The 72089-nt window shown below is 43.9% G+C and overlaps 2 protein-coding genes across 4 annotated transcripts in view; both read left to right on the top strand.

Annotated features, from left to right (window-relative positions):
- The first annotated feature begins 26294 nt into the window (after positions 1–26294).
- zgc:113307 (lumican) lies at positions 26295–39491 on the top strand. Of its 2 annotated transcripts, none has more exons than XM_014132297.3 (7): positions 26295–26675; positions 27659–27871; positions 28127–28268; positions 28623–28947; positions 29139–29289; positions 29725–29891; positions 38702–39491. In XM_014132297.3, the coding sequence occupies exons 2-7, from the start codon at positions 27678–27680 to the stop codon at positions 38851–38853; spliced, it is 1131 nt and encodes a 376-aa protein (XP_013987772.1). In that variant the 5' UTR covers positions 26295–26675; positions 27659–27677; the 3' UTR covers positions 38854–39491. The 2 variants fall into 2 exon arrangements, with proteins under 2 accessions (XP_013987772.1, XP_013987771.3); XM_014132296.3 differs by lacking the exon at positions 26295–26675 and adding an exon at positions 27200–27268.
- Positions 39492–69935: 30444 nt separating this feature from the next.
- The window catches only part of prelp (proline/arginine-rich end leucine-rich repeat protein), a 5960-nt gene continuing 3806 nt past the window's right edge, over positions 69936–72089 (top strand). The window contains exon 1 of one of the 2 annotated variants that reach the window (XM_014132300.3): positions 69936–70190. The gene's annotated coding sequence lies outside the window, so the exon portion shown is untranslated. The remainder of the gene's footprint in view (positions 70191–72089) is intronic. The other variant, XM_045691516.2, reaches the window with a different exon arrangement.

Here is a 72089-nt window from a genome sequence, read left to right on the forward strand (position 1 = left end):
ACTGGTACTCCCTGTATATAGGTCCACATTGATCTGGTACTGGTACTCCCTGTATATAGCTCCACATTGATCTGGTACTGGTACTCCCTGTATATAGCTCCACATTGATCTGGTACTGGTACTCCCTGTATAGAGCTCCACATTGATCTGGTACTGGTACTCCCTGTATATAGCTCCACATTGATCTGGTACTGGTACTCCCTTTACATAGCTCCACATTGATCTGGTACTGGTACTCCCTGTATAGAGCTCCACATTGATCTGGTACTGGTACTCCCTGTATATAGCTCCACATTGATCTGGTGCTGGTACCCCCTGTATATAGCTCCACATTGATCTGGTACTGGTACTCCCTGTATATAGCTCCACATAGATTTGGGTACTGGTACTCCCTGTATAGAGCTCCACATTGATCTGGTACTGGTACTCCCTGTATATAGCTCCACATTGATCTGGTACTGGTAGTCCCTGTAAATAGCTCCACATTGATCTGGTACTGGTACTCCCTGTATAGAGCTCCACATTGATCTGGTACTGGTACTCCCTGTATAGAGCTCCACATTGATCTGGTACTGGTACTCCCTGTATATAGCTCCACATTGATCTGGTACTGGTATTCCCTGTATATAGCTCCACATTGATCTGGTACTGGTAATCCCTGTAAAGAGCTCCACATTGATCTGGTACTGGTACTCCCTGTATATAGCTCCACATTGATCTGGTACTGGTACTCCCTGTATATAGCTCCACATTGATCTGGTACTGGTACTCCCTGTATAGAGCTCCACATTGATCTGGTACTGGTACTCCCTGTATATAGCTCCACATTGATCTGGTACTGGTACTCCCTTTACATAGCTCCACATTGATCTGGTACTGGTACTCCCTGTATAGAGCTCCACATTGATCTGGTACTGGTACTCCCTGTATATAGCTCCACATTGATCTGGTGCTGGTACTCCCTGTATATAGCTCCACATTGATCTGGTGCTGGTACTCCCTGTATAGAGCTCCACATTGATCTGGTGCTGGTACTCCCTGTATATAGCTCCACATTGATATGGTACTGGTACTCCCTGTATAGAGCTCCACATTGATCTGGTACTGTCACTCCCTGTATAGAGCTCCACATTGATCTGGTACTGGTACTCCCTGTATATAGCTCCACATTGATCTGGTACTGGCACTCCCTGTATAGAGCTCCACATTGATCTGGTACTGGTACTCCCTGTATATAGCTCCACATTGATCTGGTGCTGGTACCCCCTGTATATAGCTCCACATTGATCTGGTACTGGTACTCCTTGTATATAGCTCCACATAGATTTGGGTACTGGTACTCCCTGTATAGAGCTCCACATTGATCTGGTACTGGTACTCCCTGTATATAGCTCCACATTGATCTGGTACTGGTAGTCCCTGTAAATAGCTCCACATTGATCTGGTACTGGTACTCCCTGTATAGAGCTCCACATTGATCTGGTACTGGTACTCCCTGTATAGAGCTCCACATTGATCTGGTACTGGTACTCCCTGTATATAGCTCCACATTGATCTGGTACTGGTACTCCCTGTATAGAGCTCCACATTGATCTGGTACTCCCGGTATATAGCTCCACATTGATCTGGTGCTGGTACCCCCTGTATATAGCTCCACATTGATCTGGTACTGGTACTCCCTGTATATAGCTCCACATAGATGGGGTACTGGTACTCCCTGTATATAGCTCCACAATGATCTGGTGCTGGTACCCCCTGTATATAGCTCCACATTGATCTGGTACTGGTACTCCCTGTATATAGCTCCACATTGATCTGGTACTGGTACTCCCTGTATATAGCTCCACATAGATGGGGTACTAGTACTCCCTGTATAGAGCTCCACATTGATCTGGTACTGGTACTCCCTGTATATAGCTCCACATTGATCTGGTACTGGTAGTCCCTGTAAATAGCTCCACATTGATCTGGTACTGGTACTCCCTGTATGTAGCTCCACATTGATCTGGTACTGGTACTCCCTGTATATAGCTCCACATTGATCTGGTACTGGTACTCCCTGTATATAGCTCCACATTGATCTGGTACTGGTACTCCCTGTATATAGCTCCACATTGATCTGGTACTGGTACTCCCTGTATAGAGCTCCACATTGATCTGGTACTGGTACTCCCTGTATATAGCTCCACATTGATCTGGTACTGGTACTCCCTTTACATAGCTCCACATTGATCTGGTACTGGTACTCCCTGTATATAGCTCCACATTGATCTGGTACTGGTACTCCCTGTATAGAGCTCCACATTGACTGGTACTGGTACTCCCTGTATATAGCTCCACATTGATCTGGTGCTGGTACTCCCTGTATATAGCTCCACATTGATCTGGTACTGGTACTCCCTGTATATAGCTCCACATTGATCTGGTACTGGTACTCCCTGTATATAGCTCCACATTGATCTGGTACTGGTACTCCCTGTATATAGCTCCACATTGATCTGGTACTGGTACTCCCTGTATATAGCTCCACATTGATCTGGTACTGGTACTCCCTGTATATAGCTCCACATAGATCGGGTACTGGTACTCCCTGTATAGAGCTCCACATTGATCTGGTACTGGTACTCCCTGTATATAGCTCCACATTGATCTGGTACTGGTAGTCCCTGTAAATAGCTCCACATTGATCTGGTACTGGTACTCCCTGTATATAGCTCCACATTGATCTGGTACTGGTACTCCCTGTATATAGCTCCACATTGATCTGGTACTGGTACTCCCTGTATATAGCTCCACATTGATCTGGTACTGGTACTCCCTGTATATAGCTCCACATTGATCTGGTACTGGTACTCCCTGTATAGAGCTCCACATTGATCTGGTACTGGTACTCCCTGTATATAGCTCCACATTGATCTGGTACTGGTACTCCCTGTACATAGCTCCACATTGATCTGGTACTGGTACTCCCTGTATAGAGCTCCACATTGATCTGGTACTGGTACTCCCTGTATATAGCTCCACATTGATCTGGTGCTGGTACCCCCTGTATATAGCTCCACATTGATCTGGTACTGGTACTCCTTGTATATAGCTCCACATAGATTTGGGTACTGGTACTCCCTGTATAGAGCTCCACATTGATCTGGTACTGGTACTCCCTGTATATAGCTCCACATTGATCTGGTACTGGTAGTCCCTGTAAATAGCTCCACATTGATCTGGTACTGGTACTCCCTGTATAGAGCTCCACATTGATCTGGTACTGGTACTCCCTGTATAGAGCTCCACATTGATCTGGTACTGGTACTCCCTGTATATAGCTCCACATTGATCTGGTACTGGTACTCCCTGTATAAGCTCCACATTGATCTGGTACTGGTACTCCCTGTATATAGCTCCACATTGATCTGGTACTGGTACTCCCTGTATATAGCTCCACATTGATCTGGTGCTGGTACTCCCTGTATATAGCTCCACATTGATCTGGTACTGGTACTCCCTGTATATAGCTCCACATTGATCTGGTACTGGTACTCCCTGTATATAGCTCCACATTGATCTGGTACTGGTACTCCCTGTATAGAGCTCCACATTGATCTGGTACTGGTACTCCCTGTATATAGCTCCACATTGATCTGGTACTGGTACTCCCTTTACATAGCTCCACATTGATCTGGTACTGGTACTCCCTGTATAGAGCTCCACATTGATCTGGTACTGGTACTCCCTGTATATAGCTCCACATTGATCTGGTGCTGGTACTCCCTGTATATAGCTCCACATTGATCTGGTGCTGGTACTCCCTGTATAGAGCTCCACATTGATCTGGTGCTGGTACTCCCTGTATATAGCTCCACATTGATCTGGTACTGGTACTCCCTGTATAGAGCTCCACATTGATCTGGTACTGGTCACTCCCTGTATAGAGCTCCACATTGATCTGGTACTGGTACTCCCTGTATATAGCTCCACATTGATCTGGTACTGGCACTCCCTGTATAGAGCTCCACATTGATCTGGTACTGGTACTCCCTGTATATAGCTCCACATTGGGTCTGGTACTCCCTGTATAGAGCTCCACATTGATCTGGTACTGGTACTCCCTGTATATAGCTCCACATTGATCTGGTACTGGTACTCCCTGTATATAGCTCCACATTGATCTGGTACTGGTACTCCCTGTATATAGCTCCACATTGATCTGGTACTGGTACTCCCTGTATATAGCTCCACATTGATCTGGTACTGGTACTCCCTGTATATAGCTCCACATTGATCTGGTACTGGTACTCCCTGTATAGAGCTCCACATTGATCTGGTACTGGTACTCCCTGTATATAGCTCCACATTGATCTGGTACTGGTACTCCCTGTATATAGCTCCACATTGATCTGGTACTGGTACTCCCTGTATATAGCTCCACATTGATGGGGTACTGGTACTCCCTGTATAGAGCTCCACATTGATCTGGTACTGGTACTCCCTGTATATAGCTCCACATTGATCTGGTACTGGTAGTCCCTGTAAATAGCTCCACATTGATCTGGTACTGGTACTCCCTGTATGTAGCTCCACATTGATCTGGTACTGGTACTCCCTGTATATAGCTCCACATTGATCTGGTACTGGTACTCCCTGTATATAGCTCCACATTGATCTGGTACTGGTACTCCCTGTATATAGCTCCACATTGATCTGGTACTGGTACTCCCTGTATAGAGCTCCACATTGATCTGGTACTGGTACTCCCTGTATATAGCTCCACATTGATCTGGTACTGGTACTCCCTTTACATAGCTCCACATTGATCTGGTACTGGTACTCCCTGTATAGAGCTCCACATTGATCTGGTGCTGGTACTCCCTGTATATAGCTCCACATTGATCTGGTACTGGTACTCCTTGTATATAGCTCCACATAGATTTGGGTACTGGTACTCCCTGTATAGAGCTCCACATTGATCTGGTACTGGTACTCCCTGTATATAGCTCCACATTGATCTGGTACTGGTAGTCCCTGTAAATAGCTCCACATTGATCTGGTACTGGTACTCCCTGTATAGAGCTCCACATTGATCTGGTACTGGTACTCCCTGTATAGAGCTCCACATTGATCTGGTACTGGTACTCCCTGTATATAGCTCCACATTGATCTGGTACTGGTACTCCCTGTATAGAGCTCCACATTGATCTGGTACTGGTACTCCCTGTATATAGCTCCACATTGATCTGGTGCTGGTACCCCCTGTATATAGCTCCACATTGATCTGGTACTGGTACTCCCTGTATATAGCTCCACATAGATGGGGTACTGGTACTCCCTGTATATAGCTCCACAATGATCTGGTGCTGGTACCCCCTGTATATAGCTCCACATTGATCTGGTACTGGTACTCCCTGTATATAGCTCCACATTGATCTGGTACTGGTACTCCCTGTATATAGCTCCACATAGATGGGGTACTAGTACTCCCTGTATAGAGCTCCACATTGATCTGGTACTGGTACTCCCTGTATATAGCTCCACATTGATCTGGTACTGGTAGTCCCTGTAAATAGCTCCACATTGATCTGGTACTGGTACTCCCTGTATGTAGCTCCACATTTATCTGGTACTGGTACTCCCTGTATATAGGTCCACATTGATCTGGTACTGGTACTCCCTGTATATAGCTCCATATTGATCTGGTACTGGTACTCCCTGTATATAGCTCCACATTGATCTGGTACTGGTATTCCCTGTATAGAGCTCCACATTGATCTGGTACTGGTACTCCCTGTATATAGCTCCACATTGATCTGGTACTGGTACTCCCTTTACATAGCTCCACATTGATCTGGTACTGGTACTCCCTGTATAGAGCTCCACATTGATCTGGTACTGGTACTCCCTGTATATAGCTCCACATTGATCTGGTACTGGTACTCCCTGTATATAGCTCCACATTGATCTGGTGCTGGTACTCCCTGTATAGAGCTCCACATTGATCTGGTGCTGGTACTCCCTGTATATAGCTCCACATTGATCTGGTACTGGTACTACCTGTATAGAGCTCCACATTGATCTGGTGCTGGTACTCCCTGTATAGAGCTCCACATTGATCTGGTACTGGTACTCCCTGTATAGAGCTCCACATTGATCTGGTACTGGTACTCCCTGTATATAGCTCCACATTGATCTGGTACTGGTACTCCCTGTATAGAGCTCCACATTGATCTGGTACTGGTACTCCCTGTATATAGCTCCACATTGATCTGGTGCTGGTACCCCCTGTATATAGCTCCGCATTGATCTGGTACTGGTACTCCCTGTATATAGCTCCACATAGATGGGGTACTGGTACTCCCTGTATAGAGCTCCACATTGATCTGGTACTGGTACTCCCTGTATATAGCTCCACATTGATCTGGTACTGGTAGTCCCTGTAAATAGCTCCACATTGATATGGTACTGGTACTCCCTGTATGTAGCTCCAAATTTATCTGGTACTGGTAATCCCTGTATATAGGTCCACATTGATCTGGTACTGGTACTCCCTGTATATAGCTCCACATTGATCTGGTACTGGTACTCCCTGTATATAGCTCCACATTGATCTGGTACTGGTACTCCCTGTTTATAGCCTCACATTGATCTGGCACTGGTACTCCCTGTATGTAGCTCCACATTGATCTGGTACTGGTACTCCCTGTACAATAGCTCCACATTGATCTGGTACTGGTACTCCCTGTACAATAGCTCCATATTGATCTGGTACTGGTACTCCCTGTACATAGCTTCACATTGATCTGGTACTGGTACTCCCTATATGTAGCTCCACATTGATCTGGTACTGGTACTCCCTGTACATAGCTCCACATTGATCTGGTACTGGTACTCCCTGTAAAGAGCTCCACATTGATCTGGTACTGGTACTCCCTGTATATAGCTCCACATTGATCTGGTACTGGTACTCCCTGTATATAGCTCCACATTGATCTGGTGCTGGTACTCCCTGTATAGAGCTCCACATTGATCTGGTGCTGGTACTCACTGTATATAGCTCCACATTGATCTGGTACTGGTACTCCCTGTATAGAGCTCCACATTGATCTGGTACTGGTACTCCCTGTATATAGCTCCACATTGATCTGGTACTGGTAATCCCTGTAAAGAGCTCCACATTGATCTGGTACTGGTACTCCCTGTATATAGCTCCACATTGATCTGGTGCTGGTACCCCCTGTATATAGCTCCACATTGATCTTGTACTGGTACTCCCTGCATATAGCTCCACATAGATCTGGTACTGGTACTCCCTGTATAGAGCTCCACATTGATCTGGTACTGGTACTCCCTGTATATAGCTCCACATTGATCTGGTACTGGTACTCCCTTTACATAGCTCCACATTGATCTGGTGCTGGTACTCCCTGTATAGAGCTCCACATTGATCTGGTGCTGGTACTCCCTGTATAGAGCTCCACATTGATCTGGTGCTGGTACTCACTGTATATAGCTCCACATTGATCTGGTACTGGTACTCCCTGTATAGAGCTCCACATTGATCTGGTACTGGTACTCCCTGTATATAGCTCCACATTGATCTGGTACTGGTAATCCCTGTAAAGAGCTCCACATTGATCTGGTACTGGTACTCCCTGTATATAGCTCCACATTGATCTGGTGCTGGTACCCCCTGTATATAGCTCCACATTGATCTTGTACTGGTACTCCCTGCATATAGCTCCACATAGATCTGGTACTGGTACTCCCTGTATAGAGCTCCACATTGATCTGGTACTGGTACTCCCTGTATATAGCTCCACATTGATCTGGTACTGGTACTCCCTTTACATAGCTCCACATTGATCTGGTGCTGGTACTCCCTGTATAGAGCTCCACATTGATCTGGTGCTGGTACTCACTGTATATAGCTCCATATTGATCTGGTACTGGTACTCCCTGTATAGAGCTCCACATTGATCTGGTACTGGTACTCCCTGTATATAGCTCCACATTGATCTGGTACTGGTACCCCCTGTATATAGCTCCACATTGATCTGGTACTGGTACTCCCTGTATATAGCTCCACATAGATGGGGTACTGGTACTCCCTGTATAGAGCTCCACATTGATCTGGTACTGGTACTCCCTGTATATAGCTCCACATTGATCTTGTACTGGTAGTCCCTGTAAATAGCTCCACATTGATCTGGTACTGGTACTCCCTGTATAGAGCTCCACATTGATCTGGTACTGGTACTCCCTGTATAGAGCTCCACATTGATCTGGTACTGGTACTCCCTGTATATAGCTCCACATTGATCTGGTACTGGTACTCCCTGTATAGAGCTCCACATTGATCTGGTACTGGTACTCCCTGTATATAGCTCCACATTGATCTGGTGCTGGTACCCCCTGTATATAGCTCCACATTGATCTGGTACTGGTACTCCCTGTATATAGCTCCACATAGATGGGGTACTGGTACTCCCTGTACAGAGCTCCACATTGAGCTGGTACTGGTAGTCCATGTAAATAGCTCCACATTGATCTGGTACTGGTACTCCCTGTATATAGCTCCAAATTGATCTGGTACTGGTACTCCCTGTATATAGCTCCACATTGATCTGGTACTGGTACTCCCTGTATATAGCTCCACATTGATCTGGTACTGGTACTCCCTGTATATAGCTCCACATTGAACTGGTACTGGTACTCCCTTTACATAGCTCCACATTGATCTGGTACTGGTACTCCCTGTATAGAGCTCCACATTGATCTGGTACTGGTACTCCCTGTATATAGCTCCACATTGATCTGGTAGTGGTACTCCCTGTATATAGCTCCACATTGATCTGGTGCTGGTACTCCCTGTATAGAGCTCCACATTGATCTGGTGCTGGTACTCCCTGTATATAGCTCCACATTGATCTCGTACTGGTACTCCCTGTATATATCTCCATATTGATCTGGTACTGGTACTCCCTGTATATAGCTCCACATTGATCTGGTACTGGTATTCCCTGTATAGAGCTCCACATTGATCTGGTACTGGTACTCCCTGTATATAGCTCCACATTGATCTGGTACTGGTACTCCCTTTACATAGCTCCACATTGATCTGGTACTGGTACTCCCTGTATAGAGCTCCACATTGATCTGGTACTGGTACTCCCTGTATATAGCTCCACATTGATCTGGTACTGGTACTCCCTGTATATAGCTCCACATTGATCTGGTGCTGGTACTCCCTGTATAGAGCTCCACATTGATCTGGTGCTGGTACTCCCTGTATATAGCTCCACATTGATCTGGTACTGGTACTCCCTGTATAGAGCTCCACATTGATCTGGTACTGGTACTCCCTGTATAGAGCTCCACATTGATCTGGTACTGGTACTCCCTGTATAGAGCTCCACATTGATCTGGTACTGGTACTCCCTGTATATAGCTCCACATTGATCTGGTACTGGTACTCCCTGTATAGAGCTCCACATTGATCTGGTACTGGTACTCCCTGTATATAGCTCCACATTGATCTGGTGCTGGTACCCCCTGTATATAGCTCCGCATTGATCTGGTACTGGTACTCCCTGTATATAGCTCCACATAGATGGGGTACTGGTACTCCCTGTATAGAGCTCCACATTGAGCTGGTACTGGTACTCCCTGTATATAGCTCCACATTGATCTGGTACTGGTAGTCCCTGTAAATAGCTCCACATTGATCTGGTACTGGTACTCCCTGTATGTAGCTCCACATTGATCTGGTACTGGTAGTCCCTGTAAATAGCTCCACATTGATCTGGTACTGGTACTCCCTGTATGTAGCTCCACATTGATCTGGTACTGGTAGTCCCTGTAAATAGCTCCACATTGATCTGGTACTGGTACTCCCTGTATATAGCTCCACATTGATCTGGTACTGGTACTCCCTGTATATAGCTCCACATTGATCTGGTACTGGTACTCCATGTATAGAGCTCCACATTGATCTGGTACTGGTACTCCCTGTATATAGCTCCACATTGATCTGGTACTGGTACTCCCTGTACTAGTAGCTCCACATTGATCTGGTACTGGTACTCCCTGTATATAGCTCCACATTGATCTGGTACTGGTACTCCCTGTATATAGCTCCACATTGATCTGGTGCTGGTACTCCCTGTATAGAGCTCCACATTGATCTGGTGCTGGTACTCCCTGTATATAGCTCCACATTGATATGGTACTGGTACTCCCTGTATAGAGCTCCACATTGATCTGGTACTGTCACTCCCTGTATAGAGCTCCACATTGATCTGGTACTGGTACTCCCTGTATATAGCTCCACATTGATCTGGTACTGGTAGTCCCTGTAAATAGCTCCACATTGATCTGGTACTGGTACTCCCTGTATAGAGCTCCACATTGATCTGGTACTGGTACTCCCTTTTGATAGCTCCACATTGATCTGGTACTGGTACTCCCTGTATAGAGCTCCACATTGATCTGGTACTGGTACTCCCTGTATATAGCTCCACATTGATCTGGTAGTGGTACTCCCTGTATATAGCTCCACATTGATCTGGTGCTGGTACTCCCTGTATAGAGCTCCACATTGATCTGGTGCTGGTACTCCCTGTATATAGCTCCACATTGATCTCGTACTGGTACTCCCTCTATATATCTCCATATTGATCTGGTACTGGTACTCCCTGTATATAGCTCCACATTGATCTGGTACTGGTATTCCCTGTATAGAGCTCCACATTGATCTGGTACTGGTACTCCCTGTATATAGCTCCACATTGATCTGGTACTGGTACTCCCTTTACATAGCTCCACATTGATCTGGTACTGGTACTCCCTGTATAGAGCTCCACATTGATCTGGTACTGGTACTCCCTGTATATAGCTCCACATTGATCTGGTACTGGTACTCCCTGTATATAGCTCCACATTGATCTGGTGCTGGTACTCCCTGTATAGAGCTCCACATTGATCTGGTGCTGGTACTCCCTGTATATAGCTCCACATTGATCTGGTACTGGTACTCCCTGTATAGAGCTCCACATTGATCTGGTACTGGTACTCCCTGTATAGAGCTCCACATTGATCTGGTACTGGTACTCCCTGTATAGAGCTCCACATTGATCTGGTACTGGTACTCCCTGTATATAGCTCCACATTGATCTGGTACTGGTACTCCCTGTATAGAGCTCCACATTGATCTGGTACTGGTACTCCCTGTATATAGCTCCACATTGATCTGGTGCTGGTACCCCCTGTATATAGCTCCGCATTGATCTGGTACTGGTACTCCCTGTATATAGCTCCACATTGATGGGGTACTGGTACTCCCTGTATAGAGCTCCACATTGAGCTGGTACTGGTACTCCCTGTATATAGCTCCACATTGATCTGGTACTGGTAGTCCCTGTAAATAGCTCCACATTGATCTGGTACTGGTACTCCCTGTATGTAGCTCCACATTGATCTGGTACTGGTAGTCCCTGTAAATAGCTCCACATTGATCTGGTACTGGTACTCCCTGTATGTAGCTCCACATTGATCTGGTACTGGTAGTCCCTGTAAATAGCTCCACATTGATCTGGTACTGGTACTCCCTGTATATAGCTCCACATTGATCTGGTACTGGTACTCCCTGTATATAGCTCCACATTGATCTGGTACTGGTACTCCCTGTATATAGCTCCACATAGATGGGGTACTGGTACTCCCTGTACAGAGCTCCACATTGAGCTGGTACTGGTAGTCCATGTAAATAGCTCCACATTGATCTGGTACTGGTACTCCCTGTATATAGCTCCAAATTGATCTGGTACTGGTACTCCCTGTATATAGCTCCACATTGATCTGGTACTGGTACTCCCTGTATAGAGCTCCACATTGATCTGGTACTGGTACTCCCTGTATATAGCTCCACATTGATCTGGTACTGGTACTCCCTTTACATAGCTCCACATTGATCTGGTACTGGTACTCCCTGTATAGAGCTCCACATTGATCTGGTACTGGTACTCCCTGTATATAGCTCCACATTGATCTGGTACTGGTACTCCCTGTATATAGCTCCACATTGATCTGGTGCTGGTACTCCCTGTATAGAGCTCCACATTGATCTGGTGCTGGTACTCCCTGTATATAGCTCCACATTGATCTCGTACTGGTACTCCCTGTATATATCTCCACATTGATCTGGTACTGGTACTCCCTGTATATAGCTCCACATTGATCTGGTACTGGTACTCCCTGTATAGAGCTCCACATTGATCTGGTACTGGTACTCCCTGTATATAGCTCCACATTGATCTGGTACTGGTACTCCCTGTATATAGCTCCACATTGATCTGGTACTGGTACTCCCTGTATAGAGCTCCACATTGATCTGGTACTGGTACTCCCTGTATATAGCTCCACATTGATCTGGTACTGGTACTCCCTGTATATAGCTCCACATTGATCTGGTGCTGGTACTCCCTGTATAGAGCTCCACATTGATCTGGTGCTGGTACTCCCTGTATATAGCTCCACATTGATCTGGTACTGGTACTCCCTGTATAGAGCTCCACATTGATCTGGTACTGGTACTCCCTGTATAGAGCTCCACATTGATCTGGTACTGGTACTCCCTGTATAGAGCTCCACATTGATCTGGTACTGGTACTCCCTGTATATAGCTCCACATTGATCTGGTACTGGTACTCCCTGTATAGAGCTCCACATTGATCTGGTACTGGTACTCCCTGTATATAGCTCCACATTGATCTGGTGCTGGTACCCCCTGTATATAGCTCCGCATTGATCTGGTACTGGTACTCCCTGTATATAGCTCCACATAGATGGGGTACTGGTACTCCCTGTATAGAGCTCCACATTGATCTGGTACTGGTACTCCCTGTATATAGCTCCACATTGATCTGGTACTGGTAGTCCCTGTAAATAGCTCCACATTGATCTGGTACTGGTACTCCCTGTATGTAGCTCCACATTGATCTGGTACTGGTAGTCCCTGTAAATAGCTCCACATTGATCTGGTACTGGTACTCCCTGTATATAGCTCCACATTGATCTGGTACTGGTAGTCCCTGTAAATAGCTCCACATTGATCTGGTACTCCCTGTATATAGCTCCACATTGATCTGGTACTGGTACTCCCTGTATATAGCTCCACATTGATCTGGTACTGGTACTCCCTGTATAGAGCTCCACATTGATCTGGTACTGGTACTCCCTGTATATAGCTCCACATTGATCTGGTACTGGTACTCCCTGTATAGAGCTCCACATTGATCTGGTACTGGTACTCCCTGTATATAGCTCCACATTGATCTGGTACTGGTACTCCCTGTATATAGCTCCACATTGATCTGGTGCTGGTACTCCCTGTATAGAGCTCCACATTGATCTGGTGCTGGTACTCCCTGTATATAGCTCCACATTGATATGGTACTGGTACTCCCTGTATAGAGCTCCACATTGATCTGGTACTGTCACTCCCTGTATAGAGCTCCACATTGATCTGGTACTGGTACTCCCTGTATATAGCTCCACATTGATCTGGTACTGGTAGTCCCTGTAAATAGCTCCACATTGATCTGGTACTGGTACTCCCTGTATAGAGCTCCACATTGATCTGGTACTGGTACTCCCTTTTCATAGCTCCACATTGATCTGGTACTGGTACTCCCTGTATAGAGCTCCACATTGATCTGGTACTGGTACTCCCTGTATATAGCTCCACATTGATCTGGTAGTGGTACTCCCTGTATATAGCTCCACATTGATCTGGTGCTGGTACTCCCTGTATAGAGCTCCACATTGATCTGGTGCTGGTACTCCCTGTATATAGCTCCACATTGATCTCGTACTGGTACTCCCTCTATATATCTCCATATTGATCTGGTACTGGTACTCCCTGTATATAGCTCCACATTGATCTGGTACTGGTATTCCCTGTATAGAGCTCCACATTGATCTGGTACTGGTACTCCCTGTATATAGCTCCACATTGATCTGGTACTGGTACTCCCTTTACATAGCTCCACATTGATCTGGTACTGGTACTCCCTGTATAGAGCTCCACATTGATCTGGTACTGGTACTCCCTGTATATAGCTCCACATTGATCTGGTACTGGTACTCCCTGTATATAGCTCCACATTGATCTGGTGCTGGTACTCCCTGTATAGAGCTCCACATTGATCTGGTGCTGGTACTCCCTGTATATAGCTCCACATTGATCTGGTACTGGTACTCCCTGTATAGAGCTCCACATTGATCTGGTACTGGTACTCCCTGTATAGAGCTCCACATTGATCTGGTACTGGTACTCCCTGTATAGAGCTCCACATTGATCTGGTACTGGTACTCCCTGTATATAGCTCCACATTGATCTGGTACTGGTACTCCCTGTATAGAGCTCCACATTGATCTGGTACTGGTACTCCCTGTATATAGCTCCACATTGATCTGGTGCTGGTACCCCCTGTATATAGCTCCGCATTGATCTGGTACTGGTACTCCCTGTATATAGCTCCACATTGATGGGGTACTGGTACTCCCTGTATAGAGCTCCACATTGAGCTGGTACTGGTACTCCCTGTATATAGCTCCACATTGATCTGGTACTGGTAGTCCCTGTAAATAGCTCCACATTGATCTGGTACTGGTACTCCCTGTATGTAGCTCCACATTGATCTGGTACTGGTAGTCCCTGTAAATAGCTCCACATTGATCTGGTACTGGTACTCCCTGTATGTAGCTCCACATTGATCTGGTACTGGTAGTCCCTGTAAATAGCTCCACATTGATCTGGTACTGGTACTCCCTGTATATAGCTCCACATTGATCTGGTACTGGTACTCCCTGTATATAGCTCCACATTGATCTGGTACTGGTACTCCATGTATAGAGCTCCACATTGATCTGGTACTGGTACTCCCTGTATATAGCTCCACATTGATCTGGTACTGGTACTCCCTGTATGTAGCTCCACATTGATCTGGTACTGGTAGTCCCTGTAAATAGCTCCACATTGATCTGGTACTGGTACTCCCTGTATGTAGCTCCACATTGATCTGGTACTGGTAGTCCCTGTAAATAGCTCCACATTGATCTGGTACTGGTACTCCCTGTATATAGCTCCAAATATATCTGGTACTGGTACTCCCTGTATATAGCTCCACATTGATCTGGTACTGGTACTCCCTGTATAGAGCTCCACATTGATCTGGTACTGGTACTCCCTGTATATAGCTCCACATTGATCTGGTACTGGTACTCCCTGTATAGAGCTCCACATTGATCTGGTACTGGTACTCCCTGTATATAGCTCCACATTGATCTGGTACTGGTACTCCCTGTATATAGCTCCACATTGATCTGGTGCTGGTACTCCCTGTATAGAGCTCCACATTGATCTGGTGCTGGTACTCCCTGTATATAGCTCCACATTGATATGGTACTGGTACTCCCTGTATAGAGCTCCACATTGATCTGGTACTGTCACTCCCTGTATAGAGCTCCACATTGATCTGGTACTGGTACTCCCTGTATATAGCTCCACATTGATCTGGTACTGGTAGTCCCTGTAAATAGCTCCACATTGATCTGGTACTGGTACTCCCTGTATAGAGCTCCACATTGATCTGGTACTGGTACTCCCTTTTCATAGCTCCACATTGATCTGGTACTGGTACTCCCTGTATAGAGCTCCACATTGATCTGGTACTGGTACTCCCTGTATATAGCTCCACATTGATCTGGTACTGGTACTCCCTGTATATAGCTCCACATTGATCTGGTGCTGGTACTCCCTGTATAGAGCTCCACATTGATCTGGTACTGGTACTCCCTGTATATAGCTCCACATTGATCTGGTACTGGTACTCCCTGTATATAGCTCCACATTGATCTGGTACTGGTACTCCCTGTATATAGCTCCACATTGATCTGGTACTGGTACTCCCTGTATAGAGCTCCACATTGATCTGGTACTGGTACTCCCTGTATATAGCTCCACATTGATCTGGTACTGGTACTCCCTTTACATAGCTCCACATTGATCTGGTACTGGTACTCCCTGTATAGAGCTCCACATTGATCTGGTACTGGTACTCCCTGTATATAGCTCCACATTGATCTGGTACTGGTACTCCCTGTATATAGCTCCACATTGATCTGGTGCTGGTACTCCCTGTATAGAGCTCCACATTGATCTGGTGCTGGTACTCCCTGTATATAGCTCCACATTGATCTGGTACTGGTACTCCCTGTATAGAGCTCCACATTGATCTGGTACTGGTACTCCCTGTATAGAGCTCCACATTGATCTGGTACTGGTACTCCCTGTATAGAGCTCCACATTGATCTGGTACTGGTACTCCCTGTATATAGCTCCACATTGATCTGGTACTGGTACTCCCTGTATAGAGCTCCACATTGATCTGGTACTGTCACTCCCTGTATAGAGCTCCACATTGATCTGGTACTGGTACTCCCTGTATATAGCTCCACATTGATCTGGTACTGGTAGTCCCTGTAAATAGCTCCACATTGATCTGGTACTGGTACTCCCTGTATAGAGCTCCACATTGATCTGGTACTGGTACTCCCTTTTCATAGCTCCACATTGATCTGGTACTGGTACTCCCTGTATAGAGCTCCACATTGATCTGGTACTGGTACTCCCTGTATATAGCTCCACATTGATCTGGTACTGGTACTCCCTGTATATAGCTCCACATTGATCTGGTGCTGGTACTCCCTGTATAGAGCTCCACATTGATCTGGTGCTGGTACTCCCTGTATATAGCTCCACATTGATCTCGTACTGGTACTCCCTCTATATATCTCCATATTGATCTGGTACTGGTACTCCCTGTATATAGCTCCACATTGATCTGGTACTGGTATTCCCTGTATAGAGCTCCACATTGATCTGGTACTGGTACTCCCTGTATATAGCTCCACATTGATCTGGTACTGGTACTCCCTTTACATAGCTCCACATTGATCTGGTACTGGTACTCCCTGTATAGAGCTCCACATTGATCTGGTACTGGTACTCCCTGTATATAGCTCCACATTGATCTGGTACTGGTACTCCCTGTATATAGCTCCACATTGATCTGGTGCTGGTACTCCCTGTATAGAGCTCCACATTGATCTGGTGCTGGTACTCCCTGTATATAGCTCCACATTGATCTGGTACTGGTACTCCCTGTATAGAGCTCCACATTGATCTGGTACTGGTACTCCCTGTATAGAGCTCCACATTGATCTGGTACTGGTACTCCCTGTATAGAGCTCCACATTGATCTGGTACTGGTACTCCCTGTATATAGCTCCACATTGATCTGGTACTGGTACTCCCTGTATAGAGCTCCACATTGATCTGGTACTGGTACTCCCTGTATATAGCTCCACATTGATCTGGTGCTGGTACCCCCTGTATATAGCTCCGCATTGATCTGGTACTGGTACTCCCTGTATATAGCTCCACATTGATGGGGTACTGGTACTCCCTGTATAGAGCTCCACATTGATCTGGTACTGGTACTCCCTGTATATAGCTCCACATTGATCTGGTACTGGTAGTCCCTGTAAATAGCTCCACATTGATCTGGTACTGGTACTCCCTGTATGTAGCTCCACATTGATCTGGTACTGGTAGTCCCTGTAAATAGCTCCACATTGATCTGGTACTGGTACTCCCTGTATGTAGCTCCACATTGATCTGGTACTGGTACTCCCTGTATATAGCTCCACATTGATCTGGTACTGGTACTCCCTGTATATAGCTCCACATTGATCTGGTACTGGTACTCCCTGTATATAGCTCCACATTGATCTGGTACTGGTACTCCCTGTATAGAGCTCCACATTGATCTGGTACTGGTACTCCCTGTATATAGCTCCACATTGATCTGGTACTGGTACTCCCTTTACATAGCTCCACATTGATCTGGTACTGGTACTCCCTGTATAGAGCTCCACATTGATCTGGTACTGGTACTCCCTGTATATAGCTCCACATTGATCTGGTACTGGTACTCCCTGTATATAGCTCCACATTGATCTGGTGCTGGTACTCCCTGTATAGAGCTCCACATTGATCTGGTGCTGGTACTCCCTGTATATAGCTCCACATTGATCTGGTACTGGTACTCCCTGTATAGAGCTCCACATTGATCTGGTACTGGTCACTCCCTGTATAGAGCTCCACATTGATCTGGTACTGGTACTCCCTGTATATAGCTCCACATTGATCTGGTACTGGTACTCCCTGTATAGAGCTCCACATTGATCTGGTACTGGTACTCCCTGTATATAGCTCCACATTGATCTGGTGCTGGTACCCCCTGTATATAGCTCCACATTGATCTGGTACTGGTACTCCCTGTATATAGCTCCACATAGATCTGGGTACTGGTACTCCCTGTATAGAGCTCCACATTGATCTGGTACTGGTACTCCCTGTATATAGCTCCACATTGATCTGGTACTGGTACTCCCTGTAAATAGCTCCACATTGATCTGGTACTGGTACTCCCTGTATAGAGCTCCACATTGATCTGGTACTGGTACTCCCTGTATAGAGCTCCACATTGATCTGGTACTGGTACTCCCTGTATATAGCTCCACATTGATCTGGTACTGGTACTCCCTGTATAGAGCTCCACATTGATCTGGTACTGGTACTCCCTGTATATAGCTCCACATAGATGGGGTACTGGTACTCCCTGTATATAGCTCCACATTGATCTGGTGCTGGTACTCCCTGTATATAGCTCCACATTCATCTGGTACTGGTACCCCCTGTATATAGCTCCACATTGATCTTGTACTGGTACTCCCTGCATATAGCTCCACATAGATCTGGTACTGGTACTCCCTGTATAGAGCTCCAAATTTATCTGGTACTGGTACTCCCTGTATATAGGTCCACATTGATCTGGTACTGGTACTCCCTGTATATAGCTCCACATTGATCTGGTACTGGTACTCCCTGTATATAGCTCCACATTGATCTGGTACTGGTACTCCCTGTTTATAACCTCACATTGATCTGGCACTGGTACTCCCTGTATGTAGCTCCACATTGATCTGGTACTGGTACTCCCTGTACAATAGCTCCACATTGAACTGGTACTGGTACTCCCTGTACAATAGCTCCATATTGATCTGGTACTGGTACTCCCTGTACATAGCTTCACATTGATCTGGTACTGGTACTCCCTATATGTAGCTCCACATTGATCTGGTACTGGTACTCCCTGTACATAGCTCCACATTGATCTGGTACTGGTACTCCCTGTAAAGAGCTCCACATTGATCTGGTACTGGTACTCCCTGTATATAGCTCCACATTGATCTTGTACTGGTACTCCCAGCATATAGCTCCACATAGATCTGGTACTGGTACTCCCTGTATAGAGCTCCACATTGATCTGGTACTGGTACTCCCTGTATATAGCTCCACATTGATCTGGTACTGGTACTCCCTTTACATAGCTCCACATTGATCTGGTACTGGTACTCCCTGTATAGAGCTCCACATTGATCTGGTACTGGTACTCCCTGTATATAGCTCCACATTGATCTGGTACTGGTACTCCCTGTATATAGCTCCACATTGATCTGGTACTGGTACTCCCTGTATATAGCTCCACATTGATCTGGTGCTGGTACTCCCTGTATAGAGCTCCACATTGATCTGGTGCTGGTACTCACTGTATATAGCTCCACATTGATCTGGTACTGGTACTCCCTGTATAGAGCTCCACATTGATCTGGTACTGGTATTCCCTGTATATAGCTCCACATTGATCTGGTACTGGTAATCCCTGTAAAGAGCTCCACATTGATCTGGTACTGGTACTCCCTGTATATAGCTCCACATTGATCTGGTACTGGTACTCCCTGCATATAGCTCCACATAGATCTGGTACTGGTACTCCCTGTATAGAGCTCCACATTGATCTGGTACTGGTACTCCCTGTATATAGCTCCACATTGATCTGGTACTGGTACTCCCTTTACATAGCTCCACATTGATCTGGTACTGGTTCTCCCTGTATAGAGCTCCACATTGATCTGGTACTGGTACTCCCTGTATATAGCTCCACATGGATCTGGTACTGGTACTCCCTGTATATAGCTCCACATTGATCTGGTGCTTGTACTCCCTGTATAGAGCTCCACATTGATCTGGTGCTGGTATTCCCTGTATATAGCTCCACATTGATCTGGTACTGGTACTCCCTGTATATAGCTCCACATTGATCTGGTGCTGGTACCCCCTGTATATAGCTCCATATTGATCTGGTACTGGTACTCCCTGTATATAGCTCCACATAGATTTGGGTACTGGTACTCCCTGTATAGAGCTCCACATTGATCTGGTACTGGTACTCCCTGTATATAGCTCCACATTGATCTGGTACTGGTAGTCCCTGTAAATAGCTCCACATTGATCTGGTACTGGTACTCCCTGTATAGAGCTCCACATTGATCTGGTACTGGTACTCCCTGTATAGAGCTCCACATTGATCTGGTACTGGTACTCCCTGTATATAGCTCCACATTGATCTGGTACTGGTACTCCCTGTATAGAGCTCCACATTGATCTGGTACTGGTACTCCCTGTATATAGCTCCACGTTGATCTGGTGCTGGTACCCCCTGTATATAGCTCCACATTGATCTGGTACTGGTACTCCCTGTATATAGCTCCACATAGATGGGGTACTGGTACTCCCTGTATAGAGCTCCACATTGATCTGGTACTGGTACTCCCTGTATATAGCTCCACATTGATCTGGTACTGGTACTCCCTGTATATAGCTCCACATTGATCTGGTGCTGGTACCCCCTGTATATAGCTCCACATTGATCTGGTACTGGTACTCCCTGTATATCGCTCCACATAGATGGGGTACTGGTACCCCCTGTATAGAGCTCCACATTGATCTGGTACTGGTACTCCCTGTATATAGCTCCACGTTGATCTGGTGCTGGTACCCCCTGTATATAGCTCCACATTGATCTGGTACTGGTACTCCCTGTATATAGCTCCACATAGATGGGGTACTGGTACTCCCTGTATAGAGCTCCACATTGATCTGGTACTGGTACTCCCTGTATATAGCTCCACATTGATCTGGTACTGGTACTCCCTGTATATAGCTCCACATTGATCTGGTGCTGGTACCCCCTGTATATAGCTCCACATTGATCTGGTACTGGTACTCCCTGTATATAGCTCCACATAGATGGGGTACTGGTACCCCCTGTATAGAGCTCCACATTGATCTGGTACTGGTACTCCCTGTATATAGCTCCACATTGATCTGGTACTGGTAGTCCCTGTAAATGGCTCCACATTGATCTGGTACTGGTACTCCCTGTATAGAGCTCCACATTGATCTGGTACTGGTACTCCCTGTATAGAGCTCCACATTGATCTGGTACTGGTACTCCCTGTATATAGCTCCACATTGATCTGGTACTGGTACTCCCTGTATAGAGCTCCACATTGATCTGGTACTGGTACTCCCTGTATATAGCTCCACATAGATGGGGTACTGGTACTCCCTGTATAGAGCTCCACATTGATCTGGTACTGGTACTCCCTGTATATAGCTCCACATTGATCTGGTACTGGTACTCCCTGTATATAGCTCCACATTGATCTGGTGCTGGTACCCCCTGTATATAGCTCCACATTGATCTGGTACTGGTACTCCCTGTATATAGCTCCACATTGATCTGGTACTGGTAGTCCCTGTAAATAGCTCCACATTGATCTGGTACTGGTACTCCCTGTATGTAGCTCCACATTTATCTGGTACTGGTACTCCCTGTATATAGGTCCACATTGATCTGGTACTGGTACTCCCTGTATATAGCTCCATATTGATCTGGTACTGGTACTCCCTGTATATAGCTCCACATTGATCTGGTACTGGTATTCCCTGTATAGAGCTCCACATTGATCTGGTACTGGTACTCCCTGTATATAGCTCCACATTGATCTGGTACTGGTACTCCCTTTACATAGCTCCACATTGATCTGGTACTGGTACTCCCTGTATAGAGCTCCACATTGATCTGGTACTGGTACTCCCTGTATATAGCTCCACATTGATCTGGTACTGGTACTCCCTGTATATAGCTCCACATTGATCTGGTGCTGGTAGTCCCTGTATAGAGCTCCACATTGATCTGGTGCTGGTACTCCCTGTATATAGCTCCACATTGATCTGGTACTGGTACTCCCTGTATAGAGCTCCACATTGATCTGGTACTGGTACTCCCTGTATAGAGCTCCACATTGATCTGGTACTGGTACTCCCTGTATAGAGCTCCACATTGATCTGGTACTGGTACTCCCTGTATATAGCTCCACATTGATCTGGTACTGGTACTCCCTGTATAGAGCTCCACATTGATCTGGTACTGGTACTCCCTGTATATAGCTCCACATTGATCTGGTGCTGGTACCCCCTGTATATAGCTCCACATTGATCTTTTACTGGTACTCCCTGCATATTTCTCCACATAGATCTGGTACTGGTACTCCCTGTATAGAGCTCCACATTGATCTGGTACTGGTACTCCCTGTATATAGCTCCACATTGGTCTGGTACTGGTACTCCCTTTACATAGCTCCACATTGATCTGGTACTGGTACTCCCTGTATAGAGCTCCACATTGATCTGGTACTGGTACTCCCTGTATAGAGCTCCACATTGATCTGGTGCTGGTACTCCCTGTATATAGCTCCACATTGATCTGGTACTGGTACTCCCTGTATATAGCTCCACATTGATCTGGTGCTGGTACCCCCTGTATATAGCTCCACATTGATCTGGTACTGGTACTCCCTGTATATAGCTCCACATAGATTTGGGTACTGGTACTCCCTGTATAGAGCTCCACATTGATCTGGTACTGGTACTCCCTGTATATAGCTCCACATTGATCTGGTACTGGTAGTCCCTGTAAATAGCTCCACATTGATCTGGTACTGGTACTCCCTGTATAGAGCTCCACATTGATCTGGTACTGGTACTCCCTGTATAGAGCTCCACATTGATCTGGTACTGGTACTCCCTGTATATAGCTCCACATTGATCTGGTACTGGTACTCCCTATATAGAGCTCCACATTGATCTGGTACTGGTACTCCCTGTATATAGCTCCACGTTGATCTGGTGCTGGTACCCCCTGTATATAGCTCCACATTGATCTGGTACTGGTACTCCCTGTATATAGCTCCACATAGATGGGGTACTGGTACTCCCTGTATAGAGCTCCACATTGATCTGGTACTGGTACTCCCTGTATATAGCTCCACATTGATCTGGTACTGGTACTCCCTGTATATAGCTCCACATTGATCTGGTGCTGGTACCCCCTGTATATAGCTCCACATTGATCTGGTAATGGTACTCCCTGTATATAGCTCCACATAGATGGGGTACTGGTACTCCCTGTATAGAGCTCCACATTGATCTGGTACTGGTACTCCCTGTATATAGCTCCACATTGATCTGGTACTGGTAGTCCCTGTAAATAGCTCCACATTGATCTGGTACTGGTACTCCCTGTATGTAGCTCCACATTTATCTGGTACTGGTACTCCCTGTATATAGGTCCACATTGATCTGGTACTGGTACTCCCTGTATATAGCTCCATATTGATCTGGTACTGGTACTCCCTGTATATAGCTCCACATTGATCTGGTACTGGTATTCCCTGTATAGAGCTCCACATTGATCTGGTACTGGTACTCCCTGTATATAGCTCCACATTGATCTGGTACTGGTACTCCCTTTACATAGCTCCACATTGATCTGGTACTGGTACTCCCTGTATAGAGTTCCACATTGATCTGGTACTGGTACTCCCTGTATATAGCTCCACATTGATCTGGTACTGGTACTCCCTGTATATAGCTCCACATTGATCTGGTGCTGGTACTCCCTGTATAGAGCTCCACATTGATCTGGTGCTGGTACTCCCTGTATATAGCTCCACATTGATCTGGTAGTGGTACTCCCTGTATAGAGCTCCACATTGATCTGGTACTGGTACTCCCTGTATAGAGCTCCACATTGATCTGGTACTGGTACTCCCTGTATAGAGCTCCACATTGATCTGGTACTGGTACTCCCTGTATATAGCTCCACATTGATCTGGTACTGGTACTCCCTGTATAGAGCTCCACATTGATCTGGTACTGGTACTCCCTGTATATAGCTCCACATTGATCTGGTACTGGTACTCCCTTTACATAGCTCCACATTGATCTGGTACTGGTACTCCCTGTATATAGCTCCACATTGATCTGGTACTGGTACTCCCTTTACATAGCTCCACATTGATCTGGTACTGGTACTCCCTGTATATAGCTCCACATTGATCTGGTACTGGTACTCCCTGTACATAGCTCCATTCTTGAGTATTTCATTTTATTCCTCTTGTGTTACAATTTTTATTAATATTATTATATTTAAACTCTGCATTGTTGGGAAGAGCTCGTAAGCAAGCATTTCACGGTAAAGTATACACCAGTTCTATTCGGCTTGTTTGACAAATAAAATTACATTTGATTCGATTTTGATATATTCTAGTGGTTAGTTGGCTCTCACAGGCTGCTTGTTGGTAAAAAGACAGATCTTGCTGCAGAGAGAACCTGGCCAAGAGACTATGGAAGGTTTCCTCATTTCCTTCTTCTGTTTATGGAAAAGCCATCAGTCAGCCAGTGTGTGTGTGTGTGCATGTGTGTGTGTGTGTGTGTGTTTGTGTAACAGTGCATGTGTGCTTGTTTATGTAAGTGTGCGTGTGTGTCTATGTGTGTGTGTGTGTGCGATAGTGTGTGTGTAGTACTCTAGAATGGTATGTGCTACCTGTCGGCTCAGTCTGTCCTAACATAAGTCACAGCTCAGTCAATGTTTTTCAAATATCTTTCTGGAACAGGTTTCTCATTCATTGAATTATAAATCAGAGCGCCAAACCTATTTCATAACAAATGTTATTGAAGAACAATACCATCATGGGCCCAATGTTCTGTTATGATGGAAAAGATGAGACAAATGATTTCAAAACCTTATATAAAGTTATTCAATCTTGTTGTTTTCTCATCAAGCTTTCCCCTCAATGACATTAAAAGCTTATACCTAAACATATTATTGTAGTGCTAAGGAATCAGATATCACAATAATATTCCCATATTTAGTCCCCTATTAACAATCCCCTATTTTAGCTCCCTCTCTCAGTCCCCTTATAGCAGTACCCATAATAGTTCCCATTTTAGTCTCCGCTTATTGTTGTAAGTCATGGCTAACCTGGGTGGCATTATGTCAGACCTATGGCTACACAGCTCCCCTGAGGATACTGTCATGTAAAACCCTGTGGTTCTCCCTCTGGTAATATACACAGAAAAAACATGCCTGGATGACACTAATAGGTAGGGGAAAGTGTTCACACGTGTCCGTGTGCACACACAGTCGCACACACAAACACTTTGGAACTGATGGTCTTATGACATCTGTTTGTGCTAGGGGGCGCTATTCCTGTGTTTTTCTCTCCCTCAGTCCCCACATCCCCTCTCTTTTTCTCCCTCAGTCCTCCCAACCTCCCTTTCTCCCTCAATCCCCCACAAGATCCCACTCTTCCAGTCCCTCCCTCTCTCCAACCCTCCCTTCTACTCTCTGTCCCCACTGCCTCCCTCTTCTCTACACTCCTCCCTCTCCCTCCATCTCTCCTACTGTGTTATTTTCTTTTTCTCAGTCCCCATAACTTCCAGCAGTAACCCATGGAAAGCTCTGGAATCTTTCCACTGTACTCAGCTGAGATGCATCCCGAAATGCCCAAAAGATGCACACACACACACACACACACACACACACACACACCACACACACACACACACACACACACACACACACACACACACACACACACACACACACACACACACACACACACACAGACAAAGCTTTGGGCTGTAGCCTGGATCATAATCACAGATATTGGCTCTTTGCATATTGATAAAGTACAGTGTGTGCAGATAAAGGATTGACCAAAGGCCATGTGATCCCGACGGCATGCAGCCTTTGAAAACCTTGCCAGATTATAATTCAAACCCTATGCCCTGATATCAGACCTCTACTTTCCCTCATCCTTTTGATCCTTCTCCCCCCCCCCTCCCCCCCTCTATCTTGTTTTTGAATAACATGTTTTCACCAAATGTTGCAGGCTAAACCGTTACTATAGGGTGTAGTGTCTGAGTGGAATGAGGGAGAAAGGGAGAAGAGAAAGAGGGAGAGAGGGAGAAGAGAGAGAGAGGGAAGAGAAGGAGAGAGGGAGAGAAGGTGAGAATTAGAGAGGGAAGAGGAGAAGAGAAAGAGGGAGAGAGGAAGAAGAGAAAGAGGGAGAGAAGGAAGAATATGGAGGATGTCTAAGGCCTGGGCTGTATGCCTCAGGAATGTATTTGGCAGTGGGTAAATACTGCAGGTAGCCTGAATACACACACACACACACGCTCACGACCATCCAGTGCCACATGCTCATCGGTGCAGACAGTGAACCACTACTACTGTCTACTGCTACTGTACATGGAACCACAGCTCAGGAATACTAACAACCACAAACCTGAACCCATAAAGAAGGTATGTGTGTTTTGTCTGTTTCCTTCATGTACGTGTGGTGTTTGTGGATGTTTTTGTGAGTGTTAAGTGAGATTTAGTGGAAAACAAATGCTTTGATTAATATACTGGCAAATGTATAATTGCAGTTACTGCAGGCTATAAATGTCTGTATCTTATGTTGTTACTGACAGGCAGAATAATGTTGATGTGTATGACTGTGCTATAATCCAATCTGCCCCCAACTCAATGAGAGAAGTGTTTATCATGCGACTGTGAATGTTACCATTCTGAAGTCCAGTTGACTTACAGTTTAAGGACACCCTGATGATGCAGTCTCTGTCATCTATGCGTGTGCATGCATATTTTGTGCATTCGTATTTTGTCTGTGTGTGTGTGTGTGTGCCTGCCTGCCTGCCTGTGTGCATGTGTGCGTGCGTGTGTCTGTGAATATGTGTATGTGTGACATTTTTGTCCACTGTGTATTATTAAGTTTGCAGCTGTGCATGTGGAAAAATATGGATACACATTCCTCTCTCTACAACACAGATGTGTGTCTGCACAGCAACAAATGTCAGGAGGGCAAACTCATGCCTCAATGCCTCAGCTGTATTAAGGTATTAAGATGTTAATTAAGCAAAGAAAGTTAGTCGCTGTCTCACACTGTGACGTCACCTAGTCAACTGACTCTCCAGGAGTGACAAGTTACAGTAGCATCTAACTCTAAAAATGTCTATGGCTCAGTGTTTCGAATTGTTGTGAAAAAGCCTTGAGGCCGATATGTAAAGCTCAATAAAGAGCAGTGATACTAGCAAGAGCACTGTGTGGGTTTCTTCTTTTATCTCATGGAATTGTTGTGATCGAATCCTGTGATTCAGATCCTGCGATGGAATTATCCAAGTAGCTGTGTTCATGGCTGTGGTGTGGGTCGGGTCTGGTCCTTGCACTGGTTCTTTGTATTTGTATATAGATAAGTAATACATAACAACTATTATCACTATCCCCAGGTTGTCTTACAGTATTTCCATGGCTGTACAAGTGTCGGTGCTGTCCCTAGTCCTCACTCTAGCCCTGGGCCTGATGCTGAGTGTCTGTAGGCCTGTGTGTGGCACCCCAGAGACATCCCAGGACCTGGACTATGGAGGGGTTCCTCTCTGGATCAACCGTCTTCTGGGGGAACCCTCCGTATTCAGCCTGAGGGGCCGAATGGACCGGGCATGGTACAAATAAAACATTGATACATTAAATTACTGTAACAACAGTCTGAAGGTCATGGTACTTTACATCATTTATAAATGAAATGCACTTGCAAATCTGAGAGTTGCTTTAGCTGGTGCTTCGGGATTGGGTAATGTTTAAACATCATTCAAAGGAAAGTTCACACACCTTGTGCTTGCAAAGTATCACATGTATTTCCTACTTTATTTACATATGTAATATCTGAGTAAATACATATTTATCTATGTGTGATCCAGGTACAGAGCCAACAACCCCAAGTCCTGCCCTGACCTGTGTGACTGTCCTATCCAGTGGCCCTCAGCTCTGTACTGTGACCACAGAGACCTGGGAGAGCTGCCAGACAACATGCTTTACAATACACAATACCTGTTCCTGCAGGTAATACACACCACATGCAAGCACATGCACAAAGGGGTCTGAGACACCTGCCTGAAAGACTGTCAGGTACCACACGGTTCCTATACAGGTGTAGGATCTTAATTTGAGCCAATAATCCTGCAGCAACAGAAAATGTGAATTATTATGTAGATGATAAGTAATGGACATTTTGTGTAAGGGTTAGATAAATTTTTCGTTAGCGCAAATCAAATCTGACATTTTAATGTGGAAATTACAAACTTTAGAAGCCTTATTAAACCTTTAATACACTGCTGTGCTGTAAAATTCTCAGCAACAAAATTAAGATCCTACATCTGTAGGTAACACAAAGCTTATGTGTGTGTGTTTTCTCAGGGCAACAACATCTCGTCCCTGCCCTCCTCCTCTCTCACCAACTCCTCAGGACTTCTCTGGCTCATCCTGGATGATAACCGTCTACAGACGGACGGGCTGCAGACCTCCACGCTGCAGAACCTGACCCGGCTCCAATACCTGTTCCTCAACCACAACAAGCTGACTGTCGTGCCCTCTGGCCTGCCCAGGAGCCTGCGGCAGCTCCGACTGGCACACAACCTCATCACCAGCATCTCCCCGGGAACCTTTGGGAACTTACATAATCTTACATTGCTGCTACTGCAGGGGAATAGGTTGAACGTGATTACAGAGACTGACTTCACAGGTAAGTGCCTTCGCTCTGCTTCCATTCTGAGATATTATACTTTATGTCAAAACATATGACACCTTTTCTGACATATGTTAAAAATAACAGCCTCAAATGTAACAGCTCTGAACATGCTTGTTCTGGTACCCTCTCTCCCATCCTCCCTCCCCCTCTTCCTCTCCCTCCACCTCTCCTTCCTCTCCCACCAGGCCTGGTGTCTCTTAACCTGTTGAACCTGAGCGGGAACCTCTTCTCCTCTGTCCCCTCCCACCTTCCTCCCTCCATCCAGCAGCTCTACCTCTCCAACAACTCTCTGTCTGGCCTGGGGGAGGAAAGTTTACAGGGCTTCACTAATCTCAGGTAACACACACACGTAGAGATGCAAGTATGCACACACACACACACACACACACACACACACACACACACACACACACACACACACACACACACACACACACACACACACACACACACACACACACACACACACACACACATTATTTCAGTCTGATATGCATCACACCTCTCTGATATTTTCACAAATTGTAGTTATTTTGTTCTCTAATATTGAAAGTTACTCTGGACAAGAATATGTGGCTTTAATGTAAATGTAAATGTAAATGTAATGTAATGTAATGTTCTGTGTGTGTGTGTGTGTGTGTGTGTGTGTGTGTGTGTGTGTGTGTGTGTGTGTGTGTGTGTGTGTGTGTGTGTGTGTGTGTGTGTGTGTGTGTGTGTGTGTGTGTGTGTGTGTGTGTGTGTGCGTGCGTGCGTGCGTGTGTGTGTGTGTAGGTACCTGCGTCTGAGCCGCTGTGGTCTAGTGAGCCCTTCCCTCCACCCACAGTCCTTCAACCTGTCTTCCCTTGTGGAGCTGGATCTCTCTTACAACAAGCTGACAACCATCCCACTGGTTCCCCTCACACTACAGTACCTATACTTGGAGGCCAACCACATACAAGGTAAGACTACACACACACACACACACACACACACACACACACACACACACACACACACACACACACACACACACACACACACACACACACACACACACACAGACACACACACACACACACACAGACAAAGAGAGACTAAACACACTGGGGCTGAATGTACAGGCAGGGCTGGGAGGGAAATTAGGTTAACTCTAAGGAGTGGAGAAAACATCTGTGAGTGGTTGACCAGGCGAGTAAGATCCAGCCAGGTCACCCGTGAAACAAGTCAGTATTCGACGTCCATCCATGTCGAAGGACGTAGGGAGATGATGTGGAAACCGGCCACTAGGGGCGTTAGCATCTTTTGTTCGAATCCAGCGATCAAAAGTTGTTTTTGAGGTTTTTGTTTTAAGCCTATCCCAAACCTTAAAACTTACCTTAAACATTCAGAGTTAATGCATAACCTTAAGATTTCGGAGTTAATGCTTAAACTTAACCCTAAACTTAACATTTTGAGTCCATGTGTCATGACTTCCGCCGAAGTCGGTCCCTCTCCTTGTTCGGGCGGTGTTCGGCGGTCGACGTCACCGACCTTCTAGCCATCGCTGATCCATTTTTCATTTTGCATTGGTTTTATCTTGTCTTACATCACACCTGGTTCCAATCTCATCAATTACATGTTGTGTATTTAACCCTCTGTTTCCCCTCATGTCCTTGTCAGTGATTGTTTGTTTGTATGTGATGTGCAAGTTATGTTTTGTACCAACTTTTATTATTTTGTACATTTTGGTTTTCGGAGTTTTGTGAGCACTTATTAAACATTTATACCAAGTTCGTTCTCCTGCACCTGACTTAACCTTAAAACCTTAAAAAAATTGACGTTTGGAACAACTGCGGAATTTGACGTTTGAGAAACATGGATGAACGACTAATTCTGACATGAGACCGTGAGGGCTAGATGGTAAAATCAGCCAAATATCATGCTCTTTCCATCTCTCTCTGAGAAAAACAATCCTCGTTTTGTGCCTCCAAATATTTCCAACTGACGAAGCTGATCGAATGATGAACTCCTGAATGCTTCTCTTGGACTGCAAATCAGTACATGAAGAGTGGATGTAACTTCCTGCCTCATCTTCAATACAAACCTGTGAATCTCACAATTGGCCACTCGTTTGCTCAGCTGTGTATCCTTGACAAAACACTGTTAGGATTCCTGTATTCCTGTTCTGGCTTGGATGTTTGGGCTACAGAGGGAGAGGGACAGAGGGGGAGAGAGTGAGAGAGGGAGAGAGAATGACAAGAGAGAAAAACAAAGGTAGAGGTACAGTGCCTTCAGAAAGTATTCACACCACTTATTAACTGTTTTCACATTTTGTCGTGTGACAGCCCAAATTTAAAGTGGTTTACATGTAGATTTAGTGTCACTGGTGTACACACAATACCCCTAATCTCAATGTGGAATTAGGTTTTTAGACATTTTATAAATTAATAAAAAAACAGAAAGCTGAAATGACTTGAGTCAATAAGCATTCAAGCCCTTTGTTAAGGCAAGCCTAAATAACTTCAGGAATACAAATTTGTTTAAAAAGTCAGATAATAAGCAGTGGTGTAAAGTACTTAAGTAAAAATACTTTAAAGTACTACTTAAGTAGTTTTTGGGGGTTTCTGAACTTCACATGACTATTTATATGTTTGACAACGTTTACTTTTACGTCATTACATTCCTAAAGAAAATTATGCAATTTTCACTCCATACATTTTTCCTGACACCCAAAAGTACTCGTTACATTTTGAATGCTTAGCAGGACGTGAAAATTGTCTAATTCACACATTTATCAGAAGAACATCCCTGGTCATGCCTACTGCCTCTGATTTGGCGGACTCACTAAACACACATGCTTCATTTGCAATGATGTCTGAGTGTTGGAGTGTTGGAGTGTGACCCTGGCTATCCAGCACACTGTCTGGTTTGCTTTATATAAGGAATTCAAAATATTTATACTTTTACTTTTGATACTTAAGTATATTTTAGCATTTAGCATTTTAGTCGACAAAAGAATCAAGGGACAAGTTAATGGAAACATACTGTATCTACTGAATGTCCCTTTGAGCATGGTGAAGTTATTATTGCACTCTGGATGGTGTATTAATACACCCAGTCACTACAAAGATACAGGCATCCTTCCTAACTCAGTTGACGGAGAGGAGGAAAACCACTCAGGGATTTCACCATGAGGCCATTGGTGATTTTAAACCAGTTAAATGGCTGTGATAGGAGAAAACTGAGGATAGATTAACAACATTGTATTTACACCACCACACTAATCTAAATGACAGTGAAAAGAAGGAATGCTTGTCATTGGCAAGGACTGGGGAGTTTTTTTAGGATGAAAAGAAAAGGAATAGAGCTAAGCACAGGCAAAGTTCTAGAGGAAAACCTGGTTCAGTATGATTTCCAAAAGACACTAGGAGACAAAGACACCTTTCAGCAGGACAAAACTATACACTGGAGTTACTTACCAAGATTATATTGAATGTTCCTGATTGGCCTAGTTACAGTTTTGACTTAAATCGGCATGAAAATCTATGTCAAGAGTTGAAAATGTCTGTCTAGCAAAGATCAACAACCAACTTGACAGAGCTTGAAGATTTTTTAAAGAATGTACGATCCAGGTTTGCAAAGCTCTAGAGACTTACACGGAATCCAAACCGGCTGCTCGCGTGCGCTATCGTGCATAAATGTATTTTGTCCCAACCACACTAAACGTGATCACGACACGCAGGTTAAAATATCAAAACAAAATCTGAACCAATTACATTAATTTGGGGACAGGTCAAAAAGCATTAAACATTTATGGCAATTTATCTAGCTAGCTTGCACTTGCTAGATAATTTGTCCTATTTAGCTTGCTTGTGGTTGCTATCTAATTTGTCCTGGGACATAAACATTGAGTTGTTATTTTACCTGAAATGCACAAGGTCCTCTACTCCGACAATTAATCCACACATAAAACGGTCAACCAAATCGTTTCTAGTCATCTCTCCTCCTTTCAGACTTTTTCTTCTCTTGATTTTATATTGCAATTGGCAACTTTCATAAATTAGGTGCATTACCGCCACCGACCTCATTCGTCTTTCACTCACTCACGTGGGTATAACCAATGAGGAGATGGCACGTGGGTACCTGCTTCTAAAAACCAATGAGGAGATGGGAGAGGCAGGACTTGCAGCGCGATCTGCGTCACAATTAGAACTGACTTCTATTTTAGCCCTTGGCAACGCAGATGCTCGTTGGCGCACGCAAGCAGTGTGGGTGCAATAATTGAATGATATAGATTTCTACATTTATTTTGCAATGCTCGCGCATGCGATGCAGGTGGTTGGGTCAGGGTATTACCCAGAAAGACAGCTTCCAAAGGTGATTCTAACATGTATTCACTCAAGAGGTTGAATACTTCTCTAATTAACCTGTTAGGGGTAGGGGGCAGTATTGACACAGCCGGATAAAAAACGTACCCGATTTAATCTGGTTACTACTCCTGCCCAGTAACTAGAATATGCATATAATTATTGGCTTTGGATAGAAAACACCCTAAAGTTTCTAAAACTGTTTGAATGGTGTCTGTGAGTATATCAGAACTCAAATGGCAGGCCAAAACCTGAGAAGATTCCATGCAAGAAGTGGCCTGTCTGACAAGGTGTGTTTTATCTTGGCTCTTTTTATTGAAGACTGAGGATCTTTGCAATAACGTGACACTTCCTACGGCTCCCATAGGCTCTCAGAGCCCGGGAAAAAGCTGAAGGATATCGAGGCAGGCTCTGGCTGAAACACTTTATCGCTTTTGGCAAGTGGCCGCTCAGAGTACTATGGGCTTAGGCGCGTGCCCGAGTCGACCGAATGCTTTCTTTTCTTTTGTCTGTTTACCTAAACACAGATTCCCGGTCGGAATATTATCGCTTTTCTATGAGAAAAATGGCATAAAAATTGATTTTAAACAGCGGTTGACATGCTTCGAAGTACGGTAATGGAATATTTAGAAATCTTTTGTCACGAATTGCGCCATGCTCGTAACCCTTATTTACCCTTTCGGATAGTGTCTTGAACGCACGAACAAAACGCCGCTGTTTGGATATAACGATGGATTATTTTGGACCAAACCAACATTTGTTATTGAAGTAGAAGTCCTGGGAGTGCATTCTGACGAAGACAGCAAAGGTAATAACATTTTTCTTATATTAAATCTGACTTTGATGAGTGCTAAACTTGCTGGGTGTCTAAATAGCTAGCCCTGTGATGCCGGGCTATCTACTGAGAATATTGCAAAATGTGCTTTCACCGAAAAGCTATTTTAAAATCGGACATATCGAGTGCATAGAGGAGTTCTGTATCTATAATTCTTAAAATAATTGTTATGCTTTTTGTGAACGTTTATCGTGAGTAATTTAGTGAATTCACCGGCAGTGTTTGGTCGGAATGCTAGTCACATGCTAGTCACATGCTAATGTAAAAAGCTGGTTTTTGATATAAATATGAACTTGATTGAACAAAACATGCATGTATTGTATAACATAATGTCCTAGCGTTGTCATCTGATGAAGATCATCAAAGTTTAGTGCTACATTTAGCTGTGGTTTGGGTTTATGTGACATTATATGCTAGCTTGAAAAATGGGTGTCTGATTATTTCTGGCTGGGTACTCTGCTGACACAATCTAATGTTTTGCTTTCGTTGTAAAGCCTTTTTGAAATCGGACAGTGTGGTTAGATTAACGAGAGTCTTATCTTTAAAATGGTGTAAAATAGTCATATGTTTGAAAAATTGAAGGTTTTGCATTTCTAAGGTATTTGAATAACGCGCCACGGGATTACACTGGCAAGCGTCCCACCTAGCCCATAGAGGTTAAGATATTTTAGTGTTTTATTTTACATTAATAACATTTAAAAACATTTCTTCAACTTTGACATTACAGAGTATTTTTTGGCGATCATTGACAAAAAATGCCACTTTGTAACACAACAAAATGTGGAAAAAGACAAGGGGTGTGAATACGTTCTGTAGGCACTGTAGATGAACAGACAGAGAGGCGGGGGTAGACACAGAAATAAAAAGAGAGCGAGAAAGCAAGAGAAATAAAGATGGAGTGTGAGCTTGTTTTCCGCAAGGCTCTCCAGGAGACATGAGTCAGAACTATAACCTGGTATGTGTGTCTGGCCTGGTCTGACAGAGAGCTAAACATAAGACATTCACCAAGAGGAAAACACTCACCTCACTGTCTAGCATCCCGACAGCTAGCTACTGTTGTCTACCCTCTGCCAAACGTACCCTTCTGCCAATTGCTATAGGCAGGAACAGGAGGTAGAGAGGAGATTATGTTTTCTCTCCTCCTCCTTTTTAAGATAGCTGTAGCTGCTTTTTGGATTTGGCATCAACTACTGTACAGTGAGGGAAAAAAGTATTTGATCCCTTGCTGATTTTGTACGTTTGCCCACTGACAAAGAAATTATCAGTCTATAATTTTAATGGTAGGTTTATTGAGAGAGTGAGAGACAGAATAACAACCAAACAATGCAGAAAAACACATGTCAAAAATGTTATAAAATGATTTGCATTTTAATGAGGGAAATAAGTATTTGACCCCTCTGCAAAACATGACTTAATACTTAGTGGCAAAACCCTTGTTGGCAATCACAGAGTTCAGACGTTTCTTGTAGTTGGCCACCAGGTTTGCATACATCTCAGGACGGATTTTGTCCCACTCTTCTTTGCAGATCTTCTCCAAGTCATTAAGGTTTTGAGGCTGACATTTGGCAACTCGAACCTTCAGCTCCCTCCACAGATTTTCTATGGGATTAAGGTCTGGAGACTGGCTAGGCCACTCCAGGACCTTAATGTGCTTCTTCTTGAGCCACTCCTTTGTTGCCTTGGCCATGTGTTTTGGGTCATTGTCATGCTGGAATACCCATCCATGACCCATTTTCAATGCCCTGGCTGAGGGAAGGTTCTCACCCAAGATTTGACGGTACATGGCCCCGTCCATCGTCCCTTTGATGCAGTGAAGTTGTCCTGTCCCCTTAGCAGAAAAACACCCCCAAAGCATAATGTTTCCACCTCCATGTTTGACGGTGGGGATGGTGTTCTTGGGGTCATAGGCAGCATTCCTCCTCCTCCAAACACGGCGCGAGTTGAGTTGATGCCAAAGAGCTCCATTTTGGTCTCATCTGACCACAACACTTTCACCCAGTTGTCCTCTGAATCATTCAGATATTCATTGGCAAACTTCAGACGGGCATGTATATGTGCTTTCTTGAACAGGGGGACCTTGTGGGCGCTGCAAGATTTCAGTCCTTCACGGCGTAGTGTGATACCAATTGTTTTCTTGGTGACTATGGTCCCAGCTGCCTTGAGATCATTGACAAGATCCTCCCGTGTAGTTCTGGGCTGATTCCTCACCGTTCTCATGATCATTGCAACTCCACGAGGTGAGATCTTGCATGGAGCCCCAGGCCGATGGAGATTGACAGTTCTTTTGTGTTTCTTCCATTTGCGAATAATCGCACCAACTGTTGTAACCTTCTCACCAAGCTGCTTGGCGATGATCTTGTAGCCCATTCCAGCCTTGTGTAGGTCTACAATCTTGTCCCTGACATCCTTGGAGAGCTCTTTGGTCTTGGCCATGGTGGAGAGTTTGGAATCTGATTGATTGATTGCATCTGTTGAAAGGTGTCTTTTATTCAGGTAACAAGCTGAGGTTAGGAGCACTCCCTTTAACCTCTCTAGGGTCGGCGGGACGAAATCGTCCCACCTACTCAACAGCCAGTTGAATCCCGTGGCGCGTTATTCAAATACCTTAGAAATGCTATTACTTCAATTTCTCAAACATATGACTATTTTACACCATTTTAAAGACAAGACTCTCGTTAATCTAACCACACTGTCCGATTTCAAAAAGGCTTTACAACGAAAGCAAAACATTAGATTATGTCAGCAGAGTACCCAGCCAGAAATAATCAGACACCCATTTTTCAAGCTAGCATATAATGTCACATAAACCCAAACCACAGCTAAATGCAGCACTAACCTTTGATGATCTTCATCAGATGACAACCCTAGGACATTATGTTATACAATACATGCATGTTTTGTTCAATCAAGTTCATATTTATATCAAAAAACAGCTTTTTACATTAGCATGTGACGTTCAGAACTAGCATACCCCCCGCAAACTTCCGGTGAATTTACTAAATTACTCACGATAAACGTTTACAAAAAGCATAACAATTATTTTAAGAATTATAGATACAGAACTCCTCTATGCACTCGATATGTCCGATTTTAAAATAGCTTTTCGGTGAAAGCACATTTTGCAATATTCTCAGTAGATAGCCCGGCATCACAGGGCTAGCTATTTAGACACCCACCAAGTTTAGCACTCACCAAAATCAGATTTACTATAAGAAAAATTTTATTACCTTTGCTGTCTTCGTCAGAATGCACTCCAAGGACTTCTACTTCAATAACAAATGTTGGTTTGGTTCAAAATAATCCATAGTTATGTTCAAATATCCTCTGTTTTGTTCGTGCGTTCAAGACACTATCCGAATGGTAAAGAAGGGTGACGCGCACAACGCATTTCGTGACAAAAGATTTCTAAATATTCCATTACCGTACTTCGAAGCATGTCAACCGCTGTTTAAAATCAATTTTTATGCCATTTTTCTCGTAAAAAAGCGATAATATTCCGACCGGGAATCTGTGTTTAGGTTCAAAGACGAAAGAAAATAAAAACATGGGGTCGACTCGTGCACGCGCCTCAGCCCATTGTCCTCTGATAGAGCACTTGCCTAAAGCGCTAATGTTTTTCAGCCAGTGGCTGGAATTACATCATTCAGCTTTTTCCCGCCTTCTGAGAGCCTATGGGAGCCGTAGGAAGTGTCACGTTACAGCAAAGATCCTCAGTCTTCAATAAACAGAGTCAAGAAGCTCAAGGAATGGTCAGAGAGGGCACTTCCTGTACAGAATCTTCTCAGGTTTTTGCCTGCCATATGAGTTCTGTTATACTCACAGACACCATTCAAACAGTTTTAGAAACTTTAGGGTGTTTTCTATCCAAAGCCAATAATTATATGCATATTGTAGTTTCTGGGCAGTAGTAATAACCAGATTAAATCGGGTACGTTTTTTATCCGGCCGTGTAAATACTTCCCCCTACCCCCAACAGGTTAAGAGTGTGCTCCTAATCTCAGCTCGTTACCTGTATAAAAGACACCTGGGAGCCAGAAATCTTTCTGATTGAGAAGGGGTCAAATACTTATTTCCCTCATTAAAATGCAAATCAATTTATAACATTTTTGACATGCGTTTGTCTGCATTTTTTGTTGTTATTCTGTCTCTCACTGTTCAAATAAACCTACCATTAAAATTATAGACTGATCCTTTCTTTGTCAGTGGGCAAACGTACAAAATCAGCAGGGGATCAAATACTTTTTTCCCTCAATGTAGCATGTTGTGGTTTCTGCTCCTGATAGAATAGGATACTGAAGCTGTATCCAGCTTCTGATCAGGCAAATCCTTCTCATACTGTCTGCCATTTCAGGAACAATGATGGCAGTACACTCAAAATACTGTTACAACTCTCAATTGGAGGAACTGGGTTTAAGTTATGTTCACATATGGTAAAAAGATACTTGGTGAAGTAAGAGTATATGAGTGGGAATGTCATTGCTGGGTATAGGGCTAGAGTGCATGTAAAAACCATACTGTCCTCTGTTCTCTTTGTCCTCTCTATCCTTTCTCTCCTCTCTGTCCTCGCTCTGCCCTTTGTCCTCTGCAGAGTTTAACATCTCTAGTTTCTGTCGGGAGGTGGGTCCTCTGTCGTACTCCAGGATGAGGATCCTTCGGCTGGACGGCAACAAGATGTCCTATCACCTACTACCACCTGAATGGGTCTACTGCCTCCGAGTCCTGCACCACATATACATCTAACCCTGACCTCGGACCTCTAACCCCCTGACCCTGCCACAACCCTGCTTTGAAGCTTACCTGGAAAGATTCTGTCAAGATTCCACAGGCCCGAACATTCAGAAATTAACACACACACACACACATGCACACAAGTACGTCATTCAAACGCACATCCTTCAAACACATGTCACTCATGCCCACTCGGACGCACGTTTGGACACACACAAACGCAAGCAAATGCTTACATGGTCTCATAACAGGTCCTCAAGACTCAATACATTACTATTTTTTTTTTTAAGTATCCTCGAGGGGTAGAGCTGAGGCTCATTTCACGCTGTTTTGCTAGTCTCACTGTAACCACTTCATACTGTAACACATAGTCTGATCAGTGTATGAAGCACGTATTCATTAAAATCATCCACAAACATCACCCACCAAGGCTTGTTAATACATCACAGTACTGTAGAGTCAGCTTGGAGTTGAATTGATCCAACACACACGTATAAATGCGCACATTGTATGCGTTTTGTTATTGTAAAGTTTTACAATATACTCTATGTTTTGCTAAAGTCAAATTATGTGCTTTATTGGATGTATGACTGTAACGCATTGTTTTTGCATATGAACAGAACAATAAGAATAACAACAATACACCATTATCAATTGTTTTTACTGTTTTTCTCTCTCAACCAATATTTTAGAATAGACACTAGTGATGTAGACATGAAATAATCTCTGTTTCATATAACACAAAACCTTTGTCAATCCAGAGCATTAGTCTCTATAAGCCTAGATTAGTCTCATTAGTCTAGATCCTGGTCCTGTTGCTCTACGGGTAGCTAGCTCTCTGTATGAGACACACAAAAACATACCTTCACTATGAACACAGCCCATAATGGCCTGCTGTTATATTCATAGAAACACACGGTTTGTTATTCCTGAATATCAGTTTCATAGACCTAGAAATCACACATAATATAACCCTATCACTAGACATACATTAATAGAGGTATAGGTTGTCCAATGAGTGGCATTTTAACATGGCGTGTTCCAATGACTTTACCATACCTCTGAAACTATAGGGGAAAGTGTGTGTGCATGTGCACGTGTGTGTACTAATGTCAATACCAACATTTTACCGGTGACATTGCACATTGCAGACCCAGCCGTTCAGGGGGTACTAAATCTGGTCCAACAGCATACATGCAATGGAAACTGTGGCTGATTGTGTGTCTGTGTGTGTGTGTGTGTGTGTGTGTGTGTGTGTGTGTGTGTGTGTGTGTCTGTGTCTCTAATTGTGTTTATGGAAAACCTGTGATAAATGGCTATATAGATTTTTTAGGGCAGATGCGGATACCAATTTTTGGGGTTACATTTTCAGATCAAACAATACATTTGACTTTGTTTTTACCAATCTAACTACATACCAAAATAATTGTAATAATTGTATTTCAATGGTAAATTTCTTAATAAACTGTGTAAATCAAGATGGCATAGGCCTACTCACAATACAGGTGAATGCATATTCAATCGGAGTGTGTGCATGCATTGAGTTATTGAGCATTTTTCCAGGTCAGTGGAGTCTATGGTGCTACAGATGACAAGCAATCAGTTGGCCTTCCATTTGGGCCTACTGATCAACAAAACTTGCATAGAAAGATCTATCATGGTCCACACACCAATGCATTCAGGAAGAGGACACATCATCCCCTCTTCCCCCTCAGGAGAATGAAAAGATTTGACATGGGCCCTCAGATCCTCAAAAGGTTCTACGGCTGCACCATTGAGAGCATCTTGACTGGCAGCATCATTGCTTGGTATGGCTACTGCTTGGCATCCGACCGCAAGGCGCTACAAAGTGTAGTGCGTACAGCCCAGTACATCACTGGGGCCGAGCTGCCTGCCATCCACGACCTCTGTATCAGGCCGTGTCAGAGGAAGGCAGTAAAAATGGTTAAAGACTACAGCCACCCAAGTTACAGACTGTTCTCTCAGCTACTGCATGGCCGTGAACAGCTTCTACCCCCAAGCCATAAGACTGCTAAATAGTTAGTTAAATAGTTAACCAAATAGCTATCCGGACTATCTGCATTTACCATTTTGCGCTAACGTTTTTGTCTCATCACATACATTTACATTTACGTCATTTAGCAGACGCTCTTATCCAGAGCGACTTACAAATTGGTGCATTCACCTTATGATATCCAGTGGAACAACCACTTTACAATAGTACATCTATATCTTTTTTGGGGGGAGGGTAGGGGGGGGAGGGTTAGAAGGATTACTTAATCCTATCCCAGGAATTCCTTAAAGAGGTGGGGTTTCAGGTGTCTCCGGAAGGTGGTGATTGACTCCGCTGTCCTGCCGTCGTGAGGGAGCTTGTTCCACCATTGGGGTGCCAGAGCAGCGAACAGTTTTGACTGGGCTGAGCGGGAACTGTACTTCCGCAGAGGTACAGAGGCGAGCAGGCCAGAGGTGGATGAACGCAGTGCCTTTCTTTGGGTGTAGGGACTGATCAGAGCCTGAAGGTTCCCTTCACAGCTCCGTAGGCAAGCACCATGGTCTTGTAGCAGATGCGAGCTTCAACTGGAAGCCAGTGGAGTGTGTAGAGGAGCGGGGTGACGTGAGAGAACTTGGGAAGGTTGAACACCAGATGATCTGCGGCGTTCTGGATGAGTTGTAGGGGTTTAATGGCACAGGCAGGGAGCCCCGCCAACAGCGAGTTGCAGTAATCCAGACGGGAGATGACAAGTGCCTGGATTAGGACCTGCGCCGCTTCCTGTGTGAGGCAGGGTCGTACTCTGCGAATGTTGTAGAGCATGAACCTACAGGATCGGGTCACCACCTTGATTTAAGCGGAGAACAACAGGGTGTTGTCCAGGGTCACGCCAAGGCTCTTAGCACTGTGGGAGGAGGACACAATGGAGTTGTCAACCGTGATGGCGAGATCATGGAACGGGCAGTCCTTCCCCGGGAGGAAGAGCAGCTCCGTCTTGCCGAGGTTCAGCTTGAGGTGGTGATCCGTCATCCACAATGATATGTCTGCCCGACATGCAGAGATGCGATTCGCCACCTGGTAATCAGAAGGGGGAAAGGAGAAGATTAACCTCTCTGGGCTAGGTGGAACCAAATCGTCCCACCTACGTAACAGCCAGTTGAATCCTGTGGCGTGATTTTCAAATACCTTAGAAATGCTATTACTTCAATTTCTCAAATATATGACTATTTTACAGCTATTTAAAGACAAGACTCTCGTTAATCTAACCACACTGTCCGATTTCAAAAAGGCTTTACAACGAAAGCAAAACATTAGATTATGTCAGCAGAGTACCCAGCCAGAAATAATCAGACACCCATTTTTCAAGATAGCATATAATGTCACATAAACCCAAACCACAGCTAAATGCAGCACTAACCTTTGATGATCTTCATCAGATGACAACCCTAGGACATTATGTTATACAATACATGCATGTTTTGTTCAATCAAGTTCATATTTATCTAAAAAAAACAGCTTTTTACATTAGCATGTGACGTTCAGAACTAGCATACCCCCCGTACTAAATTACTCACGATAAACGTTCACACAAAGCATAACAATTATTTTAAGAATTATAGATACAGAACTCCTAAATGCACTCGATATGTCCGATTTTAAAATAGCTTTTTGGTGAAAGCACATTTTGCAATATTCTAAGTACATAGCCCAGCCATCACGGGCTAGCTATTTAGACACCCAGCAAGTTTAGCCTTCACCAAAATCAGATTTACTATAACAAAAATGTTATTACCTTTGGTGTTCTTCGTCAGAATGCACTCCCAGGACTTCTACTTCAATAACAAATGTTGGTTTGGTCCCAAATAATCCATCATTATATCCAAATAGCGGCGTTTTGTTCGTGCGTTCTAGACACCATCCGAAATGGTAAATCAGGGTTACGAGCATGGCGCAATTCGTGACAAAAAAATTCTAAATATTCCATTACCGTACTTCGAAGCATGTCAACCGATGTTTTTTATTTTTATGCAATTTATCTCGTAAAAAAAGCGATAATATTCCGACCGGGAATCTGCGTTTCGGTAAATAGAGGAAAAAAAAGAAAGACCGGGGCGACCAGTGCACGCGCCTAAGCCCACTGTCCCCTGATCGGCCACTTGAAAAAGGCGATAATGTGTTTCAGCCTGGGGCTGGAATGACGACATTCAGCTTTTTCCCGGGCTCTGAGAGCCTATGGGAGCCGTGGGAAGTGTCAATTTACCGCAGAGATCCTTTGTTTTGGAAAGAGATGTCAAAGAAAGCCAATAAATGGTCAGACAGGCCACTTCCTGTAAAGGAATCTCTCAGGTTTTTGCCTGCCATATGAGTTCTGTTATACTCACAGACACCATTCAAACAGTTTTAGAAACTTTAGGGTGTTTTCTATCCATATCTAATAAGTATATGCATATTCTAGTTACTGGGTAGGAGTAGTAACCAGATTAAATCGGGTACGTTTTTTATCCGGCGGTGTAAATACTGCCCCCTAGCCCTAAGAGGTTAATTGTGTGTCGTCTGCATAGCAATGATAGGAGAGACCATGTGAGGATATGACAGAGCCAAGTGACTTGGTGTATAGCGAGAATAGGAGAGGGCCTAGAACTGAGCCCTGGGGGACACCAGTGGTGAGAGCATGTGGTGCGGAGACGGATTCTCGCAACGCCACCTGGTAGGAGCGACCTGTCAGGTAGGACGCAATCCAAGAGTGAGCCGCGCCGGAGATGCCCAACTCGGAGAGGGTGGAGAGGAGGATCTGATGGTTCACAGTATCAAAGGCAGCAGATAGGTCTAGACGGATGAGAGCAGAGGAGAGAGAGTTAGCTTTAGCAGTGCGGAGAGCCTCCGTGACACAGAGAAGAGCAGTCTCAGTTGAATGACCAGTCTTGAAACCTAACTGATTTGGATCAAGAAGGTAATTCTGAGAGAGATATCAAGAGAGCTGGCCAAGGACGGCACACTCAAGAGTTTTGGAGAGAAAAGAAAGAAGGGATACTGGTCTGTAGTTGTTGACATCAGAGGGATCGAGTGTAGGTTTTTTGAGAAGGGGTGCAACTCTCGCTCTCTTGAAGACGGAAGGGACGTAGCCAGCGGTCAAGGATGAGTTGATGAGTGAGGTGAGGTAAGGGAGTAGGTCTCTGGAAATGGTCTGGAGAAGAGAGGAGGGGATAGGGTCAAGTGGGCAGGTTGTTGGGCGGCCGGCCATCACAAGTCGCAAGATTTCATCTGGAGAGAGAGGGGAGAAAGAGGTCAAAGCATAGGGTAGGGCAATGTGAGCAGGACCAGAGGTGTCGTTTGACTTAACCTCTCTGGGCTAGGTGGGACGCTTGCTCAACAGCCAGTTGAATCCTGTGGCGCGTTATTCAAATCCTTAGATATGCTATTACTTCAATTTTTCAAAAATATGACTATTTTACACCATTTTAAAGACAAGACTCTCGTTAATCTATCCACACTGTCCGATTTCAAAAAGGCTTTACAACGAAAGCAAAACATTAGATTATGTCAGCAGAGTACCCAGCCAGAAATAATCAGACACCCATTTTTCAAGCTAGCATATAATGTCACATAAACCTAAACCACAGCTAAATGTAGCACTAACCTTTGATGATCTTCATCAGATGACAACCCTAGGACATTATGTTATACAATACATGCATGTTTTGTTCAATCAAGTTCATATTTATATCAAAAAACAGCTTTTTACATTAGCATGTGACTAGCATGTGACTAGCATTCCCACCGAACACTGCCGGTGAATTTACTAAATTACTCACGATAAACGTTCACAAAAAGCATAACAATTATTTTAAGAATTATAGATACAGAACTCCTCTATGCACTCGATATGTCCGATTTTAAAATAGCTTTTCGGTGAAAGCACATTTTGCAATATTCTCAGTAGATAGCCCGGCATCACAGGGCTAGCTATTTAGACACCCAGCAGGTTTAGCACTCATCAAAGTCAGATTTACTATAAGAAAAATGTTCTTACCTTTGTTGTCTTCGTCAGAATGCACTCCCAGGACTTCTACTTCAATAACAAATGTTGGTTTGGTCCAAAATAATCCATCGTTATATCCAAACAGCGGCGTTTTGTTCGTGCGTTCTAGACACTATCCTAAAGGCTAAATCAGGGTTACGAGCATGGCGCAATTTGTGACAAAAGAATTCTAAATATTCCATTACCGTACTTCGAAGCATGTCAACCGCTGTTTAAAATCAATTTTTATGGCATTTTTCTCGTAAAAAAGCGATAATATTCCGACCGGGAATCTGCGTTTAGATAAACAGACAAAGGAAAAGAAACCATTCGGTCGAAGCGGGCACGCGCCTAAGCCCATAATACTCTGAGTGGCCACTTGCCAAAAGCGATAAAGTGTTTCAGCCAGAGCCTGCCTCGATATCGTTCAACGTTTTCCCGGGCTCTGAGACCCTATGGACGACGTAGGAAGTGTCACGTTATTTCACTGAGTCTTCAATAAAAAGAGCCAAGATGAAACACTACTTCTCAGACAGGCCACTTCCTGCTTGAAATCTTCTCAGGTTTTGGCCTGCCATAGGAGTTCTGTTATACTCACAGACACCATTCAAACAGTTTTAGAAACTTTAGGGTGTTTTCTATCCAAAGCCAATAAGTATAAGCATATTCTAGTTACTGGGCAGGAGTAGTAACCAGATTAAATCGGGTACGTTTTTTATCCAGCCGTGCAAATACTGCCCCCTATCCCCAACAGGTTAACAAACGAGGACCGGATGTTGTCAACCTTCTTTTCAAAATGGTTGACAAAGTCATCCGCAGAGAGGGAGGAGGGGGGAGGGGGAGGAGGATTCAGGAGGAAGGAGAAGGTGGCAAAGAGCTTCCTAGGGTTAGAGGCAGATACTTGGAATTTAGAGTAGTAGAAAGTGGCTTTGCAGCAGAAACAGAAGAAGAAAATGTGGAGAGGAGGGAGTGAAAAGATGCCAGGTCCACAGGGAGGCTAATTTTCCTCCATTTCCGCTCGGCTACCCGGAGCCCTGTTCTGTGAGCTCGCAATGAGTCGTCAAGCCACGGAGCAGGAGGGGAGGACCGAGCCGGCCGGGAGGATAGGGGACATAGAGAGTCAAAGGATGCAGAAAGGGAGGAGAGGAGGGTTGAGGAGAAAGAATCAGGAGATTGGTTGGTGAAGGATTGACCAGAGGGAAGAGATGATAGGATGGAAGAGGAGAAAGGAGCAGGAGAGAGAGAGCGAATGTTGCGACGGCGCAATACCATCTGAGTAGGGGCAGAGTGAGTAGTGTTGGACAAGAGCGAGAGGGAAAACGATACAAGGTAGTGGTCGGAGACTTGGAGGGGAGTTGCAGTGAGATTAGTAGAAGAACAGCATCTAGTAAAGATGAGGTCAAACGTATTGCCTGCCTTGTGAGTAGGGGGGGCGGTGAGAGGGTGAGGTCAAAAGAGGAGAGGAGTGAAAAGAAGGAGACAGAGAGAAATGAGTCAAAGGTAGACGTAGGGAGGTTAAACCTCTTACATCTAGATGTTCCGCTAGCGGAACACCTGCTCCAATATCCAATGATGGGTGTGGCGCGAAATACAAATTCCTCTAAAATCCGAAAACTTCCATTTTTCAAACATATGACTATTTTACACCATTTTAAAGACAAGACTCTCGTTAATCTAACCACACTGTCCGATTTCAAAAAGGCTTTACAGCGAAAGCAAAACATTAGATTATGTCAGCAGAGTACCCAGACAGAAATAATCAGACACCCATTTTTCAAGCTAGCATATAATGTCACAAAAACCCAGAAGACAGCTAAATGCAGCACTAACCTTTGATGATCTTCATCAGATGACCCACCTAGGACATTATGTTATACAATACATGCATGTTTTGTTCAATCAAGTTCATATTTATATCAAAAAACAGCTTTTTACATTAGCATGTGACGTTCAGAACTAGCATACTTCCGGGGAATTTACTAACAATTTACTAAATTACTCACGATAAACGTTCACAAAAAGCATAACAATTATTTTAAGAATTATAGATACAGAACTCCTCTATGCACTCGATATGTCCGATTTTAAAATAGCTTTTTGGTGAAAGCACATTTTTGCAATATTCTAAGTACATAGCCCGGCATCACGGGCTAGCTATTTAGACACCCGGCAAGTTTAGCCTTCACCAAAATCAGATTTACTATTACAAAAGTTTGATTACCTTTTGTTGTCTTCGTCAGAATGCACTCCCAGGACTGCTACTTCAATAACAAATGTTGGTTTGGTCCAAAATAATCCATCGTTATATCCGAATAGCGGCGTTTTGTTCGTGCGTTCCAGAAACTTTCCGAAATGGTAAATCAGGGTCACGCATGGCACATTTCGTGACAAAAAAATGCTAAATATTCCATTACCGTACTTCGAAGCATGTCAACCGCTGTTTAAAATCAATTTTTATGCAATTTATCTCGTAAAAAAAGCGATAATATTCCGACCGGGAATCTCCTTTTCGGCAAACAGAGGAAAAAACACAAAGACGGGGGCGGCCAGTGCACGCGCCTAAGCCCACAGTCCCTTGATCGGCCACTTGAGAAAGGCGATAATGTGTTTCAGCCTGGGGCTGGAATGACGACATTCAGGTTTTTCCCGGGCTCTGAGAGCCTATGGAAGACGTAGGAAGTGTCACGTTAGAGCAGAGATCCTTTGTAATAGATAGAGATGGCAAAGAAGTTCAAGAAATGGTCAGACAGGGTACTTCCTGTACAGAATCTTCTCACGTTTTGGCCTGCCAAATGAGTTCTGTTATACTCACAGACACCATTCAAACAGTTTTAGAAACTTTGGAGTGTTTTCTATCCAAAGCTAATAATTATATGCATATTCTAGTTTCTGGGCAGGACTAATAATCAGATTAAATCGGGTACGTTTTTTATCCAGCCGTGAAAATACTGCCCCCTAGCCATAACAGGTTAACCTGTAGCCTCTTTATCGAAAATACAGGATCTCTGCTGTAACGTGACATTTTCTAAGGCTTTCATTGGCTCTCAGAAGGCGCCAGAACGTTGAACGATCACTCTGCAGTCTCTGGGCGAAAAACAGTAGGGGTTTTGGAGAGTGGTACTTCTGAGAACAATGACACTGGTGCGCGCGTGCATGTGATGACTCCATTTTCTTCTTTCAGTGTTTGAATGGATACAACGTCTCCCGGTTGGAATATTATTGCTATTTTACGAGAAAAATCGCATAAACATTTATTTTAAACAGCGTTTGACATGCTTCGAAGTACGGTAATGGAATATTTTGAATTTTTTTGTCATGAAATGCGCCGGCGCGTCACCCTTCGGATAGTGACTTGAACACATGAACAAAACGGAGCTATTTGGATATAACTATGGATTATTTCGAACCAAAACAACATTTGTTGTTGAAGTAGAAGTCCTGGGAGTGCATTCTGACGAAGAACAGCAAAGGTAATCCAATTTTTCTTATAGTAAATCTGAGTTTGGTGAGGGTCAAACTTGGTGGGTGTCAAATTAGCTAGCCGTGATGGCCGGGCTATCTACTCAGAATATTGCAAAATGTGCTTTCACCGAAAAGCTATTTTAAAATCGGACATATCGAGTGCATAGAGGAGCCAATGGAAGCCTTAGAAAATGTCACGCATTTCCAGGGCTGTGGAGGATTTAAGGGAGCCCGAGAGGCAGCCCCAAGATTTTTTTGGGGGGGGGGCACACGGGTAGTTTGGCTGTGCAACGAGTGAGCCCCAGGCCAAATCCCCATACCTTTTTTGGGCAACCAGTGACTGGACAGGTCCCGTGCTTCGGGGTAATGGGTACTGTGGCGAGGCCAAGTATTTTTAGGCCGGTACGCGCAATACCAGCGCCCCGCATTTGCCAGGGGGAAGTGGGCATCCAGCCAGTAAGAGCGATGCCAGTTCTGCGCTCAAGACCGCCAGTAAGCCTCTACGGTCCAGTGCGTCAGCCCAGTCCGACTCGTCCTGTTCCCGCTCCCCGCACTAGCCCTGAGGTGCGTGTCCCCAGACTGGCACATCCAGTACCAGTACCACGCATCAGGCTTCCAGTGCGTCAGCCCAGCCTCGAGAGTTCGGCAATAGTGTGCAGTCCAGAGTATCCGGCAATAGTGTGCAGTCCAGAGTATCCGGCAACAGTGTGTAGTCCAGAGTATCCGGTAACAGTGTGCAGTCCAGAGTATCCGGCAACAGTGTGCAGTCCAGAGTATCCGGCATCAGTGTGCAGTCCAGAGTATCCGGCAACAGTGTGCAGTCCAGAGTATCCGGCAACAGTGTGCAGTCCAGTGTATCTGGCAACAGTGTGCAGTCCAGAGTATCCGGCAACAGTGTGCAGTCCAGAGTATCCGGCAACAGTGTGCAGTCCAGAGTATCCGGCACCAGTGTGCAGTCCAGAGTATCCGGCAACAGTGTCTAGCCTGGAACCAAGGGAGTCTGCCTGTGACCCGGAAACGAGGGAGTCTGCCTGCGAACCGGAACCGAGGGAGTCTGCCTGCGACCCGGAACTGAGGGAGTCTACCTGCTACCCGGAACCGAGGGAGTCTGCCTGCGACCCGGAACCGAGGGAGTCTGCCTGCGACCCAGAACCAAAGGGGTCTGCCTGTGACCCGGAACTGAGAGGGTCGGCCTGCGACCCGGGACCAAGGGACTCTGCCTGTGACCCAGAACCAAAGGGGTCTGCCTGCGACCCGGAGCCGAAGGGGTCTGCTTGTGACCCAGAACCGGGTGAGTCTGCCTATGACCCGGAACCAAGGGAGTCGATCAGCAACCCGGAACTGAGTAAGTCTGTTGACAATCCGGAGCTAAAGATGATTAACTGTGTATCAAATGAGTCTGCCTACAGTGTGGAACGGAAGAGGTCTGCCTACGATCCGGAACGATGGGAGTCTGCATACGGCCCGAAACTGAGCAAGTCTGTCTGCATTCTGGAGGACAGTAGGCCGGAGCCAGAACCACCTCCTGTATAGGTGGGTTGGGGAGGGGGGGTGTAGCACAAGTGCCGTCGGTGACGGCAGCCACCCTCCCTTCCCTCCCTTTAGTTTAGGGGGATTTTGTTGTTGTTGTTGTTGTTGGTCTTTTTTTTTTTTTTTTATGAGGTGCATCCGGGGTCTGCACCTTTAGGGGGGGGTACTGTCACGTCCTGACCAGTATAAGGGTTATTTGTTATTGTATTTTGGTCAGGACGTGGCAGAGGGTATTTTGTTTATGTGGTTCGGGGTGGTGATTTATTTAGTAGGGTGTTGGTTTAGTTAGTTCCGGGGTTTTGGGGTTATGTTCTAGGTTTGTATTTCTATGTGGTCTCTAGTCTTTTGTATTTCTATGTCTAGTTTATTGGGGTTGGACTCTCAATTGGAGGCAGGTGTTTTCTAGTTGCCTCTGATTGTTTGTGGGAGATTGTTTCTTGTTTTGCCTGTGTGAGCATGACAAGTCTGTTTTGTTGTTCGTGCGTTCTTCATTTCGTTATTTTGGTGTTCTCTTTATTTTAAAATAAATAACAAGATGAGCATCCACATTCCTGCTGCGTTTTGGTCCTCTATTCCCGACGACAGCCGTTACAAACACTTGGATTGTGCAACATTTGCCCATTACTCTTTTTAAAATTATTCAAGCTCTGTTTTAAGTTATTGTCCTGCTGAAAGGTGAATTCATCTCCTAGTGTCAAGTGGAAAGCAGACTGAACCAGGTTTTCCTCTAGGATTTTGCCTGTGCGTAGCTTCATTCCACTTGTTTTTTATTCAAAAAAACTCTCCAGTTCTTAACGATTACAAGCATACCCAAAACATGATGAAGCCACCACTATGCTTGAACATATGGAGAGTGGTACTCAGGACAAAAAGTTAATTGCTTTACCAGATTTTTGCAGTATTACTTTAGGGCCTTGTTGCAAACAGTTTGGAATATTTTTACTCAGTACAAGCTTCCTTCTTTTCACTCTGTCAATTATGTTAGTATTGTGGATTAACTACAATGTTGATCCCTCCTCAGTTTTCTCCTGTCACAGCCACTACACTGTAACTGTTTTAAACTCACCATTGGCCTCAGGGTGAAATCCGTGAGCTGTTAACTTCCTCACCAGCAACTGAGTTAGAAAGGACGCCTGTATATTAGTAGTGACTGGGTGTATTGATACACCATCCAAAGTGTAATTAATAACTTCACCATACAGAGAGGGATATTAAATGTCTGCTTTTGTTTTTTTACCCATCTACCAATAGGTGCCCTTCTTTGCGAGGCATTGGAAACCCTCCCTGGTCTTTGTTGTTGAATCTGTGTTTGAAATTCACTACTCGACAGATGGACCTTACAGATAAGTTAATGTGTGGGGTACAGAGATGAGGTAGTCATTCAAAAATCATATTATTTAGGCTTGCCATAAGTAAGGGGTTGAATACTTTTTGACTCAAGACATTCAACACATCTCACAAGCCACTGGCCATAAAAGCCTGTGGCTCCATCCCAAATGGCATGCTATTTTCTACATAGATCACCACTTTTGAGCAGAGCCCTATGAAATGTCGTGCCAGCGGTGACTGCACTCTAGCAGGGATTAAGTCATTGTGAGGAGGGAGGAGGGCTGTGTAAGGAAACTCTCTGGTTCCATCATGGTCCTGGACACATTTTTGTGCACACTCCCTAAAACACAACATCATCACAGCTACATTACACTGACTTTCCACATCTCAACTCTCCTGTTGTTCGTGTCAGGACACAGGCATATTTCCATCAAGTTTATGGCCTGGTGATGTTGGAATGTATTGAGGCCTTGCTTTGCTGTTCTATGTGTTGTAGAGTTACTTAATGTTAAGATACTGGCTGTGTCTGAAATCTGGCTTGCCTACTACTTACTTAAACTGCATACTGTGTAGTAATGGTACTACATACTATTTAGAACGTACTGTTTAGTAAAAATGAGCAACAAATAACAGCATTTCATCCTACTGAGAACACGTCATGTGATTGCACAATTGCATGGATTTCCGCCATTCTTTTGTTTTGGTACGGCACGTCCCCTCAGCTGATTATCAGCTGTTGTCAGACACACGGGTGCAGCGAACTCTACTAGATGAAAAGCCGAAATGAGTATGACATTCTGGCATTTAAAGGAAACTGCATTTTTGGGGGATTTGCAACGCAAGTACGGGTATTCGAACAAGGCCACTGTCTCCCTGGCCTGGACCGATACCAGGAACCGGTTTGAAGCCTCCTCTGTAACTCCTCTGTTTTCTGGTTCAGCCTGTTTTTGCATTCCCTGGCCCAGTAGTGTTAGAGTGTTTAGAGCCCTGGCTTATATTTAGCTGTTCTCTGGGTTGCAGAGTTAGTGAATGTTCAGCTCCTGTCTCCCTGGCCTGGAACCATCTCTGTCTGTTCTTCTATTTGAAACGCTACTCCCTCCCTCCGTTGTGTGAGTCAGTTTATGGCTCTGGCCTGTAGTGTTGGTCTATTTAGTATCCTGGGTTAGCTGTTCTCTCTGTTGTACTGTTGGTGTATAAGCCTCAGCAGCTCACTCTCTACCTCCACTTTGCTCATCTCCCCACCTTCCTTACCCCAGACACCTGAGCCCTCCCTCACCCCATCCCACTTTTTTCCCTTCTCCAAGCCCTCCCTTCATCCTCTCACCATCGTCCCTCCATCGTCCTAGCCTGGCCTGGCCTCTGCATTCCCCATCCTCTGAGCCCTTAAGGCAGCAGGGCGGCTCTCTTGTGGACACTTAAGACAGGGGAAGGAATGAACCAAGAGGAAATTAATGAACCAGCAGGAGGGGGGAGGGGAGAGTGGGGAGGGGGGAGGGGGGAGGGGGGATGGAGAAAGCAAATAACTTTAGAATCAATTACAGTTATGCTGTTACTCTTCAGAACCAAACACAGCTCTACCATTCCCAAATTCAGCCTTGGAAAACTAAGACACTCAATCGCCTCTCAATTAACCAGCTCCCCAGTGTTGAACATTTTTGAAAAGTGAACTCGGGGATGTGGTGGAGAGCCAACACGCATAAATGTTAGCATTTATGCCACTCGCCACATGTAATTTTAGACCAGTGTTCAATGCTGACCTGCTTTATTTTACCACTGGATGTAACACACTGTACATGTTAACAACCTGCTTTACACTGGGCGGGGTGTGAGCTTTGTTTGCCACTTAACAAGCTCTTAATGATACTGTCTGCTCGTGTTTCAGGCCTCCCTGCTAGACACTGCTGTGTGTGTGTATAAAGATTTATAGGCTTGTTTACAAGGCTGGGATCTCATCTCATTTGTAAGACAGAGGAATGCTGACTTGGATCTCAGGGTTCCTTTAATGTGTGCTTTTGATGATTATATGGACATTATTTGGGTTTACAGCACCCCAAACATCTGCTTCCTTTGATTGACTTGATGGACTTTCGTTGTTACTTCACGGCATGGACAACATACCAGTTAATCACACTTCATGACGCCGGAATTGTTTATATCATAACACTATCATAAAGTCTGAGTGGTAAGGAAAAACATTCTGGCTGTTAACACAAGAGCAGCGACATCTATCAAAAATGTTGCTAGTTCAACAAATACAATGTTGTGTAATTGAAAACCCACACCATCTGGAGAATTATGTCAACATAAAATATATTAACCTCAATCGGCCCCTTTTTTTAAATTATCGCCTAAAATGACACCCAAATCTAACTGCCTGTAGCTCAGGCCCTGAAGCAAGGATATGCACTTTCTTAGTACCATTTGAAAGGAAACACTTTGAAGTTTATGGAAATGTGAAAGGAATGTTGGAGAATATAACACATTAGATCTGGTAAAAGATAATACCAAGAAAAAAACTTTTTTTTTGTATTTTCTGTGTACCATCACCTTCGAAATGCAAGAGAAAGGCCATAATGTATTATTCCAGCACAGGTGCAATTTAGATATTGGCCACTGGATGGCAGCAGTATATGTGCAAAGTTTTAGTCTGATCCAATAAACCATTGTATTTCTGTTCAAAATGTTGTATCAAGACTGCCCAAATGTGCCTAATTTGTTTATTAATAACTTTTCATGGTTAAAACTGTGCACTCTCCTCAAACAATAGCATGGTATTATTTCACTGTAATTGCTACTACAAATTTGACAGTGCAGTTAGATTAACAAGAATTTAAGCTTTCTGACAATATCAGATATGTCTATGTCCTGGGAAATGTTGTTGTTACTTACAACCTCATGCTAATCGCATTAGCCTACGTTAGCTCAACCGTCCCGCAGGGGACCCAATGCAGCTGTTTTTATTTCAATATGAAACCATTTCTGGGTAACAATTAAGTACCTTACTGTGATTGTTTTGAATTAAAATGGTCAATAAGATACAAAAATAGCTTCTTAGCAAAGGAAGCTTAGCAATATTTCAAGCAAGATTTTTGCTAGGACTGTCTGGGAGTGTTCTGAGTGGGGAGGGGAAAACTGAAAATTAGCTATTATTGGCAGAGAGCTTTGGAACTCTTGTTCTTATTGGTCAATTAACTAATTTACTGCATGGTGATGTCATCATGGAAGACCAGTATACCTGCACATTGTAAATATGGTATTGGAGCTGACTCGGTATATACTGTAGCTGACTTACTTTCTCGTGTTCTTATTTCATATTTGTATATCCCATCTGTTTTTGTTCTACCTTATGTTTTTTAGTACTACATTGATATTGGTTACTGCATTGTTGGGTTTAAGAGCTTGCAAGAAAGGTATTTCACTATAGTTGTGCACGTGACATTAAAACTTGAAACAGGCTGAGATTTCAGGCAGTCTACAAACAGCTCTTACACTAAAAGGGCATTAGTATAATTATCACAATTTTACAATATCATTCCAACTTCATAGTGTAGAAATATATATCAAAGACAGGAAATCATGTTTTTGACAGCACTGGGCCTTTAATAGTTATAATATAAAATAATATTGTATTTATAATATATCATAATTATATCAACATAAAACTAGACTAATAAATTAAACGAAAATTAAATGTAATCAATTCACAACATTGGTATACTACATTGGGAGTGATGCATATGAGGAAGGAAAATAGATTTAAATCACTAGTTTCAGCTGGAGCCTCAGAGGAGTCGCTCTGACTGAGAATAAACACTCAAATCATCTTGGATTCATTATCAACTGATCTTTTCATTTTCCTTTCCTTCCTCGCCCTACTGGAGTCACAAAGGCTTTCTTTGTTTCTCGATTTCTCCTGAGCTCTCTGTGTCCTTTCGCAACTTAATTTGTTTGTTTGTTTCTTTTTTTCTTTCTTTCTTTTCTCAATGTATCGATGGCCTAAAATGATCTAATCTATCCACACAATCTCATACGTTGACCACATGTGGCTTACAGTAACGCACACACGCACTCACTCACTCACTCACCTCACTCACTCACTCACTCACTCACTCACTCACACACTCACACACTCACACACTCACACACACACACACACACACACACACACACACACACACACACACACACACACACACACACACACACACACACACAGAAGAAGACAGTTCATGCTGTGCAAGAGACAGCTCAGCACACAACTACCTTCCAATACGTGCATGCATCCGTGTTTTTGTGTCGACCATGCATCTGTGCATCTAAAATAAAGGTTAAATAAAATAAAATAATCTGTGTATGGTGTCCCAGCTAACAACTCTAGGGAGAGAGAAGATTTTTGTAATGTCCCCCTAATGTTGTCCAGTTTTCACTCAGTTAGGGGAACATTGTAGGGGAACATGCCCTCAGAACATGACTTTTTTTTACATTTTGTTGTGCTAAATTGATTAAATTCAGAGTTTGTGTCACTGGCCTACACACAATACCACATACTGTTAAAGTGGAATTATGTGTTACGAAATGTTGTCAAATGAATACAAAATGAAATGCTGAAATGTCTTGAGTCAATAAGTATTCAACCCCTTTGTAATGGCAAGGCTACATAAGTTCAAGCGTAAAATGTCCTTAACAAGTCAAATAATAAGTTGCATGGACTCACTCTGTGATCAATAATAGTATTAAACATTCATTTTGAATGACTACCTCATCTCTGTACCCCACACATACAATTATCTGTAATGTCCCTCAATCAAGCAGTGAATTTCAAACACACATTCAGTCACAAAGACCAAGGAGTTTTCCAATGCCTCACAAAGAAGGGCACCTATTGGTAGATGGGTAAAAACAAATATATCCCTATAAGCATGGTGAAGTTATTAATTACACTTTGGATTGTGTATCAATACACCCAGTCACTACAAAGATACAGGTGTCCTTCCTAAAATTTGCCAGAAAGGAAGGATACCGCTCAAAGATTTCACCCTGAGGCCAATGGTGACTTTAAAACAGTTACAGAGTTTAATGGCATTGATAGGAGAAAACTGAGGATGGATCAACACCATTGTAGTTACTCCACAATACTAACCTAATAGACAGAGTGAAAAGAAGGAAGCCTGTACAGAATAAAAAATATTCCAAAACATGCATCGTGTTTGCAATAAGGCACTAAAGTTCAACTGCAAAGAATGTGGCAAAGAAATTAGCTTTTTGTCCTGAATACAAAGTGTTATGTTTGGATTAAATCCAACACATAACTGAGTACCACTCTTCATATTTTCAAGCATGGTGGTGGCTGTATCATATTATTGGTAGTCTTGTAATGGTTAAGGACTGGATAAAAAAGGATAAAAAAGAAATGGAATGGAGCTAAGCACAGGCAATATCCTAGAGGACAACCTGGTTCAGCCTGCTTTCCAACAGACACTGGTAGACAAATTCACCTTTCAGCAGGACAATAACCTAAAACACAAGGCCAAATATACACTGGAGTTGCTTACCAAGACGACATTGAATGTTCCTGGGTGACCTAGTTACATTTTTGACTTAAATCGGCTTGAAAATCTATGGCAAGACTTGAAAATGGCTGCCTAGCAATAATCAACAATACATTTGACAGAGTTTGAATTTTTTTTTAATATTGCGCAATCCAGGTGTGCAAATATCTCAGAGACTTACCCAGAAAGACCCACAGCTTAATCGCTGCCAACGGTGATTCTAGAGTATATTGACTAAGCGGTGTGAATACGTATGTAAATTAGATATTTCTGTATGTCATTTGCAATATATTTGCTAAAATAATTAAAAACATGTTTTCACTTTGTCATTATGGGCTATTGCGTGTAGATGTAACTGTAACACAACAAAATAAGTCAAGGGGTATGCATACTTTCTGAAGGCACTGTATGTTAGCAAAAACCTCTGAGAACCTTTTTAGGATGATGTTTTAGTGTTAAAGTTAGGAGAACAGTATCTTAAGGTATTGTAGCGTTAAGAGATGACACACAACAACGGTTTCTACCACGAAACCACAAATACAATAACCACCGCGGTCAAAATAACTGTAAAGTATGTCGCCATCGAAACGACTACCGCTACAATCGACCGGTTCGCTACGTTCCTGCACCCAACTCACACAAAGTGTCAGAGCACAAAGGTAACAAAGGGTTAAAGGATGATTAAAACGTAGACCAATGTTCTCTAGAAGTTCCACTATGTGAAGAACTAAAGTGAGAAAAAATTGAGAAAAGGGTAAATGATAAGTCAGAAGGCCTAGATCCGCAGGAATTAACACCCTTATCAAGGATGTTAAAAATCAAATTCCTCCCGCTCTCACTCGAGACCCTATCCAGGGCCGGCTTGATCAAGAAACAAGCCCAAAGGCTTTGTCTGTAGACTCTGATACAAAGGTTGCAATGAAAAAGGTCAAAAGCTTCATTAAAGCCAAGCCCACTCAAAATCCGAAAAGTCGATCTGCTTTTGAACAGAAATGGCACATCACGTCGTTGCGAACGACCACTCCACTTTGTGAAGAATATATCCACTAAACGCAACTCTAAACGGCCATATCTAGAAACATTCCTAGAGGATTGCTTAACTTGTCATGCGCTAATTGATTCGGGCGCGACAATATCACTCATCTCTCAAACATTGTTCAATGATCTCAAAAGGGCTCGAAGTCAACTAAACGTTGGTTAAAAGTGGAATGATGCGACACTACACCACTTTGAGTTTTCACTCAGACTACCTTGCCTCTCACGTTGAGAGTCATGATGAAACTACACTTCCCGGACTTATTGCTCGTTCACCCTGTGTATGTTACCAGCCTCGAATCTGAACCCCTGCTACTCGGAGCAGACTTGATGGATCGGTTACTCCCACTGATGGATTGGAAAACCAACCATATATGATCACAGGTCACAGTGCCTTTTCCATTGACCACACTGTCTTCCCCTAAAGCTAGCTGCAATGCAGTCATCCACGAGGGGTATGTGTTGAAAGCACCCCTTGGGGAAAAAGACGTTTCGAAACCTCTTGGTGCAGAATCCGATCCAAGGAGATATTACGAAATCTCGACACATTCAGTCAGCAAACCTGATTGACCATTATTTTCAAGATTTCGAGCCAGCAGTCTCTGTGAATGAGCAACTTCCCTCTTCCTTGAAGTCGTGCAATACTGTAGTTGAGATGAACTTCTCTTGCCCTTCGGACACTTCCGCAAGCACTGCGGCCGTCTCAGCAAGAAAAACAGTGATGCGCAGAGTGCACTCTGCTTCCGATGATATATCTTCCGCTTTGTTTTGGACTGTCACCCCTTTCAATGACACTACTGGCATCAGTCCAGCAACTCACCCCTTCAAAACAAATGGCAAAAATTGTCATGCCTTGCCATGTGTAGCTTCAACTACAATACAACTAGTAAATTGCTCTAATCATGTGTTACTTTAGGATAGCATTTCAGAATAAATCGGTAGGACAACTGGTCCCCTTGAGTACCAGTACCAATACCACAGGCAATACAGCAACATTCAGTAAGAGGATTAGACACCTCCCAACTAGTCAAATTTCTATAGTTAATAGTGACGAGGTGTTAGTAGTCACTCAGATTGCAACACATATAAGGAAATCTCCAGAACACTCTTCTGATGGTCAACACACGCCACTAATAAATAGAACCCTCCATTCAGGAGGAAAGTTATTAGAAGTCATGAACCATGATCACACCGCATACTTCCGTTGTGAGGTTAGCTCCTCCGTGGATAACATAGCTATGAAATAGACTTCTTTATACCTATCGCCACTTCAATAGTGGAAGACACAGTGACTTGTAGTAAAAACCACTACAGACTCCCTCGACACCAATTCTGACTGACCTCCAGGCATTGACCTGAAAATTGTCTGACTACGTCAGACTCATTCTGAAGAAGTTGTAGTCTACCAGGATACTTGGTTTTCTGCCCTTGACATGCTGGCTTGTGGTAGCATAAACGCACATGTACACCGGAACATCCAATAAGGATTTATGCTTGGATCCCTGAAGGGTTGAGCAAAACGCCAGCCTGGGTAAAATTGAAAATTTAGGAACACCCTAGACATGACACTAGAGACAATGCCATCATAGTCATTTTGCCAAGACCTTGGACATATATAGAATATGAGATGATTAAGAGGTGATGACTATATTTTGTATTTATCTTTTGTTTGGGCTTTTATTCATTTTCTTTCATTTTCTTTGACACTTAGGAAGTGATAGAGCCATAAACAAATTCCCCAGACAACCATCAGTTAGTGCCACAACGCCGCTCATTTGGGAGGAAATGTAGTTATATATTTCATGAGTGTGTGTGCGTTGTTAACATCTGCCTAAGTTACTGCCCAGATCTTCCAGTCTGCTTGACCAGACGACAGGTCCGGAACGGCGATCCTCAACCCTGGGGAATGGAACAATATGTCCCTTTCTCAATCAGTTGAAAGTGTCCGTTGGTACTGTCAGGTCAGTTGTTGTCTGGGACATTATATCTGATGATAGGACGACATACATTGTATCTTGGAAAGTCTACACATTCTAGTTATCAGATTCATATGGAATTGTTGTGCAATTGAAATGTTTAAATATAAAATTGTTTGTGAGAATAAAATTTGATTTTAGCTTCTAAATGAGAGAATTGTTTTCATAAATAAACTTATGCTCACTCAGTGGCCACGCCCAAGTGAACAGACATTGGTTGGAGAGGGATGAAACACGCCCTTCTCTTCCCAGTACAAAAGCCCCCGTGAGCTGTGGTTGTGAATGGTTGAACGACTACTCTATCTAACAAAATTTACATGAGACCAGATCACGTGGAGATGATGATCACCACGCTGGAATGGTGACTTTTGACTAGACCAGCCAGAATACAGCACAAACTAACTAATTATGGCAACTATTATTCACTGAAGAAGAAGAGATACATCCTAGACGTCAAGTTATCAGCTGCAGCTGTAAACGTACATGGCCTAGGAAAGGACAGACAATCTCCTAAGAATGACAGGGTATTTCAATGTATCCGCTCTTCAACAGTAAGACCAAAAAGATTCTTCAAAGGACAATGGCGATCTCTGCTGGGCAAACTAGTCTTCCATCTTTGACCCATCTATCGAAGCGCACCTCAGAGTAAATATGTGTCTTGCATTTTCCTTTTCCAAATGGACAGTTATCAGAATGCATAAGATTCTGTATTCACAGTAGCATAGCTTCTCAAGGTCCGATAGAGACCCAATCCTTTTGTTCCTCAGTCTTCCCGCGCTTTCATTCAAACCCAACCCCCTTTCTTTGTGTAACCAGCCGTCATATCGGTTTCGTCCGCTAGGGACGTTTTCTTTTCTGACATAATTAGTAATCAATGTATGATCCATCCTGTGTATATGTAATTCTGTGTGATTATTTAGGTATTTAGTAAATAAATAATTAAACCAAATGTTTTATTGCTAATTCAACTTGTTAACCAGGGTTCTCAAAGATAACCAATCATTTTACGACATTCAGATGAGGCTGAATAAGGTGACGATTAATAATTGACTGCTATTGATATAAAATATTACCAGGTCTTTAAGAATTTATCCGGAAGACAACAGCTCTATAAACATTCTTCCGTGGTGCCCCGACTTCCTAGTTAATTACATTTACATGATTAGTTTAATCAGGTAATAGTAATTACAGAGAATTGATTTAATAAAATAGCATGTCATATCATTTAATCCATAGTAAAGACACTACAGCGCAGTCAGATGGAACAGAGTAAATAGGCATTTTAACGTCATAGATTTTGCCGGTGGTAACTTGTGGAATAGACACCGGTTGGAATGCGGTTTTGACTAATCAGCATTCAGGATTAGACCCACCCGTTGTATAATAAGGGATATCTCTAGGGCGTGTGCTTATTTGGCTAGTAGTGTTAGGCCCAGTCATAGCCACGGGAAGTAGGGGTGCTGAGGGTTCTGCAGCATCCCCTAAAAAAATCTGAATAAAAAATCTGAATAACAAAACATATTGACAAATATTTTTTACAAAAGTAGTGCACTGGGCCTTTAATAGTGCTGTATTAGCAGACCGATATAGCGTCTGTAGTGCCCCCCCCCCCCAAAAAAATATATTTTTTAGCACCCCTCTTGAAAAGTAATTAATACAAAAAATAATAAAAAAAACACAGCACCCCCACCCCCAAACTACTTCCCGCGCCTATGGGTCCTGTCCATAAGAAAGTCTTACTCCTCCTCCCTAGGCACTTGAGTAGACATGAAACATATTGATAGGTGTAAGCAACAGGGTGAATTCACCGTAGAGAATGATAGAGGCCTCTAATGGCCAAAATGTAATTTAGCATGGGCAGCACCATTGATGGCTACCACAACTTTAATGTAGTCAACTGGCTGGGAGTTCCAATTTCATTGGCTGATACCTCGTGAACACCTTGTTGCAGTCAGGTCCAACTGGGTAATCAGAAGGGATCTGTCCGTTGTGAAGAAGAAAATGTACTACTTCAAAATGGAGATTGCTTCAATGGCGCTGCCTGGGCACACATAGATGCCATAATGGAAACTATATAGGGATGCTCTCTCTATCATTCTCAATGGAATGCACTTTGAAGTAAATCTCAGTTCTGTTAAAATCACAATCAAGAACATATTTTATTGATCATGGTGATTCAGGAGTATCATTTAAACAGGTTACTATTCCCCACCAACATTAGGCAACTATACAGAAAGTCCTTAATTTGCTTTTTTTCATCAATAACTATGGTATGGGCAGGGCTCGGGTATCACTAAATTGATCAGTAACATTTTAAAGCTGAGCCATTTGCCTGTGCTCCGCTGCGCAGTAAAGTCGTGGCCAAAAGTTTTGAGAATGACACAAATATACATTTTTGCAAAGTTTGCTGCTTCAGTGTCTTTAGATATTTTTGTCAGATGTTACTATGGAATACTGAAGTATAATTACAAGCATTTCATAAGTGTCAAAGGCTTTTATTGACAATTACATGAAGTTGATGCAACGAGTCAATATTTGCAGTGTTGACCCTTCTTTTTCAAGACCTCTGCAATCCGCCCTGGCATGCTGTCAATTAACTTCTGGGCCACATCCTGACTGATGGCAGCCCATTCTTGCATAATCAGTGCTTGGAGTTTGTCAGAATTTGTGGGTTTTTGTTTGTCCACCTGCCTCTTGAGGATTGACCACAAGTTCTCAATGGGATTAAGGTCTGGGGAGTTTCCTGGCCATGGACCCAAAATATTGATGTTTTGTTCCCCAAGCCACCTAGTTATCACTTTTGCCTTATGGCAAGGTGCTCCATCATGCTGGAAAAGGCATTGTTCATCACCAAACTGTTCCTGGATTGTTGGGAGAAGTTTCTCTAGGAGGATGTGTTGGTACCGTTCTTTATTCATGGCTGTGTTCATAGGCAAAATTGTGAGTGAGCCCACTCCCTTGGCTGAGAAGCAACCCCACACATGAATGGTCTCAGGATGCTTTACTGTTGGCATGACACAAGACTGATGGTAGCGCTCACCTTGTCTTCTCCGGACAAGCTTTTTTACAGATGCCCCAAACAATCGGAAAGGGGATTCATCAGAGAAAATGACTTTACCCCAGTCCTCAGCAGTCCAATCCCTGTACCTTTTGCAGAATATCAGTCTGTCCCTGATGTTTTTCCTGGAGAGAAGGGGCTTCTTTGCTGCCCTTCTTGACACCAGGCCATCCTCCAAAAGTTTTCGCCTCACTGTGCGTGCAGATGCACTCACACCTGCCTGCTGCCATTCCTGAGCAAGCTCTGTACTGGTGGTGCCCCGATCCCGCAGCTGAATCAACTTTAGGAGACGGCCCTGGCGCTTGCTGGACTTTCTTGGGCGCCCTGAAGCCTTCTTCACAATTGAACCGCTCTCCTTGAAGTTCTTGATGATCCGATAAATGGTTGATTTAGGTGCAATCTTACTGGCAGCAATATCCTTGCATGTGAAGCCCTTTTTGTGCAACGCAATGATGACGGCACTAGTTTCCTTGCAGGTAACCATGATTGACAGAGGAAGAACAATGATTCCAAGCACCACCCTCCTTTTGAAGCTTCCAGTCTGTTATTCGAACTCAATCAGCATGACAGAGTGATCTCCAGCCTTGTCCTCATCAACACTCACACCTGTGTTAATGAGAGAATCACTGACATGATGTCAGCTGGTCCTTTTGTGGCAGGGCTGAAATGCAGTGGAAATGTTTTTGGGGGATTTACTTCATTTGCATGGCAAAGAGGGACTTTGCAATTCATCTGATCACTCTTCATAACATTCTGGAGTATGTGCAAATTGCCATCATACAAACTGAGGCAGCAGACTTTGTGAAAATTAATATTTGTGTCATTCTCAAAACTTTTGGCCACGACTGTACAGTCATATCTGACTAAGATCAAAACATGGTGTCAGAAGTGCTTCAACCTCATCAAATATAAGTCAGGAAAGATTATTTCACAGAAAATAATAATGTTATTTTAGTTTTGTCTGTGTTTAGAGTTACGAAAAGTGGCTAGCAGCTAACTGCTTTCTTATGCCTCTTCAATGAGCAGAGCAGCCCAAGCGGAGCCGTTGCGATGGATACTCACAGACAGAAGAGCTGCCATGAGCAGAGCAGAGCGAGCTGTGTGCAGGGAGTGAGTGACAGACAGGAGAAGCTAATGGATTTACTAACGGAGGAAGTTATTTCGGTTTTCGGGCAGGGCAGGGACATTTTTTGGGGGGGAGACATAAATGTTCTTGCAATGTTCCCATAAAAATTTTCTAGAACAATATTCTGAGAAGATGGCAACATGTTTTGTGTATTTGTGGTGGGACATTGATGGAATATTCTCCTAACCAATAGAAAACTGGACACATTCATGTTTTTGCCACATTCCCATGAAACATGTCTAGAGCATTACTATCCTACATTCTGAGAATATGGCAACCACCTTTTGGATAAGTTCTAGTTGACATGAAGGGAATGGTCTCTTGGAAATACTCCTTGCACATCATGGGAACATTCCTATGAAAAAGTAGGTTATTGACCTAATGAGAATCTTAAGGGAACGTTATCTAAAGTTGTGGGAATGTTTGTTGTTAGATGGGTAGTTTGAACTTTGTACATGTATGGTGTACACAGTTCAATGATGTGTGCAACCCTGGCGTTGCACACATCATGCTGGCGTTGCAAACACCATGCTCTACCAACTGAGCCACAGGGAAGACTGTGACCCTGTGCAGTCTGGGCTTAATTTTTATCTGAGATCCGCCAGCGTAACTCTAACTTTCATGTAAATCATACATTCAATATTAATGAAACACTTGCATGAAAATGTATCTACTATCGTATGTCACTGCTCTAAGTCTGTCCGTCTATCTGTATGATCTACAGGTAACTTCCAAAATAAAGGAAAGACCTGAGTAAATGAGGGATACAAAGCATATTGAAAGCAGGTGTGTCTCCTGAGTTAATTAAGCGATTAATATACCATCATGCTTTGTGTCATGTTGCTTAGTGCCCAGTTGCCCATTATTTTGAGTACCATGGCTAGAAGAAGAGATCTCAGTGACTATGAAAGAGAGATCTCAAAGGATCATAGGGGGTTGAAAGTGTGTGTGTGCGTGTCTCAGTCACCAGATCTCAACCCAATTGAACACTTATGGGAGATTCTGAAGCACCCCTGAGACAGCGTTTCCCACCACCATCAACAACCCAGCTAGCAATGAGGAATCGGCCCAGTAACGGCCCTCTTCCGGGGGCCGGAACTGATTGAATCGGCCCGGAATCGGGTGTCGGACTCGGGCCGTTTCCGTGTATCGGAATTCAGTCGACTTCGCCGGCATCTTACCAGAATCCCCCCAGAAGTGGCCTGATGCAAATTTAAATAAATGTACACAAAATTACCACGATTTAGACATTTTAATTATGACTATTATACATTTTATACATAATATTATACTCATCCCCCAAAATCATTCACCTGGTGACCGTGCATGTGCCTAGCCCGCCACGGGAGTCGCTACAGCACGATGGGAGAAGGACATCACGGCCAGCCAAACCCTCCCCTAACTGTGCATCATCTCATGGGTCTCCCAGTCGCAGCCGGCACAGGTCTCGAACCAGCATCAGTAGCAACACAGTGACGCTGTGACGCAGTGTCTTAGACCGCTGCGCCACTCAGGAGGCTCCAACCACAAAGTTTTTAATGCTTATCAATTGCCTTGCACAAAGTATCAAAATACAAAAATACCATACAGGACTCTTCAAGAATTTCATTTAAACATTAATTGTATTTTTTGTTCACAGAAACAATGAGAAAATATGGAAAAATAAATAATGAAATGTTAATTATATAAAGCAGCCCATGTAATCATTTGCCAGAGAGTAGACCAAATCGGCCCGAGCCCCAATTAATACATTTGGGCCAGATAACTCACACTGGAATCGGTCCGAGCTCAATCCCCGCATCCTAGCCATATGTAATACTGCCGAAGGCGGCCCAGACTTGGGCCACATGACGTTGGCCGAGTCTGACTCTCAGCCAAGTGCCCAGACTCTCAGCCAGAATTGGCCCAGATCCACTGTGCTAGCTGGGAAAACACCAAATTATGGAATTTCTCGTGGAAGACTGGTGTTGCATCCCTCCAATAGAGTTACAAACACTTGTAGAATATATGCCAAGACACATTGAAGCTGTTCTGGCTGCTTGTGGTGGCCCAACACTTTATGTTGGTGCTTCCTTTATTTTAGCAGTTACCTGTATTATCATGTTACTGCTCTAGTTCTGTCTGTCTATCTGTCTGACCTATTATCTTGTGTTACTGCTCTAGGTCTGTCTGTCTATGTGTCTGATCTTTTATATTGTGTTACTGCTCTAGGTCTGTCTGTCTATCGGTCTTATCTTTTCTCTCGTGTTACGACTCTAGGTCATGGTCTGGTTGTGTCTAATATGAGGGATGATTGATTGGCTGTGGTGAGCTCCTGACACATGAAGCCCATGATGAGTTCTGTTCTGTCTTACAGCCTTCAGCAGAAGACCTGGCCCAGATGTCTGAATGTAGAACTCAAGATGATCCACTTGTCATGGCCAGAAGCAAAGGAAGCAGCCAGAAAGACCTGCAGAGTTGGGAAACATTAGTACAAGCCCCATGTTCCTCCATAAATTAAGTGAATTAAGTGAGTAAATAAGTCAGTTAATGGCTTTAGCTGTCCTCCTATGTGGCTGGCTCGCCCCTCTGTCTGGCTGTGGTATAGATGGATGAGCTGCAGTGGGAGGTCTGTCAGCAGGCTCAACAAAGAATCACACATCTTGCATGCGTATGGACTTTGATGTTGGTTCCAAACTTTTGCTTACCCTTTACCATGCTTTGACTGCTTTTGAATGGATTTACTCAGGGTCGTGCACAGAAAAAAGGGTACCCCTCCCCCCAAAAACGTTGACTTTCATTTCTTAGATTCATAACATATTATCTAATGTTCCTGTTGCCAAATTTCAATATATATTTTTTCCATATGCCTTTATTTTCTGCAAAATCACACTCATCCAACCTTAAGCAAGCTTAAAGCCTACTGCTCAAAGAGAGGGCAAAGAGGGATGGGCTATCCGTTGATCATAGCGAATACAGAATCAGCTAATTAGCTAGCTAGCTAGCTAGCAGCGGTGTAAAGTATTTAAGTAAAAATACTTGAAAGTACAACTTAAGTCGTTTTTTGGGATATCTGTACTTTACTATTTATATTTTTGCCAACTTTTACTTCTTTACATTTCTAAAGAAAATAATGTGCTTTTTACTCCATACATTTTCCCTGACACCCAAAAGTAAATTTTGATAGGAAAATGTTCCAAATTCACAAACTGACCTGGCAGACTCACTGAACACAAATGCTTAATTTGTAAATTATGTCTGAGTGTTGGAGTGTGCCCCTGGCTATCATTCAATAAAAAAAGTGCAATTGTTTGCTTAATATAAGGAATTTGAAATTATTTACACTTTTACTTTTGATTCTTAAGTATATGTGAAACCAAATACTTTTCGACTTTTACTCAAGTAGTATTTTACTGGGTGACTTTCACTTTTACTTTTCATTTTCTATTAAGGTATCTTTACTTTTACTCAAGTATGACAATTGAGTACTTTTTCCACCACTGCTAGCTAGTTAGCTATTCTGTTGAAACAATCTGTGATTATAGTTTGTTCTGCTGCTGACATCTGCCTCTTAGGCCTACTAACAAACAATCGAATTGAAGCCTTCCCTGTTCCTGACAGTAAGATGACAGATGCAACTCAAAAGGTAGCAACTACAACACTGCTGTTTGGTGATGGTAGCTTCTGCCTGCAGGACGAGTGCAATGCACACTCACATGGGGGCAGAGGGGCAGGCGAGGGGGAATGTTCCAAGATAAAACAATGAGAAATTAGCTAGTTTTATGGGCAATTCATTTAAACAGCAACAGAGACAATAGACAAAAAGTGAAATAAAAATGTAATAATAAAAAATGCCACCTATCTGAAAGGGCACTTCTCTCATAGGAGGTCAAAAGGGCAGGAGCTCAGGCAAGCTTAGACCTCTATCTGTGCACATGCCTGGCATCACCCCCACTAGGGAGCCTTTCGTTTTACAACAGCATGCATACTTACCTGTTCAGCATTAAATCTGATGGCTGTTCTGACTTAGACTGTCAACTTTAATTTCATAGCCCTTTAAAGATGTCAGTTCTGTGTCTTTGGGAGTGATGAAGGGGAGTGTTTACACTTTATTAACATATATTTACCATTAACATAATTGATGATACTTTGGTAATAAACATTAAGCACGCGCCTATGTTCTTGTGAAGCTGTATCCAGTGTGCAGGCACATTGCTGTGTACTGCAGTTACAGAGAGAATATTGCGGTGTTGGCTATAGGTCAGTCAGTGTGTTTTTCCATAGACAAGCATCTCTAAGGTCTCTGGCTCTAACCCACCAGACTCGAAGGCCTGAGTCCCAAATGGCCCTATGGGCCCTGGTCAAAAGCAGTGCACTATATAGGGAATAGGGTGCCATTTGGGACTCAGTCGAAGTTCTTCAGCTCTGAGCTCTGAGGTCTAAACAGTGGAATCATCCCAGTCATCTTCTAAATGATGGAACAGGACGTTCCTGCAGCACTTTTACCCAGACTACCCCTCCTGCCTGGCCTGATTGTGACTGGCCTATGGTTGGAAAACAGCTGCCGTAGTGTCCACCACTCGAATAGTGGGGATATAGTGGGTATAGGATGCCGAAACAGTAACAGTGGTGGTTATAGTTGGAATATGGGTGTAGGGTACAGTAAAAGTAAGTATGGGGAGATGAAGGGGTGATGAAGAGAGGGAAGGAGGTGGAAATGGAGGGGTGAAAGAAAGGAGGAAAAGGGAGGGAGTAAGAGAGAGGGAGAAGCGGAGGGATAAGAGAGTGAGGGAGAGGAAGGGGTGAGATGGATGGAGCAAGGGAGCAAGGGAGTGAGACAGTGAGGGAGAGGAAGGGGTGTGTGAAACAGTTCTCCACATGTGTTCTCCTCATTACCCTGAACTGCATGCTGCTCATTCTGCAGGAATGTACTGTTAACGTGTCTGTAACCTCAGCCTGACACACACATACGCATGACTGCAAGCACATGAACACACACACACTTAATAAGACTCCCCATTGCACTAACCACACAGCTGCTCTCTGCAATAAACTACCTCACATAATACAAAGCTTAACAGCACTCAGCATAACACACAGCACTCAATGAGTAGTACACGTGCTGCTTCTGTCTTCCTGTGTGTTGATGCAGAATCACAGGACTCAGTGGGGCGGTTTCCTGAACACAGAGTAAACCAAATCCTGGACAAAATATTCTCCATTGAGCTCGCTTTTTAGTCCAAGACTAGGCTTGATCCATTATTTAACTAGGCAAGTCAGTTAAGAACAAACTCTTATTTACAATGACAGCCTTGTTCAGAGGCAGAACAACAGATTTGTACCTTGTCAGCTCAGGGATTTGATCTAGAAACCTATTGGTTACTGGCCCAATGCTCTAACCACTAGGCTACCTGCCACCCTGTGTGTGTGTGTGTGTGTGTGTGTGTGTGTGTGTGTGTGTGTGTGTGTGTGTGTGTGTGTGTGTGTGTGTGTGTGTGTGTGTGTGTGTGTGTGTGTGTGTGTGTGTGTGTGTGTGTGTGTGTGTGTGTGTGTGTGTGTGTGTGTGTGTGTGTGTGTGTGTGTGTGTGTGTGTGTGTGTGTGTGTGTGTGTGTGTGAGAGATCCAGGACGCTACACAAATACATAGGAACATGCCACAATCAGCAGAGAGAACTCTAATGGAAGACACATGAGAAAGCAGTATGCTGATACATTATATAAACAAACAATAGAGAGAGTGGGTGGGAGGGAGACTGGGAGAGAGACCAAATGGGAGAGGGCTTTTATGGGGGTCAGAACTAATTTTTATATTATCACAGACACCTGCCCACTCCCCCACCCACACGCACGGATCACAAGTACACTTACACACACACACACACACACACACACACACACACACACACACACACACACACACACACACACACACACACACACACACACACACACACACACACACACACACATTGAGTCTGGTGAGAATACATCCTCCTTCAACAGGATAGGAGTGGAGATTAAATGTGCTGTGGAGGGCCAGAGAGAGAGGGAAGGAGGGAGAGAGAGAGTAGACGAGAGGATTGGAGAGAGGGAGGGAGTGGAGGAGAGGGGGAAACACTATGACCTTCAGAGGGAAAGATAGCCAGGGAACCAACCCAATAGGAGGTTTGTCCACTGAGAAGGAGAGAAGGAGGGAGAGAGGGGGAGAGAGAGGGAGGCGTAAGAGAAGGGTGGGAGAGACAAAAAGCAGAGAGACAGAAAACTCGATTTGATAAAAGAGGGCAGGTACCATTGGCAGGTAAGACAATGTTTGTTGTTTCTTTTCTCCAGGGGGGGTGCTTATAGATGTGACACAGTTGATAACAGAATGTAAACAAAGTGAGGCCAGGAGAGAGTGTGTGTCTCTCAGAATATGTGAGGGGTATGTGGGGACGAGGAGTGTGTGTGTACGTGCGTGCATGTCTTGGCAGAGAGGCGGACGTGAACAGAGCCTGGCAGTGTGTGTTTCTATAGAGGTGCTGAATGAGAGCGGTACTGAAAACTCTTCTCAGAGAGAGAGCTTGATCTAGAAAGCTTGTTGCTTCTGGAATGCTTGTTGCTTCGGCTAAAGTTCTCTCACAAAGCAGATTGTAGAACGCTGCTGCTCTGTGACATTCAGACAAATAGTGACACACCTATCCATTTCACCTTTGTTCAGCTAATCATGTTGATTTCCTGTTTCAAGTTGATGGAAGGGTTGTACTGGGTGGCTAATGAACAGAAAGCAAAGTTGATATTTTTTACAGTCTGGCTTATGAAAACACTGCTGTGCTGTGTTTGGCCGGGGCAGGCGAGACTGTATCACTCTACCCTCTACAACTCTATGCTTTACATCACATAGGGCTTGACAACTGTCCTGGTGTCTGTCAAGACGTATGTCTGTCTCTCTGTGCAACTGTCTGTTCTGCCACATGTCACATGTCTAGACTAAGTATAGCTTCTAGGATTGTCAGGTCACAATTATATGCAGATTTTTGTTGATCAATGTCTTCGAAAATAGAGAAGAAGCTTTCTGAAATCTCCAGAAACATCTCAGGAACATTTATTCCTTCATAATGGGCTGTGGTCTGGTCTGGTTTGGTTAGATCTCTGTTTTTTTTACACAACAATAAAACTCTGTCAATGGAATTCATTATTGACAAGAATCCAGGCTGCATGGGGAACATTGTGAAATAGCATCATTGTGGTTCGAACAACATGTATTTGCGGTCTAATACTTGCTATAAAGCATCTACATCATTCTGCCAATAGACCTGAAAGTTTTTCATTTGACAGTTGGCAATATTTCCTTCAAAATATGGCTCACCCAGAAGTTTAGACAGACAGGCTATATATCTGCCTGCCATCTCAAGCAGTCTTAACAGTGCAGACAGTCCAATGTTGTTCCTTGCTTGTCTGCAGACCCTCCTCTGTCTTTCTCAGTATTTTCCAAATGGGGCATCACAGCCTTGGGATGGAGCTAAATCCTGCAGGGTTGTTGTGGTTAGAAAACATGACTTTAAAATGCTTTAGGTGAGTCAAAGCCCAGCAAAGTTGACGTGTTACCAGTCACATTTCTGACTCGTCTTTAGATCTCATCTCAATAGAGTTTCCAACCCTGCTGTCCGGGAGAGCAGTAAAGCGTTTCCGAGATATTTTATAGTGCCTCAATTAAATCAACAGTGGAAAAGTTAATAAAGTTGAAGGATTCTTATAATTTTTCCTGGATGAACATGGAGCAAGTGGGCAACTCTAACACAGTTGTGACCCAGGTGTGCTGATCCCTGAGTATTGGAGTGTTGTCTCTACATATATCTCTTGTTGATTTACAACCCTAACTCGCAGATTAGCTGTGACTATGCTATAGGTGAACTCCAGACTGTCATCTCGCTCGTTGTCTAACAACAGCCCTAACTCTGTACTGAAGTCCTGACATCTTGATGACGGCTGTTGGGGTTCTGGACTACTGAGAGAAGAAAAGTGAAATCACACTCTGGCCTGAGTGGCCTTGCCAGAGAGCACGATTAGTTTGAAAGGAAGGGAAGTTCAGAGATGTTTATCCTGGCCTGGACATACTTAGGCTGGGAGAATAGTTGTCTAATGACTCATGATATTCTCAGATATTTATCGAACTGGCCAGAAGGCTTTCTCACGACAAACAAAGCATAGAAACACACAG

This window comes from Salmo salar, chromosome 12 (assembly GCF_965601325.2).
Source record: "Salmo salar chromosome 12, fSalSal1, whole genome shotgun sequence".
NCBI classification, from domain to species: Eukaryota; Metazoa; Chordata; class Actinopteri; order Salmoniformes; family Salmonidae; genus Salmo; species Salmo salar.

Excerpts from the sequence above, each read along its gene's own strand:
- zgc:113307 (XM_014132296.3), top strand. The coding sequence starts at position 27,201 with ATGTGTGTCTGCACAGCAACAAATGTCAGGAGGGCAAACTCATGCCTC. Across the intron at positions 27,269-27,658 it reads AATGCCTCAGCTGTATTAAG|GTTGTCTTACAGTATTTCCA; the intron begins GTATTAAGATGT and ends CACTATCCCCAG. Across the intron at positions 27,872-28,126 it reads GGCCGAATGGACCGGGCATG|GTACAGAGCCAACAACCCCA; the intron begins GTACAAATAAAA and ends TGTGTGATCCAG.